Source organism: Pagrus major, chromosome 8 (assembly GCF_040436345.1).
Source record: "Pagrus major chromosome 8, Pma_NU_1.0".
Taxonomy (NCBI): Eukaryota; Metazoa; Chordata; class Actinopteri; order Spariformes; family Sparidae; genus Pagrus; species Pagrus major.
The window spans coordinates 25,906,485-25,966,082 of NC_133222.1; the positions used below are offsets into that span (position 1 = coordinate 25,906,485).

The 59,598-nt window shown below is 40.6% G+C and overlaps 2 protein-coding genes across 3 annotated transcripts; both read left to right on the forward strand.

Moving 5' to 3' along the window:
* The first annotated feature begins 1,330 nt into the window (after positions 1-1,330).
* ces3 (carboxylesterase 3) lies at positions 1,331-23,995 on the forward strand. Of its 2 annotated transcripts, none has more exons than XM_073471688.1 (13): positions 1,331-1,514; positions 3,119-3,320; positions 3,428-3,566; positions 15,155-15,288; positions 15,446-15,599; positions 15,779-15,883; positions 18,140-18,241; positions 18,678-18,818; positions 19,009-19,089; positions 21,084-21,225; positions 21,545-21,694; positions 21,955-22,027; positions 23,623-23,995. In XM_073471688.1, exons 1-13 carry the CDS (start codon positions 1,448-1,450, stop codon positions 23,807-23,809), a joined length of 1,677 nt encoding a protein of 558 aa, XP_073327789.1. In that variant the 5' UTR covers positions 1,331-1,447; the 3' UTR covers positions 23,810-23,995. The 2 variants fall into 2 exon arrangements, with proteins under 2 accessions (XP_073327789.1, XP_073327790.1); XM_073471689.1 differs by having other exon boundaries at positions 1,400-1,514; positions 3,122-3,320.
* Positions 23,996-26,207: 2,212 nt separating this feature from the next.
* kiaa0513 (KIAA0513 ortholog) lies at positions 26,208-57,828 on the forward strand. The gene is made up of 12 exons (XM_073472164.1): positions 26,208-26,262; positions 36,694-37,288; positions 41,134-41,233; positions 41,572-41,645; positions 42,100-42,170; positions 43,230-43,437; positions 43,520-43,560; positions 43,715-43,784; positions 44,588-44,665; positions 51,292-51,372; positions 54,279-54,373; positions 56,657-57,828. Exons 2-12 carry the CDS (start codon positions 36,894-36,896, stop codon positions 56,704-56,706), a joined length of 1,263 nt encoding a protein of 420 aa, XP_073328265.1. The 5' UTR covers positions 26,208-26,262; positions 36,694-36,893; the 3' UTR covers positions 56,707-57,828.
* Positions 57,829-59,598: the final 1,770 nt, after the last annotated feature.

Here is a 59,598-nt window from a genome sequence, read left to right on the forward strand (position 1 = left end):
GGGACAAGTTGACATTCTGGTCCATTGAAACGAATGGTGTTTAATTGTTTTAATGCGATATTGACAAAGGTAAAGTGTTAATCGCGCTTCGACAACATCAGCTATTGATGAACGAGCTCATATGTGTCAAAATACAATTATAATAGCAAAAGTGGGACAATGAAATGAGGAAACACCCCCTAAACTGGCATTTTCTGTTATACAACATGAACAAGTGCAAATTAATTATACTTCATGCACGGACCATGCATCCAACCTCAGACCACATTCAAAGGGGCCACATTGAAGGATCACCTTCTCAAGTGACGTCGTCTGTGAAACAAGAAGAAAGAGAAGCCACAACAACAATTGTTGTTGTATACTGTTTTCTGATTTCTACTTGGTTCACTGTAAGCAAATTACATATTTTGGTTCTCTTAATTTGCCAGTGTTTGCAGCAGATGTTTGTAAACACACTGTTTGTTTCAACTGATCTAACTGCTGAACTAATAACCACAGTATTCCGAGACTCCCTTAAAAGATTGCAGAATTTAAAGAACTGTTGAGTGAGGAGAAGCTTAAAACAATCAAGAGAGAAATAGTGAGTTTCTAAAAGGCTCAAACAGCAGAAAATATGCATTTGTCTTTCAATGAACAACAGTGTTTGTGTTCATGGTAATGAAGGAGGCATGTGTGTGTTGTGTGTGTGCGTGTGTGTGTGTGTTAGTGTGCATATACATTCACTAAAGAGAGGGACTTTTGTGCCACAAATTCCTACACTGGATATTTAATCTTCTCTTCTCTTCTCTTCTCTTCTCTTCTCTTCTCTTCTCTTCTCTTCTCTTCTCTTCTCTTCTCTTCTCTTCTCTAGAATGTCATCCAGCTGTCAAAATATCTTGGACCAACTCTTAGCTTCATACAACAGCACGAGTCAGCAATTTAAAAATCTTACAACAAACAACAATAGTATTTTTGCTGAAAATGTACTCCTGTTGCACAGAATCCACACAATTTATGTGTAAACATAAAAAAGAAAAAAGTTGAGTTTTATAGTTTAATAAGACTTGGTCTAAACTTTTTATACCCTTAAATCAAATCTTAATCAGTCCCCTTTTAAAAGTAAGAGAACATTATATGTTCAGTAAGTTGTATAGAGTTGATGGTTTGCAGCATTGAGCTGTAGTGGTCAAAGAGCAAGATTTCTCCATTTTGACTGACCGGTCAGAGTTCTGCTTGCGGTGCATTGGCGGTTAAATCAATGAAGATTATTGGTATTTATGCTGAGCTGTGATTGCGACATAATGAGCTTGTTTGTGACATGTATGTGTGTGTGTGTGTGTGTGTGTGTGTAGTAGTAGTAGGAGTGTAGTGTAGGAGGGGTGGTACTAGAGGGCCAGGACAGGGGCAGAAAGCTATTTCTCTGAAAGTACACTGTAATTTTCTCTGCCTTTCTTTGAGCCTGGTAAGGATGAGAACAGCACTTTTCATTGTTTATCTTCTTCCTGTGCTGACAGCAATAGCACAGGCAACACCAGGTAAGAGAACACTTTATTTTACCTCACACAAGGAAGGACATTTTGATGCACCAGACACTGCCGTGTAGTTTGTTATACAATTCTCAAATATCTTCTGGTGTCAAGAACAATACAAATTAAATAAATAATTACACAGGCTGAAGCATGGCTGTTTGACTCAAAGAAACCCTTCACCTTGTCAACTTCTCAGGAGCAAAAAATTGTTTGAGCTTGACCGCTGTCTATTCAAGGATTTTTTAAAGGGTTTCATGAAGCAATAAGTGGATTAAGGAATTTTCCACACCCACATAATCCATGGATTAACATTACAGTTCAGTTTTGAGTTTAACCAACTGATGAAAAAACTAAATAAATAATCTGTCTGAATGTGTTTTCACATTCTTTAAAGCGTACTGTTATAGATTTTTGAGAAGGTTTTGGTCCATCAGATTAAATATTTGACACAGTAGCGTTCTGTAGCACTTAGTTTTTCCTTTCATTTACAGTTTAGTACTAACAGGAGAGATCCAAGACTCAATGCTGAGGCAATCAAACTGTGACTCTGGAAGGTCACTGCCAACAAAACTTTGTATGTAAAGCAAAATGTGTTTTAAAAGGGACAGATCCATCCCAAAATCAGAAGTACATATTTTTCTTCCCACCTGTAGTGCTATTTATCCATCTAGATTGTTTGAGTGTGAGTTGCCAAGTTTGGGAGATATCAGCCGTAGAGAATCCTTCTTTCCAGTATAATGGAACTCGATGGCACATGTGGGGCTCAAATGTTTTAATTTTGGGGTGAGCTGTCCCTTTTGACATATATTAGGGATGTACGATAATTATCAGGCCGATAAATTATCAGCCAGATAACAGGAAATTTTAATTATTATCTTTTATTCTGATAATGAAATTATAGCCGATAATTTCCCCCGATACAGTAGGTGGCACTATGCTGCTTAAATGTTAGTTTGCTATTGGCCACTAACACAGAGAAGATGAAGAAGAGGGGGGAGGGGGAATAGAATGCTTGATGCTAGAATGGATGGGCCGGAGGGAGGGGGAAGGGACACTGCTGTTCGCTCTGCTACGATTGGTTGTTACCTCATCAGTAACTTACAGTGAAATACCTAATCACAGCAGCATTAAAGAGTTTCTGACAGAGATTTCAGCGTGGATGATTTCGGTATCTGATTGCTCTCGCGCAAATCAAATATTCTCTGGTTGTGCTTGTGTTTTGTGGCAATACAAACAGCCAGCAGTGGGTCACACAGCAGATTGCCAGCTGTACTTTCAACAGAAAAACAGTGTCTCTGGGCTGGATAGAGTGGACAGGCCAGGTGTATACAAGTTCTTACAAAAATGTAAACAAAAAATTAGCGTTTTTTTATCGGTTATTGGCTGCAAGAGGCAGGTCATTATCGGTTATGTGTATTGATTCAAAAGATTTGACTTTAGCTCAAGTTTCAAGTCTCTGCAAGATAATGTTGATGTTCAGCACACTGAAAAAAAATTAAAAAGGGTAAAACAAGCCTTGGAAAGTGAAAGTGATAATATACATTAATTGTGTCCTTGCAGTAACACTGGTATGGTCCGTTAACACATAAAACACCCACCTGTATCTTCAGCAGAGATCATCGACCCTGTGGTCTCTTTGAAACATGGCCGAATCAGAGGGGAATACGGGATAGTGAAAGGCACAGAGAGGAGGGTGAAGCAATACCTCGGAATCCCCTTTGCCCGCCCCCCTGTGGGGCCCCTCCGCTTGGCTGCTCCCCAGGATGCAGAGCCCTGGGAGGGGGAGAGAGATGGCACGCAACAGCCCCCCATGTAAGACTGGGTGACCTGGGTTCACCAAAGGCCACAGAACATGGCAAGATTTGACTTTTTCTCTCTGAATAACACACACTTCCTCTTCGTCTCTCTTTCTATTTCAGGTGTATCCAGGATCCAGAGATAGTTGTGAATGTTTCTAGGACCATGTCAATGCAATACACCCCACCAGAGCTTTCAGAGGACTGTCTGTATCTGAATGTATACACTCCAGCTGAGGCAACAAAAGGGGCCAAACTTCCGGTGGGTTCAAGAGACAGCTTGTGTTTACTGGTGTGGACAACAAAACAGAATCTTCTTACAGTTTAAATGCAATCCAGTAGAAAAGCCCTGCATTAAACACTTTGTGATCGGAGGGACTAGCTTATCAGGATGTTGTACTGGACTGAATTCAAATGTAAGGTGTTCATGTTATTTTGTCCACCCCCTGTATTTATGCTGAGTATAGAGCTGCTCATTGTGTAATGTCAAGTGTGTTGGCTGCTCATTAACTTTGTTCAAACTTCAGGCTTCAGTGTATGTTTGATTTTACCATTCATGGGCAACACTGTTGGTAAACTGTTGGTAAATAGTATCACATTGGTATCAGCTTGGTTAGCTTGTTGATGCAAACATGTGATGCTGCCTCTGTTTATTGTTCAGATGAAGATATATTGTCTGTTTATCTTCTAAGACAGAGGATTCTGCTTATTATTTTTAAATATTTTATTGCGGTTTCATGTGAGCAAGATATACTGAAGCTAAGCACTGTGATCATGAAAAGCCGGCAACTTCCCCACTTCAACTGTTTAAAATAGTTACACTTTGTAGCAAAATCTCAATCCTTGTGCAATTGTTTTAGAGGCACCACCTCCGAAGAGGAAAATTGAAATCAAATCAATAATTTCTTAAGTTATCAGTCAAATATCTAAAAGTGTGACTTCTTGATTACATTGATCTCCGTTCTTCACTTCAAAGGAATAAACAGAACCACGACTGTGTCTAAATGAAAATGTTTATTAAGTAGATACTAACACAAATGATTTTAAATGAAATGATTATCAGACATGAATATTTACCAAATACAAGCAGTCAAAATGATGATAATGAATTGAATGAGGAAGTGGAGAATGGTGGAGGAAAGAAGGTTGTATATACTGGTAGCAAGATTATAAAAAACAAACTCAGTTGGCATTGAAACTGGATTATCAAATTAAGAAAAATCGAAACTAGCACGCAAAACAAAAACACGGGTAACAAGAGGATGAAGATCAAGAGTATAAATGACTAAAACTAAGAGAGAAAGAAAAATAAGAGGCCAAAAACCTCTGTCTCCAGCAGTTTTGTGTTTGGAGGATACGGGTATGGTTTCCGGTCGATCAACCAATCAGGACTCGTTTCTGTCCTTTCATTGTTTGACACCGTAATTCTCGAAATTCTAGATTATTAAAACATGGAGTTTTGTGTGCTGAAAATACATATATATGTCGTACACCATGATCCATTAGAATATAAAGAACAAGTAATATGTGAACCAGGAGTATATAAACAAGGGAGAGAAACAAAGAAACAAAACATTTATATGAGTGAATTCCTCTTTTAGGTAAATTATCGTGAAGAACGTTAACGTTGTGTAACTAACTGTTTAAACAAAGAGTAAATAGTTCCTAACTGTATGACTAAACAAAATCGGGAATCTACAACATTTCCTTTACTAATTGAAATAATCATCCATACATGGTCAGTAGATATTGTCATTCACTAACAAGACCAGGCCACATTTTAACGTTATGGTAGTTTATTTGAATTGGTAGAAGACTTTGGGAGGATAGGAAAAGCGGCGTCGGGGTTGTTGGATGAAGGAAGGGGGGTCGTGGTTGTTGGATGAAGGAAGGGGGGTTTGAGGTTGATGGATGAAGGAAGGGAGGTTTGAGTAGGGTTACAGATTGGCTGGACTGTCTAGGAACCGGGGAGGTTGAGACTCAGAATGGGGGTACGTCTCAATGGGCGCGCATCTTAGTCGGCATGGCCTTCATTGTCACAGTGGTTCCTGTGCTGGAATGGCCTGGGTCCCTGTTCTGGAGGATCTTCTTGCCATGGGATGGCGATGTCGAAGGCTGGGCTGCCGGTGATCCTGTGAGAGATGATAGTGGAGAAAGGAGAGGGTCTGGGTGAGAGGGTTGTAAGAACTTGAGACGAACGGGAGAGAAATGGTTAGGCTTGCATATATAGATTTCGCAGGAGATTGAATCAGGGTGACATAGGTGATCGGGTTAATGCGGCACAGGTGGTTAGGCTGACGAGACGCAGGTGGTTGGATTGATGAGATGCAGGTGGTTTGATTGGTTGGGCCTGGGTGGCAGATCAGTGAGGAGGAGTGGCATGGTCCAGTTCCTGAACCTTAGTTATAATAATTCCATGTATTGTCACATGTTAGAAATGCAACGAAACCCTTAAAGTAATAACTTGGGCATGGAAGGTGTTAAAACACTGGGATTTCCTTTATCTTGAACAAGATTTTTTATTGAATGTGATGAGCATAATGATAAATGAATAAAACTTCTCATACTGATGTAACCCGGTTAAAAAGTATGAGGTAATAAGTGATGCTGGGAGTGTCATTTAATAATCAAAGCATTTAAGAAGTTATTATAACAATGTTAAAAGCAGTTTAAAAAATGTTATATGTTTATTGTTTTATTTAAAAGATGATGTATTCCTGAAAACTGTCAAAACCAGCATTTATGGGGATAATAGCGATTGGCCAGAGCGTCAGGTCTCAGGTGTTTCAGCACGGACGGGGGGGGCACAGGCCAGGAGAGAGCGGGCAAGATGTAGCTAAGGAGTGAGCGGGACCCAGAGATTTTCTGGGTTACGTTGTGAGTTAGAAGTGCACAAACCAGTGTGTAACTTGTGTCTTATGATTGTCTGCACGACAACCAGTGAGAAGAGTGACAAGCTGCATATTGAGAAATGGGAGGAATTTCTACACGAACTTCCGAGACTGTTTACGTTTTGTGCTACTGCTAATGCTAAAGCTAACGCTTAGCCACCTGGAAGTATAGGACTGAGTTAGTTCATTACAAGTGAACTGACAGTTCAAGTTGATTCCCTCAGTCGACCAGATTGAGAGGTTTATCCGCTGTTTTCGACCTGAAGACAGAGCTTGGAGCAACCAGGACTTTGCCCGTGAGTTTTCTTGGCAATGTGGAAGGAGAAAAGAGAAACCGACGGAGTCCGTGTTGAGATGCTGACCTGTGACTGTTGGAGTAAGGAAGGGACAGGAACATTACCTCAGGTATCATCCATCGGCCATTAAGTTTGGGCCTCAACGAACACGAGCACCGCATCGGGCCTGCTACTTCATTTTGGTTTTATAATACTTTTAATTGCTGGCTTTAGATAGCGCATTAAGGTGTGTGTGTGGGCCCACTAATTGTGTTTAAGTGACTTTGAAGTTGGTAAATTGAGGGTTTTGGAAGTAATCCATACATTTTATTTTGAAGGTTTAAGAAAAGAACAGTCATAATTTTATTTCATTGGAACTAGTGATTTTTCATTTAAGTAAATAATTGAGACATATTTTTCTAAAACCTTGTGTGTGTTACTTTATTACTTACCTGGAAAGAAGTTATCATTTCATTCTAAGAGAGACCTATCCAGACCCATTTGGTTAAAAATCTTTATTAAAACTAGAACTTAAGAAAGGTGAATTCATAGGTAGGTTAAAAAACATTTCACGTGTGTACTTTAACAAGAAATCCAAGATAATAATTAAAACTGAGTTAATCAGGGTTAACAATATTTGATAAATATCTTAAAAGAACCCAAAAGCCCTGCCCTCATCAATATGACTACTGAGGGGAGCGCTACACTGATTTTAAAGGTTGCTGCAAAGGTAGAAGCATTTAACATTCAAATCAGTCTGGAATGCAGGCAGATTTATGATCTTGGTTATTATCTGCCTAAGCTCCTCTGTAAAGGGAAAAGGGGGGTCTACAAAGTTTCATGTGTTCTGTGGCAGATAGAGATTCATGCTGAAACATGAATTACAATGTTACATGTTTATAGCCATTAAACAAACATCCATCCATCCATCACTGGGGGGCTGGAGCCGATCCCAGCTGACATTGGGCGAGCAGTGGGGTACACCCTGGATAAGTCGCCAGTTCACCACAGGGCCGACATATACAGTGGCCTGCAAAAGTATTCATACCCCTTGAACTTTTCCACATTTTGTCACGTTACAACCACAAATGTAAATGTATTTTATTAGTATTTTATGTGATAGACCAACACAAAGTGGCGCATAATTGTGGAGTGGATGGTTTTCAAAATTTTTTACAAATAAAAAAACTGAAAAGTGTGCCGTGCATAAGTATTCAGCCCCCTTTACTCTGATACACCTAAATAAAATCCAGTGCAACCAATTGCCTTCAGAAGTCACCTAATTAGTAAATGGAGTCCAGTCTAATCTCAGTACAGCTGTTCTGTGAGGGCCTCAGAGGTTTGTTAGAGAACATTAGTGAACAAACAGCATCATGAAGCCCAAGGAACACACCAGAGTAGAGCAGGTTTAGGTTATGAAAAAATATCCCAAGCTTTGAACATCTCACGGAGCACTGTTGAATCCATCATCTGAAAATGGAAAGAGTATGGCACAACTGCAAACCTACCAAGACATGGCAGTCCACCTAAACTGACAGGCCGGGTACGGAGAGCATTGATCAGAGAAGCAGCCCAGAGGCCCATGGTAACTCTGGAGGAGCTGCAGAGATCCACAGCTTAGGTGGGAGAATCTGTCCACAGGACAACTATTAGTCGTGCACTCCACAAATCGGGCCTTTATGGAAGAGTGGAAAGAAGAAAGCCATTGTTGAAACAAAGCCATAAGAAGTCCCGTTTACAGTTTGCCACAAGCCATGTGGGGGACACAGCAAACATGTGGAGGAAGGTGCTCTGGTCAGATGAGACCAAAATTGAAGTTTTTGGCCTAAATGCAAAACGCAATGTGAGGCGGAAAACTAACACTGCACATCACCCTGAACACACCATCCCCACCGGGAAACATGGTGGTGGCAGCATCATGCTGTGGGGAAGCTTTTCTTCAGCAGGGACAGGGAAGCTGGTCAGAGTTGATGGGAAGATGGATGGAGCCAAATACAAGGTAATCTTGGAAGAAAGCCTGAGACATGGGCAGAGGTTCACCTTCCAGCAGGACAACGACCCTAAACATACAGCCAGAGCTACAATGGAATGGTTTAGATCAAAGCATTTTCATGTGTTAGAATGGCCCAGTCAAAGTCCAAACCTAAATCTCATTGAGAATCTCTGGCAAGACTTGAAAATTGACGTTCACAGATGGTCTCCATCCAATCTGACTGAGCTTGAGCTATTTTGCAAGGAAGAATGGACAAAAATTTCAGTCTCTAGATGTGCAAAGCTGGTAGAGCACATACCCCAAAAGACTTGCAGCTGTCATTGCAGCGAAAGGTGGTTCTACAAAGTATTGACTCAGGGGGGCTGAATACTTTTGCACGCCTCACTTTTCTGTTTTTTATTTGTAAAAAAATTTGAAAGCCATGTATCATTTTCCTTCCACTTCACAATTATGCGCCACTTTGTGTTGGTCTATCACATAAAATCCCAATAAAATACATTTACGTTTGTGGTTGTAATGTGACAAAATGTGGAAAAGTTCATAGGGGTATGAATACTTTTGCAAGCCACTGTAGGGACAAACAACCATTCACGCTCATATTCACACCTACGAACAATTTAAGCCCTTTTCACACAGAGACTCTGCATTATTGACACAGTAAAGGCTCATCTTTTCTCCGCCTTTGTTTGTTCTCACTGAATCATAAGCGTAAAGTGTGGCATTTCATACAGCATGCAGGTGCTGCGGAACCAAAAGAGACGTGATGCTACACATCATGTCATTGACATCCATGTGTTTTTTTTTAATGTGTTTTCTGTGTCCACCTGTTAATCTTAACATGTAGCCACCGACTGTTTATAATGATATGGATGCAGTTATAATGTGTTATGATTGAGATCCTGACCCACCATGCATCGTGGAAAGTGACAAAGTTACCTTTTTTGCTCTAAATTACATAATTTCATAATTGCCATCAGTAAACAGCTGACCCTGTTGGGCTTTGCCACAAAAAAACAGCTGTTTTTTGGGGGAAAGTTCACTGAAGTCTTGGTCTGGAGGGCTGACTGTCATAGTGATTTTTTTCAATACAAGTTCCCAGAGACAGTAACTACAACAACACAATAATGGAAGGAGACAAAGACATAGTGAGTTAAAGTTTTTTGCTCAAAATCACGTCACATAATCACCGCCATTGAACTGCGGGTACAGATATTGTTTCCTCGGGCAGAAATGTGATGAAGAGTCGGTAGGACAGACAGCATGACAGACACTTTTCCATGTATAACTGCCTTATTTTTTTCCTAATATAAGTTGCCAAAGACACAACCAGTTACCACATTACTGTTGTTTGGTCCTGTAATGTTGCTTTGTTGGTTGAAGTGTGGGACATTTCTCTTTTATTTGATGAGTGAAGAATCTGTTTAGCTGTCAGACTGTGAACACCATCAGAACTGTAATCACCCCCTGATCTGTGCCTCTGGCTTTCCCATTCACACAGATGCCATCGCGCCTGTGATGCGGCTCTGATACTACCTCCGCATCTGTAACTTTCACACAGCCAGCGATGCATTGACTCGGCACATGATTCCCACATCTGTAACTTTCACACAAACAGCAATGCAGAGAATCTGCGTATGAGTCCTACACTGAAGGGCAGTGTGAATGGGGCTTTAGAGTAACTGATTAACCTAACTTTTTGCATGTCTTTGGATTGCTGAAGGAAGCCGGAGTACCCGGAGAGAACCCACGCAAAACAAACCCATGACTAATAATGAGCATAAATATAATCCCTTTGTGCCATGCATAATACTCTTCGGCCAGATTATCTGCAGTTTAATAAGCAAAATTGACTTGGACATGCCCTAAACTCATTTGCGTCATGCACTTTAGACCAAGTACTATAGATCTTTTAAATAGGGCCCTGTTTTGCAAGTGCTATGTACTATGTCAAAGGCAACTGGACTTGTTTCAGTTTCTTGAAGACATTTCACCTCTCATCCAAGAGGCTTCTTCAGTTGTAACTAACTGTAGTGGAAATGCAATCTTTAAACCTTGTGTGGGTGTGTCCTTACATATTATAAAGGGAGGGAGTCATTAAGGTCACATGTGAACTCTGAGTTTCAGAGTCGTTAGGGCAACATGTGAGTCGTTGACCCAACTGGCCTTCATGTGGTTTGTTTGGGCTAGGTGAGCCCAGGTGTGAATGGTTGTTAAGCTGTCTGGGGAGGGAACTCAGTACAGCATTGTAGGTGGGTGATATGTAGTGTCATAGGCCATCTCCTCTGTTCAAAGACGGTTGTTCCAGTTTGACATAGATGGATTCTTTTATGATTCTTTCAAACATCTGTCTTCTCTGGCAAGGATGTTTACATTGTTGTCCTCAAAGGAATGATTTTCCTCCTTCTGATGTAAGTGGACAGCAGAGTCTTGACCTGAGGAGTTGGCCCTCCTGTGTTGTGCCATTTGTTTATGGAGAGGTTGTTTTGTTACCCCAATGTACAAATCGGTGCAGTCCTGGCTGCATTAAACAGCATAAACTACATTACTCTGCTTATGCCTTGGTGTTTTGTCCTTAAGGTTGACAAGTTTCTGCCTCGATGTGTTGCTTGGTTTGAAGTGAACTGGGATATGATGTTTATTGAAGATCCTCCCGAGTTTCTCAGATAATCCTGCAACATAAGGAATGACAATGTTGTTACGTTTTTCCATCGCTTCTTCTCTGTCTGCTCTGGATCTTTTAGAGGTTTTGACAAAGGCCCAGTTAGGGTAGCCACAGGTTTTAAGATTTCCTGGTGTGCTTCTCTTCCTTCTCCTTCCCCTCTGTCTTTGTGGGCATGGTCCAGAGGACTTTCCTTGACTGGTTTGACATGGGAGATGTAGAAATTAGGATGGATCCTCCAGGTCCTAGGAAGCTTGAGCTGGACAGCTTTTGGGTTTACCACCTTGGAGATGGAGAATGGGCTGACAAACCGGGGAGCCAGCTTCCAGGACTCCACTCTGAGAGGTACATCCCAAGCAGAGAGCCAAATCCTTTGTCCAGACTGGGCGGCAGACCATCACCACCTCTATCCCAGGAAATAGGCAGTTGGTATCCGAAGACACAGATACTCAGGCGTCACCTTGGCTGAGGACAACTTGGGTAGAGGAATTAAATGAGGAATCTTGGAGAATCTGTCCACCACTGATCAAAAAGTGGTGTTACCTTCTGGAGTGGTAACCCAGTGATTATGTCCAGGAAGACATCTGACCGTCCCTCAGCGTGGGAAAGGCAGAGGATTGAGGAGACCAGCAGGAACTTGGGAGGAAGACTTGTTCCAGGCGCAGGTTGCCACGTACTCTCCCACCTCCCTATCCATAGCTGGCCACCAGAACCACTGCTTGATTATGTAGAAAGTCTGGCTAACCCCTGGGTGACAGGCAAATAGAGAGGTATGGGCCCAATGGACAACCTGAGAGCGGACAACAGAGAGAAAAAACAGCCTGTTTGGGGGGCAACACTCAGTAACAGGGACATCCTGATTAGCATTTCTAACCAGCTCCTCAATTCCCCAAGTAACAGCCCCAACACAACCGGAGGAAGATATAAGGGTTCTTGATTAACTGACTCAGGGTCAAACGGAGTATCAGGTTTGACATTCCTCGAGCCAGAATGATAGGATAGAGTGAAGTTGAATTGTTTAAAAAATAAAGCCCACCTCACCTGCCCGAAGTTCAGCCTCTTCGCTGAACGGATGTACTCCAGATTCTTGTGGTCGGTCCAGATAATGAATTGCTGTTTGCCCCCCTTCAACTATAGTCTCCACTTCCCCAATGCCACTTTAACTGCTCGTAACTGCTCCCGCTTACCAACGTTGTAGTTCCTCTCAGCAGGGGATAGTTTGCAGGGGAGGAAGGCACACAGGTGGAATTTGTTGTCGCTGGGAGAATGCTGGGACAGAACGGCCCCAACTCCAACATCAGAGGTGTCCACTTCTAACACAAATTGGAATGCTGGGTCTGGGAGAGTAGGATGGGAGCCATGGTGAAACTGCATTTTAGCTTCTGGAAGGAGAGCTCAGCCTGGGGAGTCCAAACAAACTCAGCAGCAGGTGAGGTTATGGAGGGGAGCACTAATAGTACTGAAACTTCTAATGAGTTGATGGGTTGTCTGGTCAGTGGAGAAAATCAGGATTTCATCGCAGTATACAAAAACAAAGTCATTGAACATGTCCCAAAGTACATCATTCACCAGGGTCGGAAGGCAGCAGGTGCATTTGTGAGACCAAGCGGCATGACCCAATATTCATAATGGCCACTAGGGGTGTTAAAGGCAGTGTTGTATTCAGCCCCCTTCCTTATCCTTACTATGTGGTGAGCATTTCTGAGGTCGAGTTTAGTGAAAGTCTTAATACCTTGTCATAGTTCAAAAGCGGATGGAATGAGAGGGAAGGGGTACCTGTTCTTGATGGTGATGTCACTGAGGCCTTGGTAGTCAATGCAGGGATGTAGAGACTTGTCTTTCTTATCAAAGAAAAAGAAGCCGGCGCCAGGCAGACAGGAGGAGGGTCGGATGATCCCAGCCTAGAGTGAGGCAGTGATGTACTGATTCATGGCCTCCCGTTCTGGCGCGGACAGGGAGTAGAACCAGTCCTTAGGCAGGGAGGCTTCATACAGAAGGTCAATGGCGCAGTTGTAGTCTCTGTGTGGAGGAAGCGAGGTGGTTCAGACCTTGTTGAATATCTCTTTAACGTTGTGATAGCATGGTGGAACCTTTGAGAGATCCGGGTAATCTGACTCGGAGGCAGGAGTAGCAGGTGAATAAGTCTCAGTGGTGACAGGAGGCACAGGGCTGACAGAGTTGACTTGTTCTAAGGAGATCTGGGGGGAACAGAAGGGAAAACAGTCCTTATAACATCCCTCTCCCCCCTCAGTGACAACCCCAGTAGACGAGTTTATGTGGAGATTATGTTTTGTCAGCCAGGGATAACTAGGGGGTGTAGTAGAGAGCGGAACAGATGAAAACTTAGCTACTCAGATTGTCCCTGGGTTGTGATAATCTGGATGGGCTTGGTGCGATGGGTGATCCTGTAGAACAGCCTTCAATCAAACGCACTGGCCTCTAGGGGTTAAGGGAGAGCACACACAGTTAACTTTAACTGATTGACAAGTTTCCAGTCCATAAAGCTTTCATCAGCCCCAGAGTCTATAAGCCCTTTTATCTTTTCAGAAACAACAGGTGTACAAAGTTCAATGTCTGTAAGAGCTTGCATTCTGAAGGTCAGAGAAGATGTTTAGCTCACCAGTGTTCTCCTTTTCACCGGCGAGCCTGGTCTTTTAAGGGGCAGGAGCTCAGGTAATGACCCTTCTGGCCACAGTAGATGCACCTCCCCTGCTGTAGACGTTGATGTCGCTTCTCAGGGGTCAGTTTGGCACGGCCCAATTGCATGGGTTCCTCCCTCCCAGCAAGGGGAGCTGTCCTCTCAGGCAAGGGAGAGCGCAGATGTGGAGAATGCTGGGGAAGAAGCCCTTCGCCCTCGGGGGATCCCTCCGGAAAGTGGGGGAGAAGAAAGGCCGGACCCTCTCCTTCTGACATTCCCTCAGGCAGTGATCAATTTTAATAGTCAGGGCAATGAAGGAGTCTAGGTCGTCCGGACGATCTAGGGCAATGAGTTGATCCTTCAGTGATTCAGATAGTTCATGGTGATAGTCCCACTGTTTACCTCGGCAAAGGTTCATCAAGGCCCTAGCGGCATCTGGATCTGGAGTTGAGTGGTCAAACACTCTGGAAATGAACTTATGTTAATGAGCTTTTATTTTCTGTAACTCTTTTCTTAGTACCATATAACATTATTAGCGATAGATAACAGAATGAAATCCCTTCTGTTTTCACATATAGGAACAGCATGTTCTCTGGCACAGTAAGTCCATCAAGTACAGTCTCATTGTCATTGCTGAATGAGCATCGGGTGTATGCATGAACTCTGTTACTGCTTGTTTCCATGGTTTGTGCATTCTGTCAGTAGTCTGTATACACTCTTTCAATACCCTGTTGAATCTCTCGATGGCTCCATTAGCACTAGGATAGTAGACACTGGAGCACAGGTGCTTTATCTCTCTCTCGCACAAGACATAATAATGGGGAATCTGTACATGGATGGTGTCATTTTTCCACAGCTATTAAACTGTGCAATCAGAATTTACTTCAGAATGAGTTGAAGCAAAAAAGTTGTCTCTTGCCAGTTTAACTGACACTTCCATTGCTTTCAGTGTCACATATATGCTAACATTTAAAATGCTGTAATCGCTGTATCCCTTGTTACAGAGATCCCACTGCAACAAAAACATTTCATTACACCAGGTTTGTTTTTGTACTGAGCCAAACATAATGTTTGTGATTGCAGAACCAAAAGAGGCGTGATATGTAACACAACCGGCCTAACATTCAGAATAAGACATATCATTTTTTTCCAGAGCTGATGATAGAAGTTAATAAGGAGTGAGACATCTCACTTCTCTCTCATCTCTGTTCTGAATTGTTGTGAACACCTTAAGTGAATGTAAACAGTACAGTTTTTTAAACAAACAATCTAGTTTAAAATGTGTAATCTTGTGTTTGTTATGCATCACAGTGAATGTTTTAAAGTAACTTAAACTATACTGTGTGAAGAGGTCAGTTTTTACCAGTAGGCTGCTGTCTTGTGCTTTATGTCAGGTGATGGTGTGGATCCATGGAGGAGGTCTGGCAATGGGTGCAGCTTCTCAGTATGATGGCGCTCCATTAGCTGCTTATGAAAACATAGTGATGGTTATTATTCAGTATCGCCTTGGCATTCTGGGATTCCTGAGGTAAGGAACTGTGTTGCTCATCACATTTCTATCACAGGTTTTGAAGACACAAACTGAAACCATCCACAGTATCACAGTAACCATTTTTGCAGACTTTTCTTAGTGAAATAATTTCTGACAATCCAAAGCAAGTTTCTTGACTTTTCCTGTTCCAAAGCACTGGAGATGAACACGCTCAGGGCAACTGGGGTTTCATGGATCAGCTAGCAGCTCTGAGATGGGTGCAGGGAAATATTGAGGCCTTTGGTGGCGATCCACAAACCGTCACAGTTGCTGGAGAGTCTGCAGGAGGCATCAGTGCATCCATACTGGTAATAAAACTAATCCCTGGAGGAAAACATGCTAAACACACATTTACACATTTTAAGAGTGTTTTATGAGAACCTCAGTGCTAATAATAGCTGTAATTTATTTTTGAGTGCATCTTTGGTTTATTATTCATTATTTCCATTTGTTAAGTAATTGCATATGTATCTTGCTTCATGAACAGACTCTGTCTCCACAAGCAAAAGGACTATTTCAGAGGGCAATTTTTCAAAGTGGAGTAGCTACTCTTGGGACCTACACTACAAGCCATCCTTTGGGTCATGCAAAGGTACTGTAATATGTAAACTGGGTTAGCATGGATTTAGAAAAAGAATCTCTGAAACACATGCTCATTGATTTCAGCATGTGCTTATAGAATAGTAATACATAAAACCGCATTAATTGCCTGACAATATTATGCTTCATTATGTTCACTGGCTTGCTGCTAACTTGTTTGGTGCTTGGCATGTATTGTGTAGAGGGTTTATTAATCTTTAAAGTGAAAATAGCTTCCTACAGCTGCTGGAAAATAGGTTAATGAGAGCAGAGTTTAATGCCAGAAAACCAAAATAATGATCCAAAATAGAAGTTCCATACCAAAAGTTCCATAATGCTTAAGGGAACTGCAGAGTTTGGTGATGATTCTCTGTGTAAATTACACGTGATCTACTGTTACTATAACCACTTTCATTAGTACCACTTTACAGTAATGTTACCAACTACTCAAGTCTAGGGTGAAGGTTCAGTAATCATTTAACATTAATACTAGTCCTAACCTGGAATGTGTAGAAATGGGTGAAAACGAGGAAAGAAATATAATTAGCAGGAACTGGTTTCCAAGACTGGAGAAACAACTGAGTTAGCTCACCTGTGAGGGGCAGCTAGCATGTTAACAGCTCCATCATCAAAAGCCTCAACAGCACTGGTCTTTACTCCTGTGAGCAGTGTGCCCCTTCGTGTCTGGAAGTTCAGGTCAGGTTTGGTGGTCGGATCCCCGAAAATAAACAAAGCTGGTTTTCCACAAAAGTCCTTCTGTAGAAGGTCGGTATCGCTGAAGAAAAAGAGAAATTATAATCCCCTATCACTCCTAACAGTAATCTGTAGCCCCTTAAAGATATAACATTTCACAAAACCCATCAACTTTTCAGAAACACATCTCAGAACACACAACAACTGACCACAGTTTAACGTTAAGGTAGTTTATTTAAATTGGTAGAAAATTTTGGAAAGGATAGGAAAAGGGGGTCGAGGTTGTTGGATGAGGGAAAGGGGTCGAGGTTGGTGGATGAAGGAAAAGGGGGGGTCGAGGTTGGTGGATGAAGAAAGGGAGGGGTCGAGGTTGGTGGATGAAGGAAAGGGGGTTCGAGGTTGGTGGATGAAGAGGGGGGTTTGAGTAGGGTTACAGATTGGCTGGACTGTCTAGGAACCAGGGAGGTTGAGACTCAGAATGGGGGTACGTCTCGATGGGCACACGTCTTGGTCGGCGTGGCTTCGTCATCCCCTCTGTGATTCCTGTGCTGGAATGGCCTGGGTTTCTGTTCTAGAGGATCTTCTTGCCATGGGATGGCGATGTCGAAGGCTGGGCTGCCGGTGACCCTGTGAGAGACGATAGTTGAGAAGGAGAGGGTCTGGGGGGGAGGGTTATAAGAACTTGAGACGAACGGGAAAGAAATGGTTAGGCTTGCCTGTATAGATTTCACAGGTGATTGAATCAGGGCGACATAGGTGGATGAGTTAATGAGGCACAGGTGGTTAGGTTGATGAGACGCAGGTGGTTGGATTGATGAGATGCAGGTGGTTTGATTGGTTGGGCCTGGGTGGCAGATCAGCGAGGAGGAGTGGCATGGTCCAGTTCTTGAACCTTAGTTATAATAATTCCATGATTTGGAGTTTTTGGCTGGATTTTCTGTGTTTATGGCCGAGCTCCACTCAAGCCAGCCACCCGTGCTCGACCTCAAGTAACCCCTCTGCTCATGAAGCCTCCCTGCACTCAGCTCCTGCTAGCTATTCACCTACACTATTACCTGACCCCTTTTGACAATAAATTCCTTTAAACCTTGCCCAGTCTGTTGTCCACTATTGGGTCCTGCAAAAAACCCACCAACCGTCACAACAACATTTCAAAATGGGGTGCCCCAGTGGCTCAGTAGCTCAGCTGACCAGAGCTTGAATCTGAAACCTGTGGTCCTTTGCTGCATTTCACCCCCCTCTCTCTCATTCTATTTCCTGTCACTCTACAGCTGTCCTGTCTGAATAAAGCCATGAACTATATATAATATGATATTATTTCCCTGTGATAAACTGGCGACTTATCCAGGGTGTACCCCAAAAAAAAAATTTGAGTTTTTAAATGCTACTGATCAGCGTTACAACTATCAAACACTAGATTCAGGATACTGTGGCCCTCTTGTGAAGTGGTCAAAAAGTAACTATTTATAGCAGCTTTCATATATATTAGAGTAGAATAAGCACAGATTATCTGTCCCTTGTATTAGAGTACATTCACTTAGTATGCATTTGTGATTTCCTTTAATCTCTCCCATAGATTGTTGCCAACATTACTGGATGTGAGCGCAGCAGTACAGAGGAACTGGTCCAGTGCATGAGGGGAAAGAGTATAGATGAGCTGGTTGATGCAACCAAAAAGGTATATGGTCTTTTGAAGATATACAAACAGATGTTATAGATTAATTGAGTTTAATTTGATCGTGCTAACTTTGTGTTTTATTCTATCTCACATTTTCTGGATCCTTTTGTCTTTAGGGTGTAGTTCAAGTTAAATTAGGAGACCAAAACTTCCAACAGTAGAATGTCCTGATTTTATTCACAGATGGAAGAACACTGGATTAACCAAGACCAAAAGTAAAAAATGCTAGATGATCACTGTAATCCAGACAACAGCTATCTATTTGGAGGTGTTTTAGTATATCATAGAACCTCAAAGGATTTACCATTACCCACAAAATGGCAGCCTGTAAACACTCTTGGCTGCTAAACATGCATCTGTAAGATTGGTTTCCCTTCATCCCCTTGGTCCATACTGCACTGATTTTCAATTAGAGTAAGTTCTGTTTTGTGTTTAGATGAAGATTTACCTGGGAGCCGTGGTGGATGGCGTGTTTTTGACAGATACAGCAGAGGAGCTTCTAAAGAGGAAAGAAGTGATGAAGGTTCCAGTGATGATGGGAATCACCAACCATGAGTTTGGATGGATCCTACCTCAGGTCACACATTTTCACTATGCTTTCATTCCTAATGCTCATACATATTATACTTTACCCAGCCTCTCTGACAACTCAGTACTTCCTATTATTTATGTGAGTGACAGTCAGTGTTCTTGACTGACAGTGACAGAGTTTTCTTTTTCTTGAAGGATTTGTATACATTTAAAGCACTGTCTCATGTTGATCTCAGAGCTTTGCGCCTCCTGGCTGGGAGCACGGTATGAACAGGGAGTCTGTGCTGGCAGTGGTGAACATGTTCAATCCTGCAGGGGTGAGCTCCATGATAGCTGTTACTGCTTGTTGATGATAATGTGATTGATTGATTGATTGATTGATTGATTGATTGATTGTATTTAAAGCTTGAGAGTTGTTTACCTGAAAACCTGATGGTAGTATTATAACATTTTAATTCAATTTTAAAAACTGAATTTGTCCCTCAAGGTTAAAAGGTTTAATGGGTCATTTAACTGTCATTTTACAATACAGGCTTGTACAACAAAATGTAAGTTGTCGTCCCTTTATACTACAAAAGAAAAAACCCTCCGTAGTCTGGTGGTATGGCAGCAGATACTTCTGTATCTTTTTCCAGACAGCAACAGTGTAAACAGACTGTGGCTGGGTTGGTGTTGACTTTTAATATCCTTTGGGCTCTGTGCAGACATCTCACTTCACCAATATCACTGATGCTGTGTAGATGGGCACCAATGATGTTCTGGGGAGTTTTTATTACCAGCTTTAAGGCTTTCCTGTCCTAGGTCATGCATGAAACAATCCAATCTATGATGTTTCCAGTCAGGATGCTAAGTGGGGCATTTTGAGACAAGCGGACACAAATAGACACAAACAAGTCATTCACACTCATCACACACACTCCAAAAATACACAATCTGATGATTTTAAAAATGGTTGCACAGGTTAATAGCTGTGGCCAATACTGCAAAGAAATATTTCTTTAAAAAGTGCTGAAAGTATAAGACAAGTTCTAACACATATAAAACTGCCCTTTTTGGAATATTGTTTTCTGCAAGAAAAGTTAAATTACCTTAAAAAGTCTTCTCCTTCTCACTCAGTGAAAAATCCAGAATCTATGAACATGCAAATATTGGTATTCTAGTTTCCACAACACACGTGTAAGAGCTGTTTTTCCAATAATGTGAGAGCTGAGGTTAACAACGCGTTGAAAACTGAAAAAGAGCCATAAAACATTCAGTATTCTACATTTTACTTCACTAATATGCCTTTTCCCCAATGCAGCTGTATGTCCACTGTATCTAAATCTGTGAACAAACAAGTATTTGAAGGGAGTATTTTTAGTTCTGGACAATTTCACACATAGCTTGAAGACTGTTGATATTTTGGGGGACATTATTAGTTAGTTTTTATATATGATCATATCTCACATCACTGACAATGAAAGATTTTACTTAATATATAACATTACTTATGGAAATAATCATTTTTATCTACTGCAAATATATATAAATAACTAACAATTATGTGTATAAGGTAAAAAACACAACAGTGGAATCAGCTTAAATTACATTTGAGTACAGAAAAATGCAAGATTATTTCCCACATTTAATATTTAGGAAAAAGTAGCGTCAAAGTAGAGTTATTTAAATATGATAAGCATTATAAATCATCATTGTTGAAAGCCAGCACAATGAACTTTGGAATTTTAGAGCCTGATATTAGAAAATAAAAAAATCCAATATCGACATATTGGCCAATATATACAGTTTCTTTTGTAATATTCCATCAAATATGATATGAATATGATATATTGTCAAACACTTGTGACAAAGATATGTAATGGAGGCAGGATATTTTACAGTTTGTAATTCATCTACAAAAATCATTCTGAATTATTTTTCAGTTTTCATATCACCACATATCAGACAACATATACACCAATACTGATAAATCTGTGAAAGGCCAATATCTGTCGTTAGCATCAGCCAACCTATATATCGGTCAGTTTTCTTGCTGCAACATTTTGACCTACACAGATGTCATCAGAAAAAAACAAACAGTGATCTCACACTGTATTCATCACATTAGATGTGTATATTGACACACATTTCAGCTGAATATTAAATGAGTCAGGCCCATCTTCCAGCTGCACCACTTTTCTTCAGATACATGATCAGTGGCTGATAAGGTCAGGACATCATCCTTCTTGTTGACTGACTCAAAAAAGTCCTGTAGAAAAACATCACTGCCTCACAGTGACTTATGATGGTCCAACCTTCCTCCCTATTCCAGGCCTCCTCTGCCAACAGCCTCATTGCAGATGAATACCTGAAAGATGCCAAAACCCCAGAGGAGATCAGGGACGGATTCACTGAAATCATGGGGGACCTGCTGATGACGCTGCCTGTCGTCAAGGTGGCCGGATACCACTCAGGTTAGAAGAGGCAAAGCACAGAAAGATCCTCTAACAGCACTGTGAATGAAGAGAAACAGATGTGACCTGTCTGTATCATGTACAGAGGACTGATTAATCATTTTGTCAGTGTTGGTGTAATATGCTGGTGACCTGATGATGATTACACGATGCTCCTTTAATCTCAGGTCAACCTGGTAAAAGCAAAGCTGCACCTAAAAGAGTACATGCACCAGCCTGTATTGATTACCTGCAGGGATTATCTACTTGCTCCTGATCTTTAATCTTCATCTCAGCCCAGTAACACCCCTCTCACCTTCTCTCTCCTTGGTATATTTAGATGCGGGTGTTCCAGTTTACATGTATGAGTTTGTATACCATGCTGAGATATACAGACACAACAGACCCAGCTTTGTGAAGGCAGATCATGCAGATGATGTTGGCTTCATGTTTGGTGGATGTTTCTGGGATGGACATATAAACATCATTGGTAAGTTAAATGTAATGTGCTGCCCACAATATAGATTTTTTGATTAGACTGGCTTCACTGCTCCTATCTTTTCTCATTACTTGTTAGGGCTCAGTAAGCATGAATTGAATATCTAGCAAGTTGTGGGACTTGGTGAAATAAATGAAGGGATGAACAGATGGTAGACCACATGGATACAACACAAAACACTGCGGTCCCTTCAGATTATGGTTAATGGGTATCAGTATTTGGTTCATGGTCTCCTCCTATCCCATCTTCAGGCAACATTACCAAGGAGGATGAAAGACTCTGTAGGACCATGATGACGTACTGGGCCAATTTTGCCCGTACTGGGTAAGTAATCACTGAGAAAAACATGTTATTAAATCTGCACTAATCAATATTTGCTAAATCCAGAAAAACAGATGAAAGGAATATGAAAGGGGTCACTTGCAGGGACAAACCCACAGAAAATTATCACCTGAATCTGATATCTTTCAGCTTATTGTTTTGGTTTATGGCCAGGACTTTATTTATTTTATTAGTCTCACTGCTTTATGAATGCAAATGTTGCTCGGTGTCTACTGGGTGTGTAAACAGGCAACTGTTTACCAACATGTTCCATCCCCACCCTATTGGTTGACTGTGAAAGCATCATATGATGTCACATACTTACGTTTCTTGATAGACAGCAACCTTTAGTGGCCATAGTAATTATTACGGCGGCAAATGAGGAAGTGAGATTGAAGTAGTATAAAGAGCGAAAATGTTAGAGGATGAATGGTTGGGTCAAACAAGCACAGACTTTACAGGAGGCCACCGTTCATGTCCAGTGTGAAAGCGAAAGTCGACCGTGAGTTATTTTGACTTACTAATGTAGTTAAGTTACGACATGTACACAAAAGTTAAGTTACATACAGTATGTGTAGTACCAGGAACAGAAAACATCTGTACGTAACTGCTAAGGGGCAGGAGGAACCCTTAAACCCTTAGTAAAGATATTAGTGTGACATAAACTATGGCTTCCTCAAAGAGGAACAATTAGCAAGAGACATATACTGTATGGAAAATAAATCAAGTTTTATTAAGATTTATGTCATTATAACATCACAGATACATATATATATATATATATATATATATATATATATATATATATATATATATATATATATATATATATATATATATATATATATTAAAATCCCAATTGAAATAGGAGGCATGGGATAGATATATGCTAGGATGTGAGGAAATAGAATTCACTATCCACATGTAGGAAGGTGGGGTCAAAAACTATATATCCAAAAAATATACACAGTATACACGCAGAAGGTACAGTTTGGGAAAGCTTTCCTCTGGTGATCACTCTGTACAACACAGAGATTCCACCACAACAAGGTGCGCCCAGCAAATCAGAGGGCTCTCTAGTGAGCCAAGCAAACTTTTAATCACTACCCGTGTACACTCACAACCTAGATTCCCACATATGTAATATGTTTTTTTCATCCAAACTGGATGGTGCAGCAGCAAATAAAAAAACCCCTGCAGGCTGCAACAAAAGTGTGACATATATGCTTTACATTACATGTACAAGGTTGAAGTTATAAGCATGCAGAGACAAAGAAATGAATATACTGTATCAATATGAACATATGGAGTACAGAGCGATGGGAAAGTTAATCAGATTGATGGAAACATTTTCAATTTTCAATTTACATAACAAATGAAAAAAGATAAATTAATTTCTAGTACACAAGATATCTGAAATTAACATCCTATTCTAGGCGATGAGGTTTAGACAAAAAAAAACATATAGAGAGGGGGAACAAACTTTCATTCTAAAGGCTGATCATATGAAATCAGTAGGAGACATTTGTAGAAGATTTTCTTTGCTACATACAGACTGCCGTAATGCCTGTAGCTGCCATGTCTGTATACCTCCTCAGCTCTCCCAACAGTCCTGGTCTGGTCAACTGGCCTCAGTATGACATGCAGAAGCAGGAGTATATGGAGCTGGGCCTGACACAGATTGTGAGACAGAAACTGAAGAAGGACAGGGTCCATTTTGCGGTCACTCTCCCTCAGAAGCTGGAACAGTTAGCAGCAGCAGTGGCAGCCAAACCTGGAAAGTGATCTCTGCTATTTGTCCTATTGTTTTATTGGTTTAAACATTTATATACCTATTCACCAAAACTAATGTTAATTCTTCTCTGTTTTAGAATGGATTTACTGTGCTTCTTTACCATGTGTCTGTTTTTGACATGTACTGTTTAACATAGCTGTAATTAAAATAAATCATTTTATTGCAAAGAAAGGAAATGTGTCTGTGGTTAAAACACCCTGATGGCTTAGTTTGTAGATGCAGTTCAAAGGGAGTTTTACAGAGATCATGTGGGTGAGTGAATGAGAGTGACATTTCCCATAAATTTGGAAATTAAATTAATTTTCCCATATACTCTATCACTCAAAAGTTTGGGGTCACCAAAAAATGAATGGGGTTGAGATCCCTCAATTATAGACAGAGTACCAGCTGACTGCTTCTTCCATAAAATTGTCTTGCATAGTTTGGAGCTGTGCTGCTGCTTTGGGTTATGATCCTGTTGTAGGATGAAGTTGATCCCAATCAAGTGCCGCCCACAGGTGATGGCACTGTGTTGGAAAATACAGTGAAAGCCTTCCTTATTCAAGATGCCTTTGACTCTGTATAAATTCCCCACTGTACAGTTCCAAAGCACCCAAGACCATCACATTTCCTCCACCATGTTTGATAGATGGCGTCAGCATTCCTCCAGCATCTTTTCATTTGTTCTGCATCTCAAGTTCTTGAGATCCAAACACCTCAAACCTCAGTTCCTCTGTTCAAAATACGTTTGTCCAGTCTTCCTCTGTCCAATGTTTGTGTTCTTTTGCCCATTTGAAACCTTTTCTTGAATTGGTCAGTCTCAGATATGGCTGAGGCCAGCACACCAGAGTCACCTCTTCACTGTTGACGAAGTAAATGAAGCTACCAGTTGAGGACCTTAGAGGCGTACTCAGTGCTCCTTATGATTTAAAAATAACCAAGCAGACTATGGTGTATTGCATACTTAGACGTGCAATATGTAACTTCTGCCGCTAGGGGGCTCTCTGTCAAAACAAAAGATGCTTGCGGAGCGGACCGGGGGGCAGGAACCGCTACTCTGCTGCTTAGAGCCGGCTAGAGATTCTGGATTCTGAACAGCCAGGACCTCTGGAGAATAAACATCTGAAGCCACTTCGGATTCTGCTCTGATCCGGAACTCTTTATCTACGGGAGGGAAGATCGGAGATTAATTTTAAAGTTTAGGGATTAAAAAGTGGATTTATCGTTACTTGTGTTGATCAACCTGCTGCTGCAGCGATATGTATGAGCTGCTCTGTCCTCGGGTATCTGTGTTCTGTAATGTTGACTGCTGACTGGAGCTGGAGGGGAAATTAACTACATCAGAGAGAGGAGAGAGGACCAGTGTCTGGTGAGTAGCGGTACTGAAGTCCAAGACAATTCCGACACACACACATATCCATGTGGCACACAGTATACTGGCTGTGTGGGGCAGAGAAACACTGCATGAGTAACACAAATAAAGACAAATGGTCCTGACATCAAACTCGTTAACATTTTGCATGATGTAAGTACACAACTTAACAAAATATATAACAAAGGGCTTTTCGCCATTTTAATGCAGAATTAATACATACCCTATTATACTTGAAATAATACTATAAAAGTGCAAGTACTCAAGAAAATGACTTATTTCCAGTAATTTGAGTAGATGTACTTATTTTCACCCATGGTTTTATCATGATCAGTTTGGATTAGCTGACACAGTGGACCACAGGAATGATAGCTGTGTCCTCTGTGCATGTAGGCTAGATATTCCATTCAAGATGTATCAATTTCCAGCTATAATTGTCTTTAAACACATTAATAACGTCGAGACGGTATCAATTAAATGATATTTTATTCAATAAAATCGCGTTTTTCTTAAAAAAAATAATGAAAGTAACCCCAAACTTGTTCAAATTCATCATGGAGAAACATAGGCATACATCATCATGTGCTTAGGGATATCGTTATTCTGCACAGTTAGTATAGCTGGGTTTGCCCCTCGTCCAGTTAAGGTAGACGAAGGCTAGGCACATTTCCGGGCAGATAATTAAAACAAAACTATAGCGCTGCAACAGAGCAATGTTGAGCAGTGTACACTGAAACTATAGTATTCCATTATAAAAAGCATTATTGTGTTTTTGAAAATATTTGACAAGAACATAAACAAATGTCATGTAATCTTAGTTTAAGCGCAGCTTTGTTAATGCAATGAAATAGTCCAGCCTTTTATTTTGAAAAAAATGTAGAAGACATTTTCGGTAATATTCGTGCTGACTTGACACAGCACGACGGCTGCTTGGTTTGCGCTCATTGGCTGTGCTACTCGTCGACGTCATTGGGTTCCCCGTTCATCATGCGCGCTCCTCTCTGCGCATGCGCTCTTCCGCGACCAAAACCTGCGACGTACTAACAACATTGAGGAGCAGCTCTGTTCTCCTGTCAGCACGGGACATTTCATGTAAGTACAGCTGTTACTTATGTCAATGTCAATGAAAATGTCAATTAAGGCATTCGAGACTTGTTCTTTAACGACTTGTAAACGCCATTTTGCTAACATTTCTGTCGATTTGTATATTATTGGGATCAAAGCGGAGGGTTAATTCTCCTCTTGTCATCCTATTTTGGCCGCAGTCGTTTAATTAGAGTGTATTCGATGCGTGTTTGCTTTCACGTATGGATATACGTCCATGACTGACGTGGGGTGTCCCTGTTTGTCTGAAAATACCAGAGTAACGCTCCAGGAAATGTCAGCCTTTAGCTGTGTTTACTCAGTGCTGCTTCCTATCTCAGCTGTCATGTGCGCCCAGTCCGCCAACTTCTCCCCGCAGGTCAGCGTCGGTGTCAGTTTATAAAATATGCTTCTCACTGTGGGAGTCCAAGCACCTGTTTCATTCGTATGTTTTTAACTCTTCCTATTTTATTTATTCACAACAGATTCTGGCTGTTACGGAGAAAGGTTAACCAAACCTCATTCAGTTTGTCATTGACCAAGATTTATTGCAAGTGAAATAGCACACAAAGCTTTTTGTGAATTGGCACATTTATGTTCAGCAGGTGCAGAACTCAGCACATTGTATTCATAGGTGACCTCAGCTGTTGTAATTCGTCCACTCCTAAGCTTCTTCAGTGTAACGTAGGCACCAGGTTTTTCGTGGAATAAGAAAGGCAGTATCTCTGGTTATGCTGTATCAGTGTTGACCATTTGTTTTTAAACTGTCCATAATGAGTCCCACAGTGTTATAGGAGTGCAACGCTGTACCAGTGTACCACTGCTTCTCAAAACCTGGAGCCTACATTACCCACAATGCAACTTAGCCACTGACTGACTCCACAGAGCCGATTTATCAGGTTACATGCAGCTTCCTCTGGAGAAACAAAGAGCTTTATACTACCCTCTTCACATATGCAGTAGTACTCCCCAACACCTTTAAATACACTTTAATGTGACAAAATTAATGGAATTACCCTTTAATCACATATATCCATACTACAATTTTAAATCAGCATTAACACTACTTATCTTGTTCCATTATATAGAGATTTGCCAATTAAGAAAAAGGCTAACCTGACTAAATATTACTGGGGCGCTAGTTCTTTGGGTTAATAGACTGTGCTTGTAGTTATCTGGGAGTGCACATGGAGGAGAACCTCCAACCTCCAACTTAGTGTTGTTGTGTTTGGAGTGTTTGCCGTAATGTGCAGATTACATCTGTAAGTGCAGTCCCCTCAGCTGTTACATTGGCTAACCTCAGCTGAGATTCTACACCTAACTTATCTACCGTCAGCCACTTCTGCTTGTCACACATCTATTGCAGTGTGTGATGTGTGGTCGAGCAGTTCAGCTGTAACACTGTGTACACAAACTTGGCTTTAAATGTATACGTATGAGGACGTTGTGTTCCATAAAACAAAATTACTGTATCATAAGTGATAGTAAATCAGTTATTATTCTGCTAGGTGTGATGGGATTTATGGCTTTCAAGCTGTGTTGTAAATATGTGACTTTATTATTGCTGTCAGTAGTTCCTACTTGTTGGTGACAGAAGCTGATAAAAGTTATGACTGACTTTAACGCCTCCAATCAGGTAACACACAAACACTTCTTTCTGATATAGTCCAGTCTTGTTTGGCCCCACAGTGTCAAAGCTTCTCTAGAGGAGGCTGGGGCCATCAGAGTCCATCTAAGCCTCAACATTTCTGCAGCTAGAACACTTCACTCACTCCCTCCTGCCTGTTAATGTCTGGAGTCTGTCTTGGTTTTTGTCAGTCGTGGAAATAACTCTACATTTACTCAAGCAGCTGACATAACTCTGGTTTATGACAATCTCTGTTATATTTTCATAGCCCTCATATGGTCTAAAATAATATCGCAATATTTTAAGGCTATATGGTGTTCCATAATATAAATCTCAATATATTGAAATCTCCACAAAAGCCCTTCATAAGTACCAGGACTGGGAGACAAATAATCAAAAATCACAATATTTTTTACCAAATACTTCAATATCAATATTGCACCAATATTGTAAGGATGACTATTGGTACTTTCACAAAATATTAAAGCTGCCGTAAGCAATCCCCTTCCCTCTCCTGTAAACTTACCCCCAGGTGAGACACAACTGTCCAACTGTCTATTGGAAACATCCATCAGAGATTACAGAACTGCTAGTTCAACTTTGTCCTGCAGTGCTTGCTGTAGTGCTTACTTCCTGCAGTAAGCACTTGTCAGGCGTCTTTGTTGAAGCAATGTCCCCATGTTCCCAGATCTCAAATTTACGCTTTTTTCACAGCAGAAAGATTGAGTTATTATCATAGTAGGAAAAGCACATGTTTTACTCATAGACTGTATCAAACATGTCCTTTTGATGTCACCTATAGGTTTCTGAAGAGCTATTGTGAAGCTCATTGTTGTAGCTCCAGCCATTGCCACGTTTGCAGTGCCTGAGTCCATCTAACTACAGGCTAATCAAAAAATAGGTGGAGTGTGGGTGGAGCTGAGGTGAGCGGAATGAAGGCCCTTGCTGACGGATAGCTAGACAGCTAATGTCTAGCTGTTACTAGGAGCGCCATACAGTTGTCATGAGTGAGGAAGTTAGCTTTAGAGACCAAAACAGTTTTTTTTTTATGCCAGGCTGTAAACATGTCTATTCCTGCTGTAAAGTTGGGCATTTTAACATGGGCTCTTATGGTAAGTGACAGCTTTTGGAGCCTGAAGTGGTCATTCAAGGAACTGCAGCACATTTGTGTTGCCTTCAATTTTCAACCTTGGAAGTTGCCGCTTGGCTTTACTAATAACAATTATCATTGGCTCTGTTCTTTTTAAGTATCCGACTGAGGTACTAGTAGTTCCTCAAAGGATGCTATTAATTCAGTGCCTGTGTATTCGGCCACAAGAGCACAACAAGATGGATTTGCGACCTCACATGATCATATGGTCTCGTGAATCCAGCTACCTGAGAGGGTAAAAGATACTATCAGGCATCTCCCTCTGTGGACATAAGCTCAAGGTATATGGATTGTGCGGGTTGACACTCTGTGTTTCTTTGTGCATGTGTGTGTTGGAGTCATGGGCGTAGGTTTCTATATAGATGGTCGTGACATGTCACAACCAATGTTCGAGGATTGCAGAATAGTCACTACCAATATTTGTCATTTTAATTTTATATAGGAAAAATCTACATTCATTGACAATGTTGAAATACTATTTCAAATTTTCAATATAGTACACATATGGTAGCATTAATAAAAACTATTTTACATTTGTTCACGTTTTGTTTTTTTGCCACGTTCCGACATTGATTCTGTGCTATGACGACCCATATCCGCTGTTTTTATTGGCTGCGACAGAGTGATGGTTAGTGGGCCACTGCTGATCTGGTGTCAGTCAGGTAACCCCGCGGCCCCACATGCGACTCAGAAGAACAACAAACGTCCATGTGCTGAAATTAAAACGCCCCGCATCTGTCAATCGGGACTGGGGACTCCTACTTCAATGCAGTAGGCTAAGCTCCGGAGACAATGCCACCTCCAAAAAAGAAAAGGGACATTCGAACGTATTTCACTACCGCGGCTGTAAGTATAGTGTGCACAGAATCACGTAAAAAAACGAATAGCATTCAGAGTGCGATGTTTAGCTAAGTGTGTCTTCCCCGTTTCCCACCCTCGTGTAAAGGCTCTTTTATACCCTCCGTTAATAACCCGTTAATAACGGAAACGGACACCTAATGAAAGCTCTGTGCGTGAGCTTTAGATAACAGAGAAGACAGATGCAAGCCATGTGCAGGTTAAGAATATGTTTTTTGTATAGAAGAATTCTTCTTGCCCGGTTTGGCCTTATAGCAGGTTTCGTTTCATCAGCCCTAAATACACCATGGCAACATGTAAGCTCGGCAGCAGGTAAGCATGGACATAGTGTTTGTACTAGGCCTACTGTGTTTTAACTCAATAACACCAACAGTCTTCACATCATTATTTTCCCCCCTCCAGCATACATTGTGCAGTTATTTGGCTTTTAAAAATGTCTCAGATGATCAGATCAGACTTAAATTCTCAAAATGACTTAACATAATGTTGTCAAATGAACCCATTGAATTGACAGTTTCTCATCTCTTTGAACTATATGCATTGCCATGAGTCTCTGGATATTTTAATGTGTAGTCATTTTGTTTGTAGTACTGGGGCTGCTGTGCTGGTCTAAATATCCATAGGCCTATCCATTATGATCTTGGATACCGTTAATGTTTTGCCTGTTATTTGCGGTGCACAGTCGCCATCTACTGACCACTTAGTGGTAATGAAATGCGTGGTATTACCGTTTCGATTTCCTATTCAAGAAGCGGGTGGGGTGAGGTTGGTAATGTCACTACCAAAGCTGAGACCAAACCTACGCCCTTGGTTGGAGTAGGGTGGAAGGTGTTTAATGGGGGGTCCCCTTCCTGCTCATGGAAGCAGAAATACTGCAGACTTTACAGTCTGAATGAATGAACATGAGTCCCCCCCAGTATGTGTGTGTGTGTGTGTGTGTGTGTGTGTGTGTGTGTGTGTGTGTGTGTGTGTGTGTGTGTGTGTGTGTGTGTGACAGGAGGACAGGACAGGACACATTTAAAAAAAACAGTTTTGGCCTGCAGGTGATTGTACCGCTGCCCTCTATCTCCGGCAGGGAATCATGACTGACTGAGGGGCTCTGCTGCTCGCTCAGTTCAGCTCAGGCCTCCAGATAAAAGCTGTGAGGGAAAGATGTGACAGGTGACATTTCACAACTCCTGTAACACCAGTAAGACTGATAAACTGTGTGCCATATGTTTAGTTTTCCTGGTAGGGTCTTGCTTTGCCTCTCTAACATGAAAGACAGACAGGTAGTCTGTATTTTTTCCGGAAGATTTCTGCGTCAAGATGGACCTGACAAACAAACTGAATTGAATGGCACTGTAGCAAAGGGCTTCTCGTGGTTTAAGGGCAGTGGCAGCAGCATCAACATAAAGAATATCTACATAATCTTGTGTAGATAAATAGTGTGGTTTGTATTGGTTTGGGTTTTTTTCCCTGTTGTTCAAGTAGAAATAACCTTTGTTCGGGTAGAAGAAAGACACATTTGATTATTTATATTTTGAGCAAGCTGTTCAATGTGCGCTGAAGAGATTGTGATCGAGTAGAAACTTCAGAGATATGTGCTTTTGTGAAATTCATACATTCTATCTGCTTGGAGTATAGAATAAGCTTAATCAGAGTTTTAAAAGAGAACATAACTTAAATAATCTTTTAAAAATAATTTCAATAATTAAATACATTTTTATTTTTTAAAAATCGAAAATGAACTAACCCTATCAACAGGGTGTGAAGAAGTAACAGTTCTGGCGTTATGTCACAGAATGCCTATGTATCTTATTGCAAAGATAGCCACTGCTTAGCTACCCAAAGCAGCTAGGACGGGCCATCCCTTCTGTAATACATTCTGTAATAAGTCCTCCTGGCCTGAGAGGCAATAGTGAGTCACTGTGTGACGCAGGAGAGGATGAAAAAAGTCGAGCCGGCCGGAGGGAACTACTGCGCTGGAATGGACAGGAAGGAGGAGCAGTTTGGAGTTGGTGTTGAGAGAGAGAGAAGGAGTGAGCAAAGTATTGGTGGATGAGCAATACTGTATTGTGAATCTAACTATCATGGGTGACAGTATGGATCGAGATAGCAATTTTATGCCATGGCAGGAAGTCAGTAGAAAGAGAAAAGAAAACGTTTTGCACTTTTTGTGTAACAAAAAAATGCAACAGTGCAACTGGGCAATGGTGAATATAGGGTAAATACATATATACATAGAAGTAATTATTTCAGACTTTATTTTTATTTTAACAATTTGCAATAATTTATTTGCATAGAAACAAATGAAATATAAAAGAAAAATCACAAAAGGGTTTGAACTAAACATTGAGAAGGGGGGAAATACTGCCCCCTATTTGTTTGAAGCAGGTGGCTGGAATTTACAAATCGGTCCTTTAAGTTATTATTTTAAATTTAACAGCCAAACTCTGCTGATCTGCTCCATCGGGGCTGTATGGGTGCGGCTTCTTCAGATTTATTTGACAATGACCAAACAACCCAATAACTGTTATCATGCTCTGATTCAAATGATGCTAAATCCTTATTGGTGCAGGTAAATATATGACAACACCCTTGTCCCACAACCTTTAAACAGTGAGAAGAGCAGAGACAAGAACACAAATACAGAAATCTTTCATGTTCAATAACCAAAATTGTTCTAACTTTGGCAAAAGTATGTTGCGTTCGTGTCACATCCTGTTGTGCAAAGAGGAAGCTAATTAAGAAAATACTGTTTTAGACATTTAAATATATAAAAGAACAACCAGTGCAGAGAGGGCTTGGTTTGCGGTAGAGCCAATGGGATACAATATGGTTCTATGAGGAAAAGAAAAAATAAACATGCAATGTTATTATAGATCCTTGTGAGACACCTTTATCAGTAACTCAATGTAAAGCCGTCAAAATCTGAACTCCACCAGAAAGCTGAATATTGGGATTGGTATTGTTTTCACTTTGAGGGTCTGAGTCTGAGTCTGAGTCTGAGTCTGTGTGTGTGTGTGTGTGTGTGTGTGTGTGTGTGTGTGTGTGTGTGTGTTTGTGTGTGTATGTGTGTGTCTGAATGTGTCACCCAGAGTCTTACTCACCAAATACTGCATTATATAACCACTCCATCTTCAGAGCTACAGCCCAAACATACAATAGGCCCCAGGGCACGTAGCCTGGCTTGTGTGTGGGTGTGCTTGGGTGTGTGTGAGGCTAACGGTATTAAAAGCACTGTATGTTCAGTCAGAAGACCAAACAGTACCCTATGATAGAGGAGCTACAGCAGATTAGCTCAAGGGCGGAGTGTAGGATATGTGTGTATGAAGGGGCAGCCGTTGCACTGTTCCTCCTCAGAGTGAATGGGGCCAGGGTGAAGAGTCCTGGGAATCCCTGGGTGGGAGTCACTGTTATGTACTGTGCTATGATGGGGTCATTATTTAAAATCAGAGCAGTGGTGAGTACAGTGCTGTTTGACTTACGCAATAGATGTACAGTTTGTGACTGTAGGAAATTGTTTGACCAGATCAGATATGAAGTTTAAGATTTGAGTTTCCTGTCTCCGTGGTTTTCAATCAATGATTTCAACTTCCTGTTATTTGCATGATATGAATGCTGATGTACAAAAAGGAACTAGTTAGAAAGCTTTTTCCTTCCTCCAGTAGTCATTAGAAATTTCATAAAACACAAGCAAAGGGTACAACTTACAGGTTTAACTGAGAAGCTGCAGAGTCTCTGTATTTGATCAGATGGAATGTGTTCTAATCTCTTCAAAATGTTTCCTCATTATTTGTCCCACTCCCTTTTCATTTGTGAACTGAGCACGTAGGCCTATCATGTTTAGTCTCTTCCAGGAAACTCTGATCAAGCAAACACAAGAGTACTGTCAGGAAGTTTTGTTTTTACTATCAGGCCACAAACCTGCTCTCTGCAGCTCACATCCTTCATAGCTGAATAACAACCACAAGAAATAACCACACATGCATTTTCACACCTATGTAATTTAAATAAACATTACATTTTTATGTGTGATGAAAACTTTTAACACATTTTTTTTGTTGGTTTATACCCCGCACTTGTTGCTTTATTACTTGGTATTTTATGCTTTTTCAAATTAAAATACAAGTAACAATAAAAGAATAATTTAAATAACCGTATCTTTGATTTATTTATTTTTTTTAATCTTTTGTAACTCTCTTGGATATAAAGTGGTTCTACCATAACATCATCTAAAATAGCACTTTACACAGACATTTACATGTTATCATGGCAAGAGAAGTAGCCACGGTCCAGACTTTCACTGCCAACATCTCCAAATACCCTGCATGTTTAAGATGTTTTTAGGGTTGGGTACTGTTCGTATTTGAACCGATACCGGTACCTGTAATTAGATACCAACGGTACCTTTTTTCAGTAGATTACTCTTTCTATAATAACAAAAAATTTTATTTCAGTCCTAACCAGTTAAATTATTCATTTCTTGAGTCAATATATCATGAGTCATATTTCCAGTAACAATGCACATCACATGTCAGTTTCTAGGTTTTTATTTCAGTAGCATCTTGTTATACTACATATAAATCTGGTAATTAAAACACTTAATGAAGTAAACTGCTACATTTAGCTGTTCCTGCTGCATTAATAAAATAACAAATAAAATAAGATGTTAGGCCTAAATAAATAGAAAACTGCACACAGCAAGAATGTGAGCCTTTTAACATTTTTCACATAGAACTTGAAAACTGTCCTTTTAAAATGATAATAGAATGAATAAAATATACACTTTATGAAGTGAACTGCTACATTTAAATGTTCCTGCTCATCAACCTGGTGCTATAAGACTAAATTACAATAGAAAACATCAAGATGTATATGTGCTGCCCTCTCCACTAGTGGTGGCTGTATTTTTAAGACGCATCTTGACGCCTCGCTGGTCAGTGTTGAAGCTACAGAATAGCAGATTGAGTTAGCTAACAATGTGAAGTCGGAAGTTATAATTTCATTTGCAGAGCATATGAAATACTGCACATGCCTGTAAATACAAGCACACATGCTTTATGTGATGTATGTGAATTAAAGCGTGTCGTTTGTAAATCTACTTTTATCGCAGTCGCAATGCTAACCTTGAAATAATGTCTATTGTCTGTCACATACTATTGGTTTCATACTAATAAACATACTATTTTAGTAAACTAAACAGCATATTGGTCAGGAATTTTCGAGTCAGTGGCTGACTTTTGGGGAGATGTCCTTGTCTTTCTTTCTATAACGTCACAGTAATCATGCTATCTCAGGTACCGAAACTTGGCTATAGCCATTATTAATGTTATTATGTGATTGTCTTTCTGTGGTAGATCAAAATGCCGGCTGTGAAAAAGGCCCAGTATAGAGTATTTTTTCATTAAAAACAAACATCCTCCTTCTTCTAAGTCACTTCCTGGTAGGCAACATGTTCTAGTGAGAGAGGAGATGAAACACTTAGTACGAAGGACAAATTGAACACACTTCGGGATGGTGACAGGCAAAGCACTCTATCTTCTGATAAATGACAAATTAAAATCTAAGAGTGAAATCCAAATTGTCTGCTAAACATCAGTGAGCAGCTGTGTGCAGAGAAAACTGGACTCGCTGTTAGATACATTTCCTCTCGTTCGGTAAAGACTTGCTGTGTGCCCTTTACCAAAGATTTGGGTGTTAGTTCTTACAAGGGATGCACGATTAACTGATAAATGATCAACCCCATAATGGAAAAAATTACATTATCTGTTATTGGCAGATAATGAAATTATAGTCAATAAATGGAACCGATAATACAAAGCCAAATTGCTTTAGGTGACTGGACAAGTGCAGCATTTACACACAGTATGTGGCAGTATGCACCTTTTAAAGTTGGTTTGCCAGCCGCCAGGAAACACAGACAAAAAGAAGATCAACAACAATGCTATTGTTGCGTTCATGACGTAGAGCTGCGGCACCTGTGTACAGCAACGCAATGTAGACGAGAGCCACACTTGGTTTTCAAGTTCAGAAGACAACACAACATGCAATAGGTGTTCTGCAAGTATTTGTAGAGGAGGGAAAAGGTCTATGAGTTTAACACAATAAATCTTATTAGTGCTATGAATAATAAATCATCCATCTTTGCCCGCTATATCTTAGCCCTTTTACCCTCGGGGGTGCATAAACTACAGGTTATGGACTGATTTTAAAAATACAAAAATGTGAAATTATGATTGGTTATCAGTATCAGCTGAAAAAAATTGTGCATTCCTAGTTCTTACATGTTATGCATGTTAGCAGTGTTCAATTCAATTAAATTAAAAAAACTTTATTTTGGGGGCAATTAAAGGCACGTGGAGTAGTTGTACACAGACACAAACAAGTCAGCACATTAAGTACACAAGTCAGCACGTTAAGTACACAAGTCAGCACGTTAAGTACACAAGTCAGCACGTTAAGTACACAAGTCAGTATGTTAAGTACACAAGTCAGCACGTTAATTACACAGACACAAACAAGTCAGCATGTTAGTTACACAGACACAAAACAAGTCAGATAGAATAAAATAGACTATCAGAATAAACTGAAGAAGATATTAAGTGTAAGTGGTGTAAGGATTTCTACTGTATATCGTTCAGATGATCCGCCCGCCACTATGGAGCAGGCTGAAATATCTGGACAATTACTGAATGAATTGACATTCATGTTCTCCTCAGGATGATGTGTAATAATCCGTTCTGACTTTTAATCCTCCATATGACCTTATGATATGTAAAAGATGACCACAATGCTAATTTTCTCTTTTCTTTGTTCACAGATGCACTGGCTTTGTGAATTCACTTGATAGCACCCTCAAGGGGTGGGAGGGTCTGCAAGATCAAAACTCAATAACAACAGTGACCTCAGTTAAAACCTTCAACTAGCACCCACATCTGTGACCATCCTCATGTTATTGTAGAGCAATAAGCAGCTCATTCAAAAATACTGTTTCACAGCTAAAAGGAAGGAACTTCTAACATGGAGGGCATAGCAGTGGACAACCCAAATGACTTTGACCTGCCCTCAGAGGCCACAACTATTAGTGTGGATGGAGGGCAACACCAAGACCATACAGACATTTTCTCCCCAGAGCCCAAGTCTTCCATGGGAATCCACCAACAGCCCCTCCTGCCAGAGCCCATGGCACCAAGCAAACCCAGTTTTCACCACTACCACAACCAAGAGGAAGGAGACAATGACAGCGATGCTACAGAGTCAGCAGACAGTGAAAATGACATGGACCCGCCCTCTCATATGTGGGAACTGAGGAGGTCTTCATCTTCGTCTGCTCACAGTGGAGAGGAAGCTGAAGCTGAGACGGTGGAGAGGAGGCAATTCATGAAGGCTTATGTGAAGAAGGTGTTTCATGGAAAGTAAGGAAAAACAGTTTCTTGTCCTTTCTGTGTTATGTTATGAACCAATATGAGGTCAAACCAAAGGTGAATTTAGTTGGAAAACTTCTGTCACACAGGGCTGTTCTTAGACACTGCATTACATGGAGAGACTTCCACCAGCCAAGTCCACTAACTTCCTGTTAAGCCCTTTGCCAACTTAAATGGGGATATCATGATTTAATCAAGCAGTTCTTCAAGACTTTTAAATTGTTATCTGACCAAATAAATCAAATTATTTTAGTGAATTCATTTTGCAGGAGCTGTGATGCTTTAAAAGATTTACCCACTGTTTTATAGCTTGGTCTTTAATAATGTAAGCTTATGGGAAGAAGGCCTTTTGAGCCAGTGTGCCATGTGACTTTAAAATTACACGGTATGCCCACAATGTCAAATGTGCTTCAAAGCCTGACACTCTTCCTGGGGGTTTGGGGTTCAGTAGCTGCTAGTAGTATAACATACCCAAATCTCCAAATGAGCTTTCAGTGGTGAGCTGCATTGTAGGTAATGTAGGCACATGGTTTTGACAAGGAAGAACAACTCCTTGTTTAAACTGGTTTTCAAACATCTATTTTTGTTACCTTTTTTTGAAAAACTGTCCTTTGTGACTCTGGTAATGTTGTGGAGTGCAAAGTTTAATCAGTGTAGTAAAGTAACCAGTAGTCACTGTCCACCGTCAACCATTCTCATGATAACATCATAATTACCTCTGCCAGGCATTTTTTCTCACTTTCTGTATCATTGCGAGATAGACTGTTTTTCATTAATTTCTCAGGGAATAATGCATGGACCTGGATGAAAAAAATGAGGCGTATTTAGGTGGCTGGCATCTTTAAGTGAATACAGTTTGATGAGAATCCAAATAAAAATCTGGATCTAGTGGATTTCAATATGTTTTATTTATTATTGGATTAGGCTTGATTGAATTAAAGCTGACTGTTGGGCCTTGGTGGAGGTATGTGCTCTACTGAGTGCCATTCTAGCTGCAGATGAAAGAGGTCAGTGTGACTTCCTGTGTCCACTATGTGGCACTAGAGAACACTCAGTAATTACATTTTAGGTTGAAGGATACCAGGACTAGACAGCACCAACAAACACTCATGATCTTTACAGTACGGCATCATCAAGGTGTTCAAGTGTTTTCTCAACATGGCGAGGCAGATATGGTCATGTGGCTCGGAGAAGTACCTCACAGTTTATAAAAATTGCGTGCTGCCACTAGGGGGCACTATGGCGTGTAAATGTGTTCAGGCCAGGACTCTTAAAAAACGTGTGAAGTTTGGTGCAGATTCGACCATGTACAGCCGGGTTACAGCAACTTTCTGTTTCATGGCAAATCATCAGTATTCCCTGCGCTACCACAGTCATGCCCTTCAAAGAAGACTCAAGCTTTCAATAATGTTTCATCAAAAACGTGTTAACATTGACCCCTTTCAAAATTTGATGTTATTCAGGTTAAAGCTGAAGGAAGAATTTGTTCAAGTACACACGCAAAAATAAGCATAAAGTCAAAATCAAGCCAACTTTATTATTATTATTATTATTATGATTATTATTATTGTTATGTGTCAGGGCAGTTGTATCATTGTTTAGATTTCATATTGTTCTTTTGGTTTGTCTTATTGTCTTATTGGTTTGTTTTATTGATGGTATTAACTGTAAGGTTATTGGTTTACTATAATTGATCCTTATTTTCTGTTACCTGTACAGCAGTGGCGGTAGCCACCCAGGGACTGCAAATGGAAATGAGCTTTTAGCTACATTTGGTACAATACATGTATTGTGCTTCATCCCTGCTAATAAACAATACATAAAAATAAATGTGTCAACTTGCTGTCGGAGCAAAGAGCAAAAGAAAAGCATTAGCATTGACATCTTTTCAAATATTCAGAATCAATATGTTTCAATATTTGGATATTTCTGACAACACTACAAAGCAGCACAGGAACAAACAGTATAGAGACAATCCATAGTAGCTCATAGAGACACTGCAGACGCTCTGCCCTGAGTGATGCTGGGGTAGCTGTAGCTGTAAGTGTTGTGTGGCTGCCATGCATCATTGGTGCAGTAGAAGTGCTGAATGCTGAAGGTGCCCCTCAGTTGCATCAGGTCACCTCAGAGTGCTAGGTGTTGTCTAAAAAGGAACCTGATGGAAGTCCAGGCTTAGCAATGTGACTGTCAGACAATTTGTTTAACCCTCTGGCATCAATAATCTAGATGGTGGCTCGCTCCTCAGCACACAACAGTGAACTGCTGGGTGTTTCACTTGCATTGCATCTTGCATTTTTTCCACCCATTTTTCCTGACTGAGTTGTGCAGAGAGTTTATCTTGTTGCAGGCTGTGTATTTGCTAATATTCACATCAACACTGTTTCATTCCCGGTCAGAGATTCTCATGGGTCACCAGCAGAGACCCATGTGGAATACATGAAAAGAAATCAAATGTGAACAGGTTGAAATGTTAAAAGGTTGCTTCTAAATATCAGGGCACCTTTTTATTTAATTTCACAGACATTTTTAAAAACCTTTCTGGCATTTTTGCTGCAGGCCTGATCTTTTCTGACCTTGGTTAATTTTGTATCTCTGTCAGGTAATTTGAAAAATGACACATTAACCTCCTCTGTGATGTAATAATCTATCTTGTCTGAAAGAAATTGTTTCATGCGTTAGAACTCATTAGAAGTGTGTAGTGCAGACGACCCTCTTAACTTCTTTAGAAAAGTCTTTCATGAATGGACCCTGCTAGTAGATTACTGATAGTCTCTATCCCATCTCTATACCCTGATGAAAGGGATACAAAGATGAAGAGCCACATATATTTTGACAGGATGATGCTGCTGTTCACCACTGTGTGGCTTTTCGTACACTTGTAGTTCTTCCAGATCTTCGTTAACTGTCTTTATTGTGTGAGATGGCCAGTTGGGTAACATAATGTACTAGGCCTGAGCAATATGGCCGAAAAGTGTGTCACGACGTTTCATATCAGTCAATATCGATAATTATTGATGAGTTTTTTTTTGTCGCAGCTGCAGTGTCTTGTAGGACAGAGGTCGAAGGGGTCGGTGTGTTGCTGGCAGGGCTGCGACTCGTAGGCCGCCGTATCAGACCACAGACTTTTCCAGAGCTACTGTGTGAGTTAACAGTTTTACAGGCAGAGCACAGCTGGTCTTGTGAGAACTGCGGTGGGATCCATACTAGCCTGGATAATTTTGCTGGCCGGATTTTATTATATTTTTTACATCATAATGTGGGCAAGAGGGAGGGGGAGGGAGGTCTGGAAATGACCTGAGGACTGGCAATTTGAAACCCCTGCTGTAACCTCTATCTTAGTTAATGCCATTTCCAATTTTTAGCCATATCCCCTTGCGTGCCCCCTTGCCCCTCAGAACACAGCTACACGAGGTAGTGGGTAAAAACTCCCCTTCAACTGTAGAGATTTTTCTTGTGTTACTGTGGCAATCCTGGTATTATCACAATGCCTTTTTCCATTTATCTGATAGAGATAGAAAAGCGCTCACAATTTGTTCACAGCTTCACGCTTTTAATCAAGTCATCAAATCTATCTATCATACCTTTATTGTACATTTTCAATCAATACAAACTTATAAACAGCTCAATGATGCATGTTTAATTTTTTTGTTCCATAGACTTATTGTCCATGCAAAGCTGTTAGATACTGAAATTTCCTGCGTTGAGTTTAACACACTTTACTTTTCTAATTTGTACAATCAAGCTGATAAATCGTAAAGTAATCAAAACCAGCTGTGAAGAGACTGTGTTTTTGCATGGCCTCTAAATTAATGAGTTTTTGGACCATGTTTTCACAGGGAGGACTTTGACCAGGAAGAGAAGGCTCGTTTTGGAGAGCTGTGCAGTGGAGAGAATGGCAAAGGCAGGGAGTGGTTTGCCAAATACGTCAGCGCACAGGTGAATATGGGGAAATGATGAAATGCTAACTCATCAGACATGATAAGGGAACCTTTTAATAAAAAAAATAACTCCAATATTCCAATTGCACTGGCCAACAAAAATACTGGTTCTTGATGGCCCCTGAAGCATACAGTTCATTTTTTTGATTACTTTTATTAACTTTAAAGTAAATGTCGCACATTCTAGTGCAAAAATACCTACTTGAATACAGGAAATAAAACCAAAATATCTGATGAAATAAGTATCTATGAAGTGTATTTGTGCAACATAGCTGATGAGCCGAGATTTTGTCTTTTTACCTTTACTTAATAAGCTTTGTCATACTGTATTCACAGCGCTGCCACTCTAAATGTGTGACTGAAGCCACCTTCTACAGACTGGTGCAGTCTTTTGCTGTTGTGCTGTTTGAGTGAGTCTTTATGCCTTTAATTTTGTTAGAGAACAATGCTATTTGACTGTCAAGGATATGGCTGGTGATAATATGAAAAGTTATCAGATAGTGCCACGACAAGACAAAAATCTCTCAATATTTTCTGATTTGACCCCGTCTGTGGCACTCAGCCTGTGGTTCCTACTGAAGACGTAAACCTGTAAAATTATGAATTAAAAGGCTGATTACATTTCTAAAACCACTGGGTTTTGTAGTTTTTAGCAAATGTTACTCAAACAGGAGGAAACTCTGTGCTTTTTATTAGTAGGATCAACTAATTGTGGTTTGGGTCTTTTCATGAGATTCCTTGACAACATGAAAAATGTAAAGCGTCAGCCACTTATCCTTTTAGTGAAATGGCTCCAGTAAGTTACATAAGTTGTCGCAGTGAGCTCATGACAGGATCATCTCTAAAGAAATAGTGTGTTCACAGATGTTACCAAATGGATGACTACAGCCCAGCCAAGAACCTCATGACTATGTGCTTCACATACTACTACATTGGTAAGGTCACATTCAATCTCCCTCTCCTCTTCACACATATACGTTATGTTTATTACTCTTTTATCGACTGCTAGAGATGTTCCTGGTTGGACATGAACGCAGCATGGTGTTGAGTTCAGAGCTGTGCATGTTTCAGTGAGCGTCACTCCTCGGTGCTCATTCAGAGAGTGTTACCAGGATTGCCCTTTGGCTTCTCTTGACACAACAACGCAAACATATGCAGTGACTTTGAGGGCTGCATGACAGTACTGTTTGTTCTCATGCAAGCAGGAAGTTATGAGTGATTAGTGTACCACTGTGGTACAGTGCATCAACATCTGTCTGCTGTCAGGTCTGCTATAAATTTACATAAACACATAAAGTAAAGCTGCAATATTTACATTATAATCTTGATATTTGAATCAAAAGCAGCATGTTTTACTATTAATCACTTCTTGATGTTCTATCAGAATTAGCTTTATTGACCAAACATGCACACATACAAGGATTTTGACAGTTCTTTGTTTCTCTCAATGGCCTTCCACACTAACAGACATAAAGCAGCAGTCCCACACAAGCTCATTGGTCTTTCTTCTTTTAAGCTTCAGGTGATTGTCGTTGCACCATGTGATGAAGCCATCAGTCCTCTGTACCCCTCAGTAAAACATAGTCTCTAAGTGATGTGTTTTTCACTGGAAATTATTCACTGGTCAGTACAGTGATAATGTCCAATTCACCAAGAACTACATTTAATACATTTGAGTAAATTCCTTTAAAGTCTATATTATATGAATCTGGACAAATATGGATGTAAACTGCAACTTGACTGGCACGGGGAGGCATACAACTGCAAGGCGGTAATTCTAACACCTGTTAGATTAACCTTGACTCAGAGGCTCAAGAGTAAGGTGTCATCTGTATAATTTGTAATCTGTACTCTGTTTATCAGCCTCACCAGTCCATCATGTCTCAGGGCAAGAATACAGGACACATTTATCTTTAAACAAATGTGCCTTGTAGGGCTTTGAAACACATAAAACAGATGTCATCATTTTGAACCCTCTGCTTCTTCTCATTAAGGGAAGTCCCAGCCATCTCCCTCAGAGCTGCTGGATCGTGGTGGTCCTCCAGCTGGCTTGGACTCATACCTCAACAAAGCCAACTCCTGGCTGACTGGGAAGAAGGATGCTGCCGAGCGCCTCCTCAAAAACACATCCAAGACTGACGTCAAAGGCTTCTTTGGAGGCCTGGAGAGCAAGCTGAGGAGCTCAGTGGCTCCAAAGACTGAGTGAGCAAATGCTTCTCCTCTGAATTATTTGAATGCATATGTATAGTCTTTATTCCTTACTCTACTGCATTCTCATTTCTAGAGAGGGAGGGAGCTCAGTTGAGACAAAGCCCATATCACCAGGTATAGTGCACCAAAAATTACTTTAACTACATTGCAGTGCAATTAGCAGTACAGTAGTTTCTCCTGCTCCACTACTCTGTAAGTTTTCATAAATTCTGATTTAGATATTGAATGAGCTGTGCTAGTGCCTGCCATGTTTTTTCTTCCACCGCAGTGTCTGAGTCTCCAGAGGAAAAAAAAGAGAAGGTGTACCTGTACACCCACCTGAAGCAGCAGCCCATCTGGTAAGTTAAGGGAACTCTGGCCACAAAGAACCGATACAGGAGCTCTGGAAATTCAACATGTATTGTCCTTAAAGGCATACTATGCAGGACTTGTTGGTTGCTGTTTGTTAACACAGCATTCAAAGTTAGCTCCCCCCAGAGAGAGAGAGCTGCGGTGGTCAAGTGAGCTAGAGCGTCAATGAAGAGATGGAGTGGCGTTAGCGAAACAAAGCAATGAATCAGAACATTCTGTCAAAAAATGACAAGAGAGAAATAAAACATTATTTTCTGATTGTTTCACCGCAGTTATGTTCTAAAGCACACATAAACACACACCTCCTGACAACCCTGTGGGAAGGTGCTGCATAGCCAGATTTTGTGAAGCGCATGCTTCATCCTGTCCACTGTTTGCCTCTCTGCTGTGTGTGTGTAGCTCAGCCCTGCTCTTGGTTTTAACACTTTGTTTATACAAAGTGCTGCCCTCAAATCGCACACTGGACTAGACGCCACTGCCCAAAGGTTGACACCCAGAAACATCCTTTATGCAGCGAATGACTAAGAAAATAATAAAATAAAGGTGGAGGGCAGGCTCTCCACAAATACAGACACCGCCACTCATAAGGGATGACTGAGATGGATTCGATTTATGTGAATCTATAGGAAAATCCTGCATAGTACCAGATATTATACTGTCCATAAAAAACCTAAAAACTCTCCATGTAAACCTCTCTGCAGCATGATCAACTTCTCTCCGTTTAATCCAAATGTGAAGTGAAAGAGATCAGGCAGGAAACCTTTTAAATGTGATCCCTTCTCTCTGTCAGGCATACACTAAGATTTTGGAATGCTGCATTTTTTGATGCTGTTCATTGTGAGCGGAAGAAAAGATCACCAACCACAAGGTGAGTGTGCATGGCAACCTACACAGATGAATGAAACCATTCAGTTACATAATACAGTATATTACGAAATAGTATGGATTGTGGGGAACATGTAGATGTGCCTGTGTCAGTGTCTCTGTCTGATGAAGTTTAAAGAAAGGTTGGAAATCCTGTAGCGATGCACTACTGGCTTTAGTAAAGACCTATATCCTGTATCTAAGGACAAATCATACAGAGCTGTTGAGTATGCTTCAGCCTAAAATACTGCTGCTGATAATCTCCTGATGCCCCACATCTCCTTTCCTCTCTCCTCTCCTCTCCTCTCCTCTCCTCTCCTCTCCTCTCCTCTCCTCTCCTCTCCTCTCCTCTCCTCTCCTCTCCTCTCCTCTCCTCTCCTCTCCTCTCCTCTCCTCTCCTCTTGTTTACAAGCTGTTGTTGTTCCCCTTCTTTCTGCATGTTGACTTCAACCCTTTGTCTCCTTGTGCCTTGCTGCCGGGCAGGGGAACGCAGGATGAAGAGAAACATGAGAGGTCTGTCATCTATTTGTCCGCAGCCCTAAAAATATTTTAAAATAGTCAGACTAAAGGAAAAAGCAAAGATTAATCAAGGTGGAAAGGAGAAGAAGGGAAATTGCATCACTTCCTGAACCAGTATCTGGTACTGTCATGGAGGTTGAGCATAGTGGTTGTTTTGGACTAATGGAGAAATCTGAAGGGAGCTAGCTTAAAAAAACCAGCGTGTTTTCAAGCTAGATATTTGGTTTCCATTTTTTGTCACAGTCTGAACACGAAGAGCTGTACTTAGAATTTTTAGGGAGCTCTTTGAGTTTGAGGGCTAACTAGCCTCCAGGCTTAGAGGACAATGATGTTTGTGGTGTGTGTCTAAAACATTCAAAATGAAGTTAATTCTCAGATTGTTATGAAAAAAGTATGCTTGAGGCCCTTTGGTACGTAAAGAACATAAAGGTGATTAACAGAGCTAACACGTTAAAGAGGCATTATGTACGTGAGATCTGGCCAGAATTTAAGTTTAAAACATACATTATCAACACTTGATGTGAAGAAACGATAATGTTAATGTAATGTCAATGATGTCTATGTACTGTGTTGCAGGGCTGTCTACTGAAGTTAGCATGCTAACCAGCTAGCCCCAACACATCCTGTCTCGTTATACTACATTGTACCACAAGAGGTGACAGTCTGATAGCCCCATAGTTTCAGCTTGGAGATGTAAAAGTGATGAGTTCGCTACTTAGTCTAATAAGTAAACAAAATAAACTCACAAACCAAACCAAGACCAGCTGGACTCGATATCTCATCATAAAACATACTTAATTAAGACTTGACAGAAACTAAATCACAAAACAGTCTTGGTTTGTCTTTCCACAATTACCTCTAGTTTGGTCAAAATAAATTGGAGAAGCAAGAGAGAGTCGGGCCCGAGCAGTGGGTGTAAACGGCATGTAGAGCTGGACTATAATAGTTGTGGATTTATTTTGACCAGAGCTGCTGTAAATCACTGCTGTACTGTACTCTCTGTCTTCAAGCAGGCTTCTGTCAGTCTCATGCTGTGCGCAGGTCCAGTCTGGTGTCTAGCTGTTTTCACTGGCCTGTTTAGCGTGGTTGAGCTGAGCCATCAGCCAAGGTTAAAATTAATTAATTAATTAAATTTAATATAAATTGAATGAAATTTGATTTAATTAAAGCAATCACAAATGGAAGCTGTAAATATTTGGCCCCAGACACCCTACACATCGAAGAATTAGCAGCAACAAAGGCGACAGAGACGAAAACTAAACTGGGTGAATTCATGGATATTACAACGATAGGTTTAATTGGCTTTCCCTTTCTTTTTTCATTTCTCGTGCACTGATTCGCTTGCTGGACACACAATAAAAACACAGCAAGAGATGCTCACCGTTGCCCCTGACAATGGCCAACAGGGCTCTTAGAGCAAGAAACAAAGTGATTAAAAGTTTGAAAGCAATCAGGGTATTATAATATTAAAAATAAAACTCAATCACCATTCAGATCATTAGTTCAGATTTTTGTGGACAGAATCAGGAAACAGAAGTAACAATGAGCAGATTTGATTATGTTATTTAAATATTTTCTTTTTTATGTACTGTTTGAGTATATTAAATTTGATTCATCAATTTGTAGCATTTAAAATGTATCAATGTATTAAGTGATTATAATTAAAGAAGTAAACAGTCCAGTGGGACACTCCTGACTGCTCGCCACAATCTCCTTATCAGCTCTGATGCATGTCAGACTAAGAATTGAGAATCAAAGAAGGGAAGTGAAAAGCATAAAAAGCTGAGGCAGATAGTGTGAGACATCTGATAGATGACAGAAACAGGGTTGATGTGAGAGCAGCTCAGTGTTTAGCCCTGAGGTGAATGGTGCGGCTGAAGGGTCTGGAAGTCACAGACACGCTCTAGTTAACAGTAATAGGAGAATCTCAAATGGTAAATACTTAGACTGGACAACAGGGACGTGGTGTGAATCTAGACTGTGTTTTGTAGAGATTAAAATATATAATTTACTTAATCACAGCAGGACAATAATGTCCACATTAGAGTGTACCCCATTTGGTTGTTTAGCTTTATGTGAGTTCTGTCTCAATATTTCTATGTTTTTGTTCATCTTTCTTCATTTGGCTTCTGAAGGCATCTGTGTTCTGTCATGCTGCTGTTGAAATGATTTTGTGCCATCTTTGATGAGTAAAAGTATCACAGTCAGTTAATATCCTGAAGGTGCAGTGAGAGTGTGTATGATATCTGGGCTGGTATTTATATCCGAAGCAGGAGACAGAGGCAGTAGATCAGTGCAGTCTCAAGGTGTTAAGTGCATCTGCACAGCTCACTGCATGTTTTCACCTTTGACCTCCCTGCATGTGATAGATTTTTTTCTCTCCCTCCATCTGCAGTCTCTTTTTTACCATCTGCACGCTCCTATGTTTCCACTGCAGACTGATTGCAGGGGTATGCTGTACATGCCATAAATATACATATCCACCTTAAAACAATTGAACACAGCAGCTGCTAATGTACAACACTGCATTTTTAGTCAGTTTAAATTTTGGCGATGTGTTCTTTTCATTCCTGACAATATCTTACAGAGTAAATATTATAGATCAGGGATTTTCAACACTTTTCAAGCCAAGGACCCCTTAGCTGATTGAGATATGGAGCAAGGACCCCTACTACATATATTGTATAAAATTATGTTACTGGTCCTAATAATGTGTAGCTAACTGGCCAATATGTTTCAATAATTCATAGTTAGCCACAAGTTCTAATCCAAAGGTCATCAAAAACCAACGCCCCTTTGTCACGTCCTTTGGTATCTCATACAGATGCACAAATGTTGTGATGCATCTGTGTGTGACATGAACGCCGTATTGACAGAAAGCCTCATGGGACATGACAAAACATCTGTTTTGGCGACCTGGTAATTAGACCAGCCTGAGTTAGCTAATAGCTAACTAGTTCACTGTTATGGGTAGGTACTGCCCAGTGACTTATTGTAGGTTAGCTTGCTCACCTGCAGTAACTCAGTGGACCCTCTAGGGGTTGCAGATCCCCCCATTGGAGACCCAAGTTATAGGTGATATGAAAAACAGTCAGTTATATTCTTTGTAAAACAGTCAACACAGCTGTCTAAAATAACCGTTTTGTCTATAGTTAATTTCAAATGTATAAATAAGTTTTCTCTCTTGTTGTTGGAAGAAATGGTCAAAAGTGATCAATTCTTCTACTTACTTACCATACCAACTGTGAAGATGGTACTTTTCAATCCAGTGAAAATTGCTCACCTGGGCCCTGGCACATTGACTAAAAAAGTTTCCAGGTTTATTTCCTGGTTATGTGGCATATTGAATATGTGCAGTATTGTTTCTCCTGCTGGCTACGTCTACGAGTTCCTGCTCTGCACATAGACCTTATATCATATCAAGATAATGTCAAAAGTCAAATAATAATAATAGTCATTACGAGTGGAAGCAAGGTGGATTGGCACCGGTCTAAATAGTAGATTCATGCTGTTTACTCACAGACAGAGAGTAACATCCTCATTCATTTAGAGTACTGTTTATGTCCACCTGATGAATATGAATCGAATATTTGCTTAGTTTTTAGCTCTGTTTTGGCTCGTTACCTGCAAAATCTGACTTTTTTCAGCTGCTAGTAGTTAATTTTGTCTGTCTGCCATTTGGTTCTGGACAGGTAGTTTACTGTAGGTTTATTAGAGATAATAATCTCAAATAAATTTGATGAGAGAGGAGCAATGAGCTAAAAAAAGAACACTGGAGTTGTTGTTTTGTGTGCAGTGTTACCCATACATAGGCTGTACTTGGCCTGCCCGCCCAGGTAAATTGATACCCGCCCAGGAAGATAAAATCCCAATTCTACTTTTTTCCAATCCCCAATGTAATTTTACAGCGCACATAGACCATCTGCCCTCCGGCCCCACCCACCTCTTCACACACGCATGCATCACGCAGCATACATCAGCTCTGTCATCAGCAGTTTACTTCAGCAAACACATTTATTTATTTGTGGCGGTCCGCAACAATATCAACATTAGCCGCTACATATTGATTTTCTATTCTTGGAGCAGCGCATCCCGTTCTTACTCACTCAAGAAAGTGCACCTGTCAGTGAATAGCATGATGTTATATACTCACATACAGTGGAAGTGGAGTGGTTTTTAGTCCGCTGGTAAAACCAACGAAGAAGAGGAGGAGTATTTAAAGCTGTTGGCTTGACCGGAACTTCCTTTGCAAAGAAGACGGCTGGCCTCATCGTTGAGATCAAGCCGCCAGGAAGAGTGCCAGGCCTTGAAGCCAGTTTTCGTAGTGGCCAAACTGGTAATTACATCATCATGTGATGCACAGGGGCCCAAAAAGACTTTTTCCCATAAGCCAACATTGTGAAAGACACGTCTGTAAAACCATGGATACATTTTTTTGAGTGTCACAACCCTCATGAAATGACTCATTTTACTGTCAGAATTTGAGCCATTCAGTCCAATGAAATCTGTAATGTCTAGAAGAGCCGCAAGATTAAATCATTTTAAATGGCGATAAACCGGAAGTTAGCCGGCTCAGTCAGCGGAAGTCTCAAGTGCGCACACTCTATGCCCCCTGCCGGACAGCCACCGCCACAGTTATAATCTGATTCTGTGGGAAACACTGGTGCGGTAATTCCTCACCACTATCAATGACCCCTTTCACATTATACGTAAATTGACCCAATTTTAGTATGTAAATATTGATTAGTGCAGCTTTAATATTAAACAAACCTCAAGGGTTTTTGAAGAGTATTCTGGGAAGTATTCTAGCCAAAAAGTAAAAGTAGAGAATGCAGATGGGATAAAAGAAAAAAAAGATGACACAGCTAGCTTACCAGTAGCCTGCTGCTGCGCTTCCAGACACTTATCCCGTGAGCACAAAGACGATTAACTGACTGGTACTGAAGTTAACGCCGACAGCTCTGCCAATGTTGGCTTCATTTTCTTTTTTCTTTTATGATTTGTTTGGGAAGAGGGTTTACATGATAGACCCGCAGGGTGGTATTTTTTGTTGGAATATTTATTTCTGGTGAAGATTAGGTTATTTGAACTTGCCTAACTGTAACATACAAAAAGCCACCGGGAAAAAGTCAAGCTGTTGTTGTAAAATGCCACTATCTTTTTAAAGAAGACTATGAAAATGTAAATAACAGTCAGGGCATCTTTACAAGTCCAGATGTGTGTCAAACTAAATTTAAAATCAAAAGTCAGATCAAATCATGGAGAATCATGACACCCTTACTATTGATTGGGCTAGTTAATTTTAAAGACAATTCACTGGACTAAGTAAGAAAGCGATAATAGTAATTACTGTCTTCTTACTTCATGACTCCAAGAATACGTGTTTTTTTGACTGTTTTCAAAGCATTTGTTGTCATTGACCTGCAGTACCAAACATGAAGTAGCATTTGGTAGCAAATTGCAAGTAGCAACCCATTGTACAAGATGGCAAGCTGTGCATTAAGGTTTTTGATCAAATGATCATCTAGCATCAATAACACCACTATATGTAATCTGTATTTTTGTTACCATTCAGGACACACAAAACAAATCACATCACATCCTGCCTGTTGTCAGTCCTCATCCTGTCTTTACCCGGTTTATTTTGACAATCCATGTGACTTTAGTGGTGTTCAGGGTTACTAAATATTTGTTTTACAGTGCAAATCTGCACTTCTCATCTGCTTGTTAATGATGATGGTTCTCGTGAATGAATCATTTGTTGTTTTTATTGTTTTGCTGCTGGCTGGTTAATGTGCCCTTTTGATATTTTTTAATGTGTTTAATGTGTGTCTCTTTTTGCATCCCGTTACACAATGAGAAGGCACAGGGATGGATGTCATTGTGGAATATAGAGATGTTTTTAACCTTAAAAAGTTCCCAAATTAGTGAAAAGTTAAAGAGCTAATATTCTAGACCAGTCCTGTCTGTAGCATCGCTACAAATAGTCAGCATCACATTAAAAGGGTAACATTGTTTGACACCCACCCCTAACCTGTTTCTTTAGAGAAGCTGAAGGTCAAATGGAGAGTATGGAATTAAAGACTGACTCTGACTGTCTCTGTGCTGCAGGGAGAAGTGGTGTCATATGACTCAGGAGGAGAGGGACGACAGCTCCAAAATCGATGAGAACATTGCCTTTGGTCAACTGGGGTGAGGAAGCTGCCATAGTATTGTCTTTGAACTAATTCCATTGAATAAGCCACAAAGAGGAGATTCAGCAGAGAGACTTCCTCGTGGTTAAAGTGTTACTGGTCTCAATAATAGCAATATTATATCCCATACAGTGCCTATAAAAAAATATTCACCCCCTTAAATGTTTTCCTCTTTTATTGCTTTTATAAATGGAATCATGGTCAATATGCAAAAAAAAACACAAAACAACAAAATGAAAAAAACCCCCAACTCTTTAAAGGAACTTGGGGCAGGATCAAGAAATAAGACTCAATAGTGACACGATGGCCGTTGCGGCCGTTAGGGTAACTGCAGCCATCAGCCAAGCCGGTGCGGGAGCGTGCATGAACTCTTCACAGCAGTGCAGCTGATGCCTTATCCCCTACACACATGAAGCAGCCGGGAAGCCGGCTCGCTGTGTGTAGTGGGGAGTGTACCTATGTTCCCCGGGTCCTATGTTCCCCACTGTTGCCGGGGAACATAGGACCTTTTTTCTAAGAAAGGGTCCTAAGTAACTAACCCTAACCCTAACCCTTTTGGGGGAAAGCGGGGAACATAGGACCCTTTTTCTAAAAAAGGGTCTTATGTTCCCCGGTCACATACAAAGCGGGGAACATAGGACCCAGGGAACATAGGACCCGGGGAACATAGGGATGATCCCGTGTAGCGACAGACAAGCACGGCGATTTACCGTTACAGTCTGAAAGGCACAGGCGAAAGCAAAGACAGCATATTGGGGGACAGAAATATCATCTCTGATACGGGATTGCTGTGTGTAAGCGGCTAATGTTACTACACAGACACAAACAAACCGTTAGCCTGTGGCTACAGCCAGCTGCTAACGTCACCTCCCGGATAACAGGTTGGGCTTTCGGTCCCATATATAAAGGGACATATTTCTAACTATTTGGTTTCAGACTAAAGGACCGTGGAAAATGCGCAGTCTGTAAGTATTCAGTGTTACACAGCGCTTTACTAACGCTACTTTGCACGTTAGGTCACTCCGAGTGATCTCGGTGATCTCATATGATTTTCAAATCAAGCTCTAAACATGACCTGTAATGTTTTCTTACCTGGTTACTAGGAAATGAGCCATGTCAGCATCTGTTTTCAGTCCCAATTCAAGTTGAAGCTGCCTCCATGAGTCGAACGCGTATCCGATGTTTATTCAGGTGCCAGCCCGGCTTTGGTCGTAATTTCGTTTCGACTCACGACATGCTGCTGATAAAACCTTTGTTTGTTCTTAGTATGACTTTTTAGTGGACTTTGTGTGGTGGTGGGTTGTTTGCTGGCCATAGCAGATTCCATTACTACCCAAACACTAGTTTGGGTCCACCACGCTTATCTTCTTCCCGTATCCAAGGATGCGCATTCAGCGTCATCTGACGTCACGTCCGCAAGACTGCGCGGGAAATTCGGGCCCAAATTGCAGTACATTATGCAGCACACAGCCTGTTCAAGGCAATGGAGAGATACGTGGGTGGGCTCATTCTTTTTGGTTTTGAACACTTCATCACCCATTAGCATTAAAAACTTAAAATGCATGTTTATTTTTTCACAAATCCTGCCCCAAGTTCCTTTAATGTCCAGATGAAAACAGATTTCTACAAAGTAATGACAATAAGTATAGAAGTAATCACCCCCTCAATCACAGCACTGAGTCTGTGTGGATAGGTCTCAGTGAGGCTTTCACATCTGGACACTGCAATTTTAATCCATTCTTCTTTGCAAAAACTGCTCAAGCTCGGTCAGGTTGCACAGGGATCAGGCGTGAATGGCTGATGCTGCCACCACCATGCTTCACGGTGGGGATGGTGTGTTTGTGGTGATGTGCAGTGTTTGGTGTCCGCCAAACATAACATCTAGTCTGATGGCCAAAAAGCTCCATTTTGGTCTCATCAGACCAAAAAACCTTCTTCAATAAAGCTTTGACTGATGAAGAACCCGGGCAACAGTTGTTGTATACAGAGTCTTTCCCATCTCAGCTGCTGTAACTTTTAACTCCTTCAGAGCAGAGCTGGTCTTGGTGGCCACACCTGCTAGTCTCCTTCTTGCACAGTCACTCAGTTTGTGAGGACGACCTGCTCTAAGCAGATTTACACATGTGCCATATTCCTTCCATTTCTTAATGATGGATTTAACTGAACTCTGGGGGATGTTCAGTGACTTGGAAATGTTTTTGTATCCATCCCCTGACTTATACTTTTTAATAACCTTTTCACAGAGTTTCTTGGAGTGTTGTTTTGTCTTCATTGTGAATACTGATTAACCAGTGACTAGACCTTCAGACAAAGGTGTCTTTATTCTACAGTCACTTGAGACACATTCACTGCACTCCATTTCACTAATTGTGAGACTACTAGCACCAATTGGCTATTGAATTAGGTCAGTCACTTTAAAAGGCAGTGAATCAGTGAATACTCATGCAATGACTTATTATACATTATATAATTTTAATTAACTGAAATTACTTTGTAAGAAATCTGTTTTTCTTCCTGGAAATGCTGATGTAAAGGTATGACATTTTTTTTTATCACACATGGTCCGGATCAGAAATCTAACACTAAAACATATGCTGAAGAAGGAAGATGTTAGAAGAATGGTATGTCCGTGTCTTCTGAGGACTGTAGGTGATGTCAGCTTTAATACAACTATTATATCTGTGCTTATAAAGGTTCATCATATATGAATAGATAGAACATGAAGGAGAATCACACCAGAGTCAATATGTAAGTCTTATCAAATACTAAATATATAGAATAACATCCAATATGTTTCTTTTGTATGAAGATAACACTTTGTTTGTAAATGCTGAATAACATATATTGTGTTTGCCATAATTTCCATTTGTACTGAGATGAGTTTGGTACTATGTGTATTTTCAGGACATTCACTCATAACATGCTGGCGTTTGGGCTCAGTAGGAAGCTCTGTAATGACTTCCTGAAGAAGCAGGCAGTCATTGGGAACCTGAATGAAGGTAAAACACTAAAGGATAAATATAACCTAAACACAAGAACGGCCTCTGCTCATTTCGACTGTTTACTTATTTGGAATTATTAGATATAAATCACCTAATGGAATTAAGTCATAGCTCACAACCACAAGCAAGCTCCCTAACGCACTTATGTTTGTCAAGCTGCAGGTTCTCCACCAGGGAGAGCTGTTCAATCACTGTCAAGTCATTTCTTTATCAATCAGCCACAACATTAAAAGCACTGCCAGGTGAAGTGAATAATATTAATCATTTTGAAGAACACTGTTGCAGACCAAATATACTTCCTCTTGGCTACAGCACTCCCCTGCCGCAACGCGAAAACTGCTCAGGATCAGTCTGAGGTAGTGGCAAAGAGCTCAAGACGTCGACCTGGCCCCCAAATTCACCAGAGCCCAATCCGATCAAACATCCTGGTGACATGATGGAGTCCAATCCATGGAGGCCCCACATTGGGCCAGACTTGGCTCTGACCCTTAGAGGTATGGACACAGGACCTCTGGGGGCATCCTGTAGTATTTGGCATCATGACATTGGCAGCGGATCCCTTGAGTCCTGTAATTTGCAAGGTGGGACCTCCATAGATCAGACTTGTTCCGGTTTGTCCTACAGATGATCTGTTGAGATCCGAGAAGTTTGGAGGCCAGGTATGCACCTCTAGCTCTTTGCCATGTTCCTCGAGTTGTCCTGAGCAGTTTTTGTGGTCTGGTGCATTTTCTTGCCAGGGGGGCACTATCAACAGGGAAGTGTCATTGCAATATGATGTACTTGATGTACTCGCATCTCTTATGTTAAAAACTGATTTCCTCTTCATATCGGTGAATCTTTACACCCCTAGAAGACATGTCAATGCTGCCTCCTACTGGCAAAGGAAGTCAAATTTGCTGCAATCTAAAAACATTTGCCATCTGCAGGCAATGACCTGCTTGGAATGAGCTTTTGTGTAATTTACCATTTAAAAACAAAACTGGATACTTTCAATTTCACTGCAATACCCAGAAATCCTATAAAGTCTCAAAGACTCACTTTACCCATCATGACATGTTTTTAGTGTTTTATAGAGTGCTAAAATGACCAGAAAAATGTAATGTTGGTTAGTGCAACTCAGTCTTTACACCTGCTATTAACATATGTTCTGTGTCTGGATCTCTTCCCTGGATGCGTATAAAGCCTAGCTAGTGTAAATAATAATGTTGCCCTGGGCCTGCCGGGTGCAAACAAGTGAACGAAAGTGAATGAAAGTTCAAAAAGTTAAATATGTGTCAGCCAGTCCGTCCCTGTACTGCTTTAGCACAGGTCTTATACTTTCTTCCACTCAAAGTTGGAGGTCAGAATTTCCGAGTTTGTATTTCCAACCTCTAAGTGTTCCAGGTGCACAGCGCCAAATGTAAAGACAAAAACCTTGTTGGCCGCAACAAACTTTTGTTCCTTTGGCAAATGTGCACCCTTGAACCCTCAGCAGTGCAGCCTCCATAGTGCAGCCTCTGTACATATATAAAAACGAAGAAGAGGTGGAAAAACGACGCATGAGGTAACAGAAGCCATTATACATTTTATTTTATGGCACTTAACTTAGAAACCTACCTGAAATTTCCATTCAGTAGCCTAATACAAACATCCCACCCCCTTCCCATTGGTGCTGCCATTGTTGCGTGATGTCAGACAAGTCGAGGTAGGTGGATGTGCCCCAAGCTCACACATAGGAATTACAACTTTGAGTGTCATTCCCATGGTACTTTTTTGTTAAAGGAGGTTGGAAATTTCCCAGTTGCAAGTTGTCTGGAAGGCAGCATTAGTTTGGTCTGAATCCTGGCTTAGTAAAACTATCATATGGATTACATTTACTTTTGTCCAAAGTGACTTACAGTAAGTCATACATTCATACACTGATGGCGGTGGCTGCCATGCAAGGTGCCGACCAGCACATCAGGAGCAGTTTGGGGTTCAGTATCTTGCCCAAGGACACATCGACATGCAGACCAGGGGTATCAAACCAGCGACCTTCCGATAACGAGACGCGGGCTCTACCCCTGAGCCACAGCCAACATATGGATGTCTCAGCCCTGCAGGTTACAGAGTCTCCTGCATTGCGTTTCTTAACCTTAGGTGCACCATATTCATAAAGTCTGCCAGCACCATCTACCTAATTTGCATATTGAAATCTGATCTCATTGCATCCAGATACAAATTGCATGTTAATACCAGGTGGAAATCGGCTATCAGTCCTCAGATTCAAAACAAATGTGTCTGTGTTTTACCCATTTGCAGAACAGTACAAGTTGCTGACTGACCACATAGAGAAAATGGCGGCAGAATGAGTTCAAGGACATCAGGCTGCATTTCAAAGTCTCCACATAACAGACTGACAGCACGCACACATCAGCAATTTCTTTAACTCAACGTCACAGTGACCAACTCTCCGTTTGACTGTTGTTGCATTTGTGTGGGACACTGCTGAAAATCATAACCTGCTGTGCTGAACTGTGCCGTATTGTAGCAAACCCTGTTTATCCAACTTGGTAGTGCTCATGTGCACCCTGTTCTGTATCAGCAATAACACAACATCATCAGCTGGTGCATATTTAAATATCTCTAACACCTGTGCTTGTGAACTGCTTTACAAAGATTAGAAGCATGAAGAGAAACCATCCAGTATAAAACCTAAACAGCCTCAGTATGATGTCAGACTCTCTGGATTTATACATTATACACATGGTGTGTAGATAATATTATCCTCTATGCTGTTTTATTCTGTGTTTCCTTGGCAGCCATATTTATTACATGTTAGTGTAATAAATCTAACTACATCTGCACTATATATCCTCCTGCCTTGTTTCATTTAATGTAAATGTCTGCATACAGTTCAAAGCAGACCTGGGTGTAGTAGGACATGGCAATAATAACTCAAAGTGCTTTAATCTGCTGTTCAGGTGGCATCAGGTCAGTTTTGAATCACAAAGTTAGTTAGAGTTAGTTACTGAATACTCTCTTATGCTCGTCTGTGAGTTCCTTAACGCTGTAGTATCCTATTGGCAGCTTTAACATACAGTATGTAACATTTAACATTGATCGCTGTTTTTAAAATGGCAGACACAATATCCCCCCCATGCCTTCTTTTCAAAGAAACGTTTTGAGAATTATTCACTGCCTTGCAGAATTGACACGACAATTATACCACTCTCATGTTACATATATCTACAGCAAGTTGGAAAAATCTTATCTTAGCATATAGCCTGGAAACCGGTGTAACTGCTAGCCTGGCTCTGTCTAAAGGTTAAAAAAAAATAGCCTACCAGCACCTCTAAAGCTCCCTAATTAACACATATTTGGGTTTAGGATTAGTGTCTTGGCAAAACCATGACTTGTCATTTTTACAGGTTTCATATGGACTAAAAATGAAAATTCAGTAATTATCTACTCACCACCATGCTGATAGGAAGTCGGGTAAAGTTTCATAGTCTACAAAACATTTCTAGAGCTTTACAACGAAACAGCTTTGCAGCATTCTCCTAAACAACTGAAGTAGGTAGCTGGGGACTTGTTTTTAAACATAAAGAAACAACCAGAAAACAACAACCTAAAATAGCTCCGTAGAGTTCGTCAGGCGTAATCCAACTCTCTGGAAGCTTGAGTTCCAGACATGAATTTAAAAGACGTTGTTTACACCCCTTTTAAGCTCAAATATTCACTGTAGCTGCTAAGCTAAAAAGCGTTAGCACACCCCCCTATCTGAAGTTAAGCTAACTTGGCATTGCGGGCCATCTATACATTTTGCATACAGCAGATGAGCTTTATGGAGACTTTTTTTTATATTTTAAAACAAGTCACCATCTACTTAAGTTGTTTAGGAAAATGCTTCTACGCTGTTTTGCTGTGAAGCTCCTGAAATGTTTTTTGGACTACGAAACTTCACCGGACTTTTCATCGGCATGGGGGTGAGTAGATAATGACAAGTTACTCAGAGAAATGTTTCGACACATTTTTGTGACTTTTAGTATGTTACATATTTATTATATAGTGGTATAAATGTTATGTTTTCATTTAGAAACTTTATTATACCCTTAGGAGCATTAGAGACTGCTTATCCATCCAAAGTGCCTTCCATCAAACTTAATGTCCTTGTCTTTCTCCTTTGACGCTACCCTCGATCGCCCAACCAAACACTATTGCAGAGCCTGTGATGATCACTCTTGATCATTCTTCTTTGCATGCAAATACATTTTGTTGTATTGCTATCTGTGTTTTCTGTGATGGACCTAAGTAGTAGTTTAATTTGGTTGAACTGTAATGCCCACAGCATAGCTAAGCATGTCGCCTGGCCCACTGCACACACTCTGTACTGTCGTGCTGCATGTGTATCTACCTGTAAAGCTATCTACAGTAGCACATGCAAACACCATCCAGTTAATGTAAAATGAGTGACTCTGATGGGACATTTCCTAATTGTATTACTTCATCCTGCCACTGCAGGGTAGCATTGTGTCTTCCTTTATGTCACTTCTCAGTGAGAGATTCCTGAATAAAATTCTTCTTAGTTGTTTCAATAATATATCAGTGTGCTTTTTAAATAATGAAAATTGGTTATCTACATTTGAAGGACTTTCTGGTAGGTTGAATTCCATTTCAGATTGATTATGTATTTCAATCTATTGTGTCGATGAAGCCATTTTGTAAATACTGTACATGTTTCTCTGTATGTTGTAAGAATTGATCAAGTGCTGCTGTTTGTGATTTCTGTGTCTTTAATTGTAAATGTATAAACAGTAGGTGTAATAGTACATTGTGACCATTGTTTCTATCAGAAACACAAGTGTCTAACTGTAGTTGACCCTTCAGTGCGCCCTCGTTTGACATGGACATTCAAAGTATTTGCATATGGTGTTGTGCAGTAATCTCCAATGTAAATGTAATCATTCCTTCACAGCTGAGTGATATGTTTTGAGCCACATGCAGTAGAATCATACAAATTATATCTGAAGCTTTGCAAACCTCTGTATACTGTTTTTAATTGACCCTGTTAATTCTGCCAAGTGTCCCTTTGCATGTACTCTGAGTCCATTTGTAAACCTTTAAAACGTACTTAGACTATGGTGGAATGGCTAAACATTCCCTGCCATTGTGTTTTTCCTGATGTGACCTTTGACCAAGTTGCAGCTTTAATGCTTTGTACGCCCTTCTAGCTTGGTGTAAGTGTCGACCTGTATATTGTA

Coding starts and splice junctions, on each gene's coding strand:
- ces3 (XM_073471688.1), top strand. CDS start 1,448: ATGAGAACAGCACTTTTCATTGTTTATCTTCTTCCTGTGCTGACAGCA. Junction 18,819..19,008: donor TTGGATGGATCCTACCTCAG/GTCACACATTTT, acceptor TGTTGATCTCAG/AGCTTTGCGCCTCCTGGCTG. Junction 21,695..21,954: donor TGGACATATAAACATCATTG/GTAAGTTAAATG, acceptor TCCCATCTTCAG/GCAACATTACCAAGGAGGAT.
- kiaa0513 (XM_073472164.1), top strand. CDS start 36,894: ATGGAGGGCATAGCAGTGGACAACCCAAATGACTTTGACCTGCCCTCA. Junction 43,438..43,519: donor TCAGTGGCTCCAAAGACTGA/GTGAGCAAATGC, acceptor TCTCATTTCTAG/AGAGGGAGGGAGCTCAGTTG. Junction 54,374..56,656: donor CATTGGGAACCTGAATGAAG/GTAAAACACTAA, acceptor ACCCATTTGCAG/AACAGTACAAGTTGCTGACT.